The following is a 72,089-nucleotide window of genomic DNA, read 5'->3' as shown; positions in this document are numbered from 1 at the left end:
TAGGAAACATAACCATCTTTGATTAACGAGATAGTCAAGTAGAGGCATACTAGGGACTATATGTTTTGTCTACGTATTCAGACATGTACTAAGATTCCGGTTAATATAATTCTAGCATGAATAATAAACATTTACCATGAATTAAGGAAATAAATAATAACTTTATTATTTTCTCTAGGACATATTTCCTTCACAATGTCGGTGTCAAAACCGGTATATCTCGGGTAGGGGGTCCCGAACTGTGCATCTAAGTATCGAAGGTACCAAGGAGGCAGGGGACACGATGTTTACCCAGGTTCAGGCTCTCTTAATGGAGGTAATACCCTACTTCCTGCTTGATTGACTTTGTTGAGTATAGGGGTTACAAGAGTTGATCTACCTTGAGATCGTAATGGCTAAACCCTAGATGTCTAGCCTGTATGATTGTGATTGCCTCTATCGACTAAACCCTCCGGTTTATATAGACACCGAAGGGATCTAGGATTGTACAGATTTGGTTACAAAGAAAGGAAAGTACATGATCCGAATGCCAAGATTGCCGTCCATGCAAAGGAGAGTCCCATCTAGACACGGGGAAGGTTCTTCTATCTTTTATCTTCACGGCCCATTAGTCCGGCCCATGTCACATAGGCCGGCTCGCTGAGGACCCCATAGTCGAGGACTCCCTCAAAGCCCCCTCCCGCTAATGTAGACGATTTGAACATCTGGCAGACACGGTCTGATGACTACTGTATAGTTCAGTGTGCCATGCTCTACGGCTTAGAATCGGGACTTCAAGATGTTTTGAACGTCATGTACCATATGAGATGCTCCAGGAGTTGAAGTTAATATTTCAAGAAAATGCTTTAGTTGAGAGATATGAAGTCTCCAACAAGTTCTATAGCTGCAAGATGGAGGAGAACAGTTCTGCTAGTGAACACATACTCAGAATTTCTGGGTATCATAACCACTTGACTCAATTGGGAGTTAATCTTTCGAATGATAGTGTTATTGACAGAGTTCTTCAATCACTGTTACCAAGATATAAAGGCTTCGTGATGAACTATAATATGCAAGGGATGGATAAGAAAATTCCCGGGCTCTTCGCTATGCTCAAAGCTGTGGAGGTAGAAATCAAGAAAGAGAATCAAGTGTTGATGGTTAACAAGACCACTAGTTTAAAGAAAAAGGGCAAGGGAAAGAAGGGGAAGTTCAAGAAGAATCGAAAGCAGGTTTTCACTCTCGAGAAGAAGTCCAAGTCTGGACCCAAGCCTGAAACTGAGTGCTTCTACTGCAAAGGGACTGGTCACCGGAAGCGGAACTGCCCCAAGTATTTGGCGGATAAGAAGGATGGCAAATTTAACAAAGGTATTTGATATACATGTTATTGATGTGTACCTTACTAATGCTCGTAGTAGCGCCTGGGTATTTTATACTGGTTCTGTTGCTCATATTTGCAACTCAAAACAGGGGCTAGATATTAAACAAAGATTGGCTAAGGACGAGGTGACGATGCGCATCGGGAATGGTTCCAAGGTCGATTTGATCGCCGTAGGCACGCTACCTCTACATCTACCGTCGAGATTAGTTTTAGACCTGAATAATTGTTATTCGGTGCCAGCGTTGAGCATGAACATTATATCTGGATCTTGTTTGATGCGAGACGGTTATTTAGTTAAATCAGAGAATAATGGTTGTTCTATTTATACGAGTAATATCTTTTATGGTCATGCACCTTTGAAGAGTGGTCTATTTTTGTTGAATCTAGATTGTGGTGATACACTTATTCATAATATTGATACCAAAAGATGCAAAGTTGATAATGATAGTGCAAATATTTGTGGCACTGCCTTTTAGGTCATATTGGTGTAAAGCGCATGAAGAAACTCCATGCGGATGGACTTTTGGAATCACTTGATTATGAATCATTTGATGCTTGCGAACCATGCAATGGAGCGAGCCACTAACTTATTGGAAATAATACATACCGATGTATGCGGTTCGATGAGTGTTGAGGCTCATGGTAGCGTTATTTTCTGACCTTCACAGATGATTTGAGAAGATATGGGTATATCTACTTAATGAAACACAAGTCTGAAACTTTTGAAAACTTCAAAGAATTTCAGAGTGAACTGGAGAATCATTGTAACAAGATAAATGAAGTTTCTACGATCTGATTGCGGAGGTTAATATTTGAGTTACGAGTTTGGCCTTCATTTAAAACAATGTGGAATATTTTCATAACTCATGCCACCTGGAACACCATAGTGTAATGGTGTGTCCGAACATCGTAACCATACTTTATTTGATATGGTGCGGTCTATGATGTCACTTAGCAATTTACCACTATTGTTTTGGGGTTAGGCATTAGAGACAGCTGCATTCACTTTAAATAGGGCACTGTCTAAATCCGTTGAGACGACACCGTATGAACCGTGGTTTGCCAAAAAACCTAAGCTGTCGTTTCTTAAAGTTTGGGGTTGCAACACTTATGTGAAAAAGCTTCAGCCTGATAAGCTCGATCCCAAATCGAAGAAGTGCGTCTTCATAGGATACCCAAAAGAGACTGTTGGGTACACCTTCTATCACAGATCTGAAGGCAAGATCTTTGATGCTAAGAATGGATCCTTTCTAGAGAAGGAGTTTCTCTCGAAAGAAGTGAGTGGGAGGAAAGTGGAACTTGATGAGGTAATTGTACCTTCTCTTGAATTGTAAAGTAGCTCATCACAGAAAACCGTTCCCGTGATGCCTACACCAACTAGTGAGGAAGCTAATGATAATGATCATGAAACTCTGGATCAAGTTACTACCAAACCTCGTAGGTCAACCAGAGCGTGTTCCGCACCAGAGTGATATGGTGATCCTGTTCTGGAAGTCATGTTACTAGACCATGACGAACCTACGAACTATGAGGAAGCGACGATGAGCCCAGATTCCGCAAAATGGCTTGAGGCCATGAAATTTGAGATGGGATCCATGTATGAGGACAAAGTATGGACTTTGGTGGACTTGCCCGATGATCGGCAAGCCATAGAGAATAAATGGATCATCAAGAAGAAGACTGGTGCTGATGGTAATGTTATTATCTACAATGCTCGGCTTGTCGTGAAAGATTTTCAACAAGTTCAAGGAGTTGACTACGATAACACCTTCTCACCCATAGCAATGCTTAAGTCTGTCCGAATCATGTTAGCAATTGCCGCATTTTATGATTATGAAATCTGGCAAATGGACGTCAAAACTGCATTCCTTTATGGATTTCTTAAAGAAGAGTTGTATATGATGCAACCAGAAGATATGGGCCATATGGATCATAGGAGGGAGGCACACCAGCCCACAAAGGGCTGGTGCGCCCCCCACCAGGGAGGAGTCCGAATTGGACAAGGGAAGGGGTGGCGCCCCCCTTTCCTTCTCGCCTTCTCTCTCCTTCCCACTTTCCCCCTTCAGCAAAAGGAAGGGGGGGGGGAGAATCCTACTAGGACCCGAAGTAGGAATCCTCCTACTTGGGGGCGCGCCTAGGGATAGCCCTCTCCCTCCCTCGTTTATATATGGGGGGGCCTAGAACACTGTTCAATTGTTCCAAGCCGTGTGCGGCGCCCCACTCCACAGTTTACGCCTCTGGTCATATTCACGTAGTGCTTAGGAGAAGCCCTGTGTGGATAACTTCACCATCACCGTCACCACGCCGTCGTGCTGACGGAACTCTCCCTTGTCACTTTGCTGGATCAAGAGTTTGAGGGACGTCATCGAGCTGAACGTGTGCAGAACTCGGAGGTGCCGTAAATTCGATGCTTGATCGGTTGGATCGAGAAGACATTCGACTACATCAACCATGTTAAAACTGACGCTCACGCTTTCAGTCTACGAGGGTAGGTGGACACACTCTCCCCCTCTCGTAGCTATGCATCTCCTATATAGATCTTGCATGATCGTAGGATTTTTTTTGAAATTGCATGCTATGTTCCCCAACATCTGTTGCATGGAAATCCCTACTCACTTGCGTTGATATCGATTGATGGGCATCTCCATAGCCTATTGATTTGCCTAGTTGACGTGTGACTATCTCCATCTTTTTGTCTTCTCCACAACCATCATATTCTATTCCATCTATAGTGTTATATCCATGGCTCACGCTCATGTATTGTGTGAAAGTTGAAAAAGTTTTGAGAACATGAAAAGTATGAAACAATTGGTTGTGCATGATGAAATACTTTGTGTGATCAAGATGGAGCATAGCGAGACTATATAATTTTGTAGCAATAACTTTATTTCGCCATTTTATTTGGAGAAGACATAATTGCTTTATTGGTATGCTTGAAGTATTATTGTTTTTATGTCAATATTAAACTTTTGTTTTGAATCTGATGGATCTGAATATTCTTGCCACAGTAATAAGATTGTGTTGATGAATATGTTAGGTAGAATTCCACATCAAAAATTCAGTTTTTATCATTCACCTACTCAAGGACGAACAAGAATTAAGCTTGGGGATGCTTGATACATCTCCAACGTATCTATAATTTTTGATTGTTCCATGTTATTATATTATCTATCTTGGATGTTTTATATGCATTACCATACTATTTTATATCATTTTTTGGGACTAACCTATTAACCTAGTGCCCAGTGCCACTTGTTGTTTTTTCCTTTTTTTGACTTTTCAGAAAGGAATATCACACGGAGTCCAAACGAAATAAAATTTTTGCAATGATTTTTCTTGGACCAGAAGACACCCAACAAACCTGGGACGGGGGCCAGAAGAGTCCCGAGGGCACCACAAGCCCTCAGGGCGTGCCCTGGCATTTGGGCCCCTCGGGAGTCCACTGACCTTGTTCTCAGCTCTATAAATCCTAAAATATTCCCAAACCACCAGAAGCATCGACCAAAATATTTTTCCGCCGCCGCAAGCTTATGTTCTCGTGAGATCCCATCTTGGGATCTTTTCTGGCAATCTGCCGGAGGGGGATACGATCACAGAGGGCTTCTATATCAACCCTATTTTCCTACCGATGATGTGTGAGTAGTTTATCACAGACCTACGGGTCCATAGCTAGTAGCTAGATGACTTCTTCTCTCTCTTTGATCTTCAATACCATGCTCTCCATGTTGTTCGTGGAGATCTATCCGATGTAATCTTCTTTTGCGATGTGTTTGTTTAGATCCGATGAATTGTGGATTTATGATCAGATTATCTATGAATATTATTTGAGTTTATTCTGAATTCGTATATGCATGATTTGATATATTTATATATCTGTTCGAATTATCGGTTTGGTTTGGCAAACTAGATGGTTCTTGCAATGGGAGAGGTGCTTAGTTTTGGGTTCAATCTTGCGGTGTCCTCACCCAGTGACATAGTAGGGGTAGCGAGGCACGTATTGAATTGTTGTCATCAAGGATAAAAAGATGGGGTTTATATCATATTGCTCGAGTTTATCCTTATACATCATGTCATCTTGCTTAAGGCGTTACTCCGTTCTTATGAACTTAATACTCTAGATGCATGATGGATAGCGGTCGATGTGTGGAGTAATAGTAGTAGATGTAGGCAGGAGTCGGTCCACTTGTCAGGGATATGATGCCTATATTCTTGACCATTGCCTTAGATATCGTCATAACTTTGAGCTTTTCTATCAATTGCTCAACAGTAATTTGTCTACCCGCCATGAGTTTTCTTTCAAGAGAAAAGCCTCTAGTGAACCCTATGGCCCCCGAGTCTATTTTCCATCATATATTTTCAGATCTATAAAACCAAAAACCCAAAAAATACCTTGCTGCAATTTATTTGTGTTTACTTTTTTTTACGTTTTAGAAATCTTTTATATCTATCTCTATCAGATCTAATCCTTGCAAGTGACCATAAAGGGATTGACAACCCCTTTATTGTGTTGGGTGCAACTGTTTGATTGTTTGTGCATGTGCATAGATTGGGGACTTGCTTGTACCTCCTACTGGATTGTACCTTGGTTCTCAACTGAGGGAAATACTTATCTCTACTTTGCTGCATCACCCTTTCCTATTCAAGGGAAAAACCAACTTAAGCTCAAGAAGTAGCAGGCTCATCAGCGCCGCCATGGCCGTGGCCAGCACGGGCTCATTGGCATTTCCTTGGATGGTGCTGCCAGAGTCGCCGCGCGCGTCTGCCATGCAGCCGATTCCCGGTTTCCACTCCTATCCGCAATCCTCCCGCTTCTTCGGGGAATGCTCGCCAGAGGTGAGCGTGTCGGCGCTGACGGTATCCTGGATAAGGGGGTACTAACCCAGTCGGCTTATTCTCTTAGGGTTGGGCCGATGGGCCCTCATTCATGGTCAAGATGGACTCTAGAGGCCCTATGCAGAAGGTGTGATCAAGACTACCTCTACCGAAGACTTGACGTATACTCCAAGATCTCTCCTGCCGCCTTGCTCCTAGATACCGACCTTATAACCCTAGATACCCTCCCTTGCGTGTATATAAGCCAGAGGGTTTACCCCGTAGAGGGGACATCAGCACAGAATCATTCACCTAGCCCTAGAGTTAGACCATACATTACGATCTTGAGGTAGATCAACTCTATACTTGATACATCTTCATCAATATAAACAAGAGCAGGATGTAGGGTTTTACACTACTGGAATTAGCTACTTTGCCATCTGTCAGATCTTTGCCGTCCGCTAGCGGACGGCAAATAAGCTCTTTGCCATCAGCCACCGAAAAGCCGACGACAAAGAAACGGTGGACGACAAAGAAGCTCTTTGCCATGCGCCATTTCTTTGCCGTCCGCCAGCTGACGGCAAAGAGGGAGGTGGCCCCCACCCACCCGCCCGTTTAAAAAAAACTTAACGCCCCACCTCTTTGCTGTCTACTAGCGGACGGCAAAGAGAGAAAACAACGGACGGCAAAGAAACGACGGATGGCAAAGAGCCGGTAACTAACGGAGGCCACCCCCCGCTTGTTACTCTCTCTTGTCTTCCTCTCTTCCTCTCTCCTCCCCGACACCCCGCCCTAGCTAGATCCACCGCCGCCCCTGCCGCCCGGCACCGCCCCGCCCCTGCCGCCCAGCACCGCCCCCGCTCCCGCACCCTTGGCCCGTCGCCCCACCACCCCTCCGCCCCCGCCACACCCACCGAGGCCCCGTCGCCCCACCACCCCTCCGCCTCCCGCCGCCCGATGCCGCCCCCGCCCCGCTGCCCGGCGTCGCCCCTTCCGCCCGGCGCCGCCCCCGCCCCCGCACCCTTGGCCCGTCGCCCCACCACCCTCCGCCCCCACCCGCCGACGCCCCGTCGCCCCGCCACCCGCCGCCGGTGCCCCCCCCCCGCCGACCGTCCCATTGCTCCGGTGAGGGACTACTACTTTTCTTCTTCTGTTTTTTCATTTTTTTTCTGTTTAATTGTTAGTGCTAGATTGTGTTAGTGTTAGTGTTAGAAAATAATTAGAAGTAGTAGAAGAAGTAGAAGTAGTAGAAAGATGAAAAAAGAAGAAGAAGAAAAGAAGTAGAAGAAGTAGAAGAAGAAGAGAAGAAGAAACGAAAAGAAGTAAAAAAGTAGAAAAAAGATGAAAGAAGAAGAAGAAGAAAGGAAAGAAGAAGAAAGGAAATAAGAAGAAGAAGAGAAAGAAAGAAGAAGAAGGATAGAAGGAAACACCCCGACCCCCTAACCCCGACACCACACCCCGACCCCCTGATCCCCCTGACCCCGACACCCCGAACCCGACACCCCGACCCCCTGACCCCTGACCCCGACACCCCGACCCCGACAACACACCCCGACCTCGACACGACACCCAGACACCCAGACACCCCGACACCCGACCCCCCGAGGCCGACGGGTTCTTATATTTGTGAATTATTAGTTAGGTCATATATTTTTCGATTTTATTATGAAAAACATCATACATAATTGTGTTGATCGGGTTGATTTAAATGTGCAGTTGTTTCACCGGTACAAGGTTTGGTGTTCGACGACCTCGCCGTGCGTTTGACGAGCTCCTCCCCTTCGTTCGTGGGTGAGCACAAATGACATGTCCTCCTCCCCTATTAATTATTTGCTCTGTTCCGGTGTTCGTGCCGATGAAATTTGTTAGCTAGCTATATATGTGTATTGAATCATCAGTATGCGTAACCAATATGTGTCTCCCGTTCGAAAGTGTCATAGTTCTAAATATGCATGCATTTGCATATTTATAACCTTGATTCTTCCGAATTGTCCAACGCTATCCATGGACAGCCCGAGTATGTGTAGATTGGGTTCATATTCCCATATGCTTTGCTCCGGATCCGACGCATAAATTTCGTTAGTGCCTCCCTTGTTGTTCTCCGGGTACACATCCTCTCTGTTTATTGTAGAGACGTGTATCAGGAGAACATCGGGGAGGTGCTACCGAAATTTTTCGTCGGATCCGGAGCATGGCATGGGAAAATGAACCCAATCTACACATACTTGGGTGGAATTAGGACCTATCATTACCTATTAGAGTGTAGGGTGCATGGACGTAATAAAATTGACAAAGTAGATCAACTAATGAATATATACATGGTGAATTATATATATAATTGTTGTGTGTCCAGTAGCTCTGAAAGTCAAGATGAGTGATCGTGCATGGATGTATACCGGTCACGCTGGTCAGAACAAATGGAGCGCTGAATGGTTCAGAAAAACCAAGGGGTTTGTGCAAGCCGCATTTGCAAATGGCCAGAGGAAAAACTGGTGCCCCTGTTTCTGGTGTGGCAATTGGGAAAAGAGGACAAAGGCTGAAATGGGCAAGCACCTGCAGAGGAATGGTTTTACGCCCGATTATACGGTGTGGACATTTCATGGTGAGTCTGCCCCACATGACCGAGCTGAGGTGGATCGTCCTCGCACCGACGAGCATGGTACCGGGATGGAAAACATGGTGCAAGACTATGATGATGCTCGGGATTCGGACAAGGAGATGGAGGAATCTGTGAAGGCCTTCAATGAAATGTTGGAGTCTTCAAAACGTCTGCTCCACGAGCACACTGAGCTTTGTCAGTTGGATGCCATCTCACAAGTAATGGCTCTGAAGGCTTAGTTCAACTTGGGTAGAGAATGCTACGACGCAATTATGACAGTATTTGGACACTTTCTACCCAAAGGCCATGTAATGGTTGCAAACCTGTACTAGTCGGACAAAATCCTCCGTGCACTGAAGATGCCCTATGAGAAGATACATGCCTGTGAGAAAGAATGTGCCTTATTTAGGCTTGACTATGCGGACTTGAACTATTGTCCCATTTGCAAGTCTTCCAGGTATATTGTGGTAGACAACGGTATGGGTGAGAAGACACAGACCAAAATCCCTGTTAGTGTTCTTCAGTATATGCCAATACTAAGGCTAGAGTCGATCTGAAGAACCGAAAGGAAAGCAGAACTGGACGAAGCCAAAGGCATGGTTCAATCTTGGAAGGCCAGCTATGAGGGAAATTATCTTGTGGGTGAAAATGCAGTTGATGTTCCCCGATGGGTATGCAGCGAATCTAAAGAGGGGAGCGAGTCTTGATAAATTGAAGATATTTGGTCTCAAGAGTCATGATTGGCACATATGGATTGAGCAGGTAATGCTGGTGATGTAGCGTGGCTTCATCCCTGAGGATGAATGGCTAGTACTGGCAGAACTCAGCTATTTCTTCTGTGTTCTTTGTGCGAAAGAACTATCGCCTGGCATGCTAGAAGAAATGGAAGAGTTGGCGCCGGAGTTGATCTGCAAGTTAGAGAAGATCTTTCCACCGAGCTTCTTTAATACAATGCAGCATTTGATTTTGCATCTCCCGACCGAGGCAAGATTGGGGGGGGGGCGTGCAAAATCGTTGGTGCTACCCAACTGAGAGGATGCAGAAGACGCTTCGAGAAAAATGTAAAAATAAACGTAGAATTGAAGCGTCGATGGCTGAGGCATTCATCATTGAGGAGGCGGCAAACTTCGTGATAGCACACTACGAAACCAAAAATTGTCATTTGCATAATCCGAAGCCTCGGTAAAATGCTGACGAGCCTAAAAAGGGTGGATCCAACCTCAACCTATTCAAAGGGAATCTCGCACCAGCCAGTGTTTCAAATCCAGTATCTTCGGATAACGAAGAATGGTGGACCATTTCGTTGTATATCTTCAACAACCTGATAGAAGTGCGGTCGTACATCAAGTAAGTTCTCGGTACATTGTTTCACAACTTTTATTTCCTTTGAACTGCTCTTATTCCTGGATATTTCATACAGTCGATACGTCGCCCTATTCTCGTATGGAGCGGTGATCCAAAAGGATTCCATCGAAGAGTATGAGCTTCTCGCAAAGCAAGGAGGCGGCTATCCCGGTTTCATCTCTTGGTTTAAACAAATGGTAAATTCTATTAGACAATTTCATTTGATTCGCTAATTTGTGCGTAATGCAACAATCCTTTCATATTAAACTTGTAGGCTAATTCAGAGTCTATGGACGCCGAATTGAGACAAGTCACTAATGGTTTTGACTATAAGGTCCGTTCATTTGACAAATATGGCATCAATGGGTATCGCTTCCGTACCTATGGCAAAGAGCTATCTATGGCCGACCGAAAGTCTACAAATTATTGTGTATCTTCTATCGGCGAAGGAGGTACCGAGTATTATGGGAGAGTTGAAGCAATATATGAACTTCTATTCTATGGTGAAAACCCACCGAATGTCGTAGTCTTCAAATGTTATTGGTTTCAGCCGAAGGAGACTAGAAGGACTCATGAACATATGGGGCTAGTTGAAATCAACCAAAGCACCCATTTAGATGTTCCTGATGTCTATATTACGGCTCAACAGGCGACCCAAGTATTCTATCTACCATGGGCCTGCCAAACTAATCCAAATCTGAAAGGTTGGGATGTCGTTTATGAAGTGCCGCCACGTGCTAGACTATCTCCCCCAAAGGAAGAGGATTATGAACCTCACATTAACCCAGACACATATGAAGGAGAATTCTTCCAAAAGACACGTCTTTCCAAAAAGTGTTTCAAGAACTGGTATACTTCACCCCAAAACATTGAAGTAGACAGCGATAGTGAATCCCACATAACCCTAGAGGAGGAACAAGAAGAGCCGGAACAAGAAGAGGTTACTGCTGCGGATGACCTGTCAATGCTTGACCGATTACGTAAAGGTGGCCTTCCACATGTTGATGTCACTGAACCCTATGAGCCCGTCATTGATTATAGTGATGATGAGGATTATGCATTTATTGATGATACTGATCGAGATTATTAGTAGTGTCAGGTATTCAATTTTTTTATGTTGTACTTGGTGATGATACACTTAAGTGATATACATATTATTATTCATGTCGGTATTTTTTTTATGTTGTACTAATTTCGTTTACTCTTTGTCATGGTAGGTGTTGAAAGATGGAAGGGGAGCCGACTGAGGCCAAGGACAAACGTGCCCAAATTGAAGGTGTGCCACACCATCAAGGTAGCTCCAGCTTATATCTGTTCGGGCGGAATTGGGTATGTGGTTTGCTTCATGATTAATGCAATTCATTTATCATGCTAGCTTGAGCCCTTTAATTACTAATTTACTTTGTTTCTCTCTTTCAGGCATGCTACAATAAGACGGATAAGGTGCCAGAGGGGTACGACCTGTATGCCATGGCCCACACTGCCTCTTACAAGCAAGTCAAGGGGAAGGCGAGGAAAGGCGAGGAGTTTAACCCGAGCCAAATTCCCATTGATCCAGAGCAGGTGATGATATCTAGTGGCGGGAGGTCCCGTGGCTCCATAGCCATTGATCCAGAGATTGCTCCTGAGACCATGGTGAGTTTAATTTGAATGGACGTTACTTGCTAGTCTTAACATTTGAGTGTCATCATGCTAACGAAACATTGGAAATGATCTTTGGTGCAGCGTAACTCCACACAAGCATCACACGATCCTTCACTAGCTACTGGCACGAGCCAGCCCGCTCCTACACCTCCATGATCAAGGTAAGTTTCTCTAGTTTTTTGCTTAACAAATGCATAAAGACCTAGATTTAGCTTTATTTCCTCCAATATGCTTACCTTAATGACCTAGAGTTAGCTTCTTTTCCTCCAAAATGACTTAATAAGCTTACTGACCTCCAAAACCGGCCATTTTACCTAAGTTAGCTCTAAAACGATCTATACATAGCTTTGTTTCCTCCTAAATGACCTAAGTTAGTTATAATATGCTTAGTTAGCTTACTTATGTAAAAAAACGGCATAATTAGCTTAGTTAGCTCATAAACGATCCATTTTACCTACGTTAGCTCTAAAATGATGCATTTTACCTAAGCTAGCTCATAAACGGTCCATTTCACCTAAGTTACCTCACAAACAATGGCGTGCTTCTTCTTCTAGTCTTCTTCTTCTAGTCACCTTTTCCTAACTTTCTTATTTCCCATTTTGCAGATTTCATTCACTTCTCGAAAACTAGCTTGTTATGATGGAGTGCTTGTTTTTTATTTCATTCTCTTCTAGTATTCTTCTAGCTTGCTACGATGGAACTTGCTATCTTGATGAAACTTTGCATTGTAATATGTATGTGCAACTTCCTAATGGTTGCAACTTATGTGTATGTGCAACTTCCTAATGGTTGCAACTTGCTATGTATGAATGGATGGAACTATATATGTATGTACGATGAAACTTATGTGCTGTTAAATAGCCCTGTGAAATATATCTATATATGTCATATATATTTGCTGTGAAAATTGTTGGATTAAAAAAACAGAAAAAAGAGCCAATATGCAGGCTCTTTGCCGTCCGCCACCGACAGCAATGGCCTCTTTGCCAATAGCCGCGGACGGCAAATGGGGCACGTTTGCCTACAGTGGCAGACGACAAAGGCAGGACGAATTTTGCCGTCAGCGGCGGACGGCAAAGTCCTGCCATTAGCCACCTAACGGACTAACAGCGAATTTTTTGCCATCTGTGTTCTTTGCCATCCGCTGCTGATGGCAAAGGCCCCTTTGCCTTCAGCCACCAAAAGCGGACGACAACGTAGCTCTTTACCAGACCTTTCTTTGCCGTCCACGTTTGTCGTCCGTGGCAGACGGCAAAGACCTTTGCCGTCCGCCATTCATGCCTTTGCCGTCCGCCGTGGCAGACGACAAAGTAGCTGATTCCTATAGTGTTACCTCCATCGAGAGGTCCCGAACCTGGGTAAACATCGCCTCCTCCGTTCCTGTTACCCTAGATCCGAGATCCATAGTTTGGGACCCCCTACCCCGAGGTTTGTCGGTTTTGACACCGACACTAGGCTTTTATTGAGAGTTTCGTTGTGCGATCACCAGAAGGATCGACAGCCCACCTGCAGATTAGCTGCGCCAACCACCTTGGGAGCGTTTATGTCCTGGGACAACATTTTGTTTTCGGTAGCATGGTCTTCTGCGCCGACTCGACAGGTCGTCTGGCTTCCGTCGAGAATTACGCTCCAGGTCGTATCGTGACCTTCGGTGGCCTCGAATACACCATGGATTCCCACGACGAACTCGTCCTGTCGAGATGGGCCCCCGTCCAAATCGGGAGCTTGTTCGGCTCCGGAGGCTCGACCCCCGGAACGGATCTTCGTCGTGGTGTCACCAGAGACCCCCGACGCAACTACTTTGGCCAGTCTCCTTCTGATCTCCAGTCCAGACGTAGATTTGGCTCCCACCTCTGAAATTATGTCAGGATTTGAACTGACCTCGGCGCAAAACCTGGAATCGCGCCCATATCCCATTCGCGCCGAAGACGTGTCAAGTTATACATTGGGCATACTTTGAGTCAGCCCCGCTTACAACCCAGTTATGAATCCTAAAGAGCTGTCTCACCTCAATGAGATGCCCGACCGTATCCAGAGCATGTCCATCTCGGATGGCATGACTTTTATGATCAGATCGGACTTACAGCCAACAATTAGGGAAGTTACATCCCACCCACCACCCACATAGTCGCCACAGTCGATGACTTGACCGGCATGCTAGAATACGGCGAGGCCACGGACATGGATGAAGACGCTGATGGCCCCACAGAAGACACCTCACCTATGGTAAACACCCACAGGTGGAACGCTACGTCTAGATACGATGTCTACATGGTAGACACCCCCAATACCCCCCTAAGGCGTCGACGAAGATGTAGAAGAGGCAACAGTGGGAAACCTAGCTACAATAACGCAACCACTAACAATGGCGACGTGACAGCCGGTGATGCCAATAACCCTGAGGAGAACCCTCAAGCTTCCCTAGGGCAGAACGACACACTCGACAGACATCTCAAGGACTTAGATCCCGATGACCTATTTGAAGGGGTCAATGACATCTACATGCCGGAATCTGAGGAGGATGAAAGCCTCGGTACCGAGGACTACGTCTTCCCTGAAGACCCTTTTGAATAGGAGCGCTTCTGATGGCGCCTCATTTTGATGGCTCGGAGCATGAAGCGCAAGCAGCAACAGCTCAAGGCAACACCAACACACTGAATGAAAAGTGGGTCGAAGTGCTCTCGGCCGAGAAAGTCATGGAATACAGGCGCCGTATACGCTGAAATCATACCCCCGCAGGTGTCTCGTGCAAGAGTTTGATGAGGAGCTCGCTAACGACCACGACCGACCCCCCTAGGGGCCAGGACAGGCCAATGCGGGAAAACCTCAATAATCGGCCACCTCCACATCATTATGGCAAGGACCCTGTGGATTACCTAGATCCTCAAGACGTTCGACGTTGCATCGAGGGAAATAGGGCACCTCCTAGGTCCATCTACGGATCAAGAGGACGCGCGCCCCCCGGGATTGACGGCTATGATGCCTGGATGGATAGGAACGACCGTGCCTAAGATCAGGCCTACTCACGGCTCTTTCCCGATCTTCGATGAGATGTTCCTCAGCTCCGAGGTTTGGCTCACCCAATCTGCTTTAAAGATAGGGTGATGTAACATCAATTCCTCGAAGGATTTAAGCCCATCAATATAGAATCATACGATGGCACCACCGACCCAGCAGTATGGATCGAGGACTTCCTTCTCCACATACACATGGCCAACGGAGATGATCTCCATGCCATTAAATATTTGCCACTCAATCTAAAGCGGCCAGTTAGGCATTGGCTTAACAGCCTGCCTCCTCATTCTATTGGTAGCTGGGAGGCCCTAGGGGACACCTTTCAAGAAAACTTCCAGGGCACGTACGTCCAGCCTCCGGACGCTGACGACCTCATCTGTATCAGCCAGCAGCCAGGCGAATCAGCCTAGAAATTCTGCAATAGGTTCCTCGGCAAGAAGAACCAGATAATAGACTGCTCCGAAGCCGAGCCATCACCGCATTTAAAAACAACATCCGAGACGAATGGTTGGCCCGCCAGCTTGGCCAGGATAAGCCAAAAACTATAGCGGCCCTCACCTTGTTGATGACCCGCTTTCGCGAGGGGGGGGGGATAGTTGGCTCGCCCATAGTACTCACAACGGCGAGGAAGACACCTCAAAAACATGAGACGCCAATGGAAAACCCAAGCGCAACAATAAGCGCAGGTATAAAAACGGCGGAAGCGATACGAAAGACGCTGCGGTTAACACGAGGTTCACCGGACCTAAATCCGAATAGAAAATAAAGCCTTTAAAGGGAACAAGACAGACCTAGCCAGCTCGATAGGATCCTGGACCGCCTCGGCACCTAGGAAAAACCAGCAACCCACACCAACAGGAATTGCTGGGTCTTTAAGCAATCTAGCAAGGTCACGTCAGAGGGTCAAAGTAAAACCCAAAATCGCAGCGAAGATGAGGATGAACCTCGGTGGCTCAATAATGGAGGCCAAAAGAAGTTCCTGATGAGGTAACTGAGGTTAATATGATCTATGTCACTCACATCCGTAAAAGGGAGAGGAAGCATGTACTCTGGGATGTCTACGCGTTGGAGCCAGTCGCCCCGAAGTTTAACCCTTGGTCGGCTTACCCGATCAAATTCATCAAACATGATCATCCGACCAATATTAGGCATGGAGGATCGGCGGCGCCCGTCCTGGACCCAATTGTCGATGGTTACCATCTAACACGCGTCCTCATGGATGCCGGAAGCAGCCTCAATGATGTGACCACCGGCGCCAAGGCTAATATTTCACATAAAATAACGATCCAACCTACACCAGTTCACGAGCACTTGCTGTTAGAACCAATGAAGAAGGCCAAGGCAGAAGAATTTTTCTTTATTGGAAAAATACGGATGCATATTCCATTATCAGATCCTAAGCCTGAAGAAATCAAGCCAACATTTAGAACGCCAAGCAGGTGGATCATGGTTGGTTCCTTACCAGTTCTGGTCACGTAAGGAGCATATACATCTCGTTTTTTATGGGCGACGCTACGTGTCCTCCGACGGATAATATAAAAAGATCCGCCGCCTGCGTGACCATTGGATGGAGCTGCGGATGGCGTCCCATTTACCTACGTGACAAGTCATCTTTGGAACAAGTGTGTTGTTACGGTATTTTCTGCAGATGAGATCTTGTTACAGTTTTTTTTGCAACAGAGGTCTTGTTGCTGATTTTTTTTGCAACAAAGGTCTTGTTGCAGAATCATTTTTATGAGTTTTTCTGCAAGAGAGGTCTCATTGTAGAATTTTTTTGCAACAAGGTCTTGTTATAGAATCATTTCAACGAGTTTTTCTACAATAGAGGGCTAGTTGTAACAGATAATGTTGCAGAAACCTTTGCGATAGAGGATATGTTGTAGACACTTTTTGCAACAAAGACCATGCTGCGGATATATTTTTGCAACAAAGACCATGTTGCAGATTTTTTTTGCAACGAGGACCATGTTGTGGGAACGTATGTAGAATTTTTGTAGCAAAGGTCATGTTGCAGAATTTGTTTGTACCAAAAATCGTGTTGCAGGATCTGTTGTTGCGTCTCAGCTCGGGGAGGCGGCAACCATGGACGCCGGTGCTCCTCTAGGATGAAGGCGACATGGAACGACGAACAACGGCAGGCGCGGCTTCAACGACGGCGTGCCTCACATATGCGAGCGGTGCAGTCTGGCAACTTAGACCGCAGGCCGATTCACATCACCGCATGGGGCGGCTTCCAGCATCTACGCCTACTCGCAGGCCGCTGCACCGGCCATCGGCCATGGCGCACTTGTCGTCATGGACGAGGTCAATGTTTGGATGAAGAGACACATGTGTATCAGCATGCAAGCTAGGTGTCTAGAAGATGAATGAGTAAAGAAAGGAATAGTGGCTCTCCCTCGTTAGCTATGGAGATAAGGAAAATGATGAGCGGTGATAGACAGCCCAATAGGACGCGTGGCGCACGTATGAGGTGGCGAATGGGTGAGCTCTAACGGCCGGGTGATGGGAATCTTTTCCCTTTTTTATTCCTAGAATTATGAATTCATCCATCGGGAAGATGTTGAGATCCGAAGGTAATCAGACCTCACCAGTTGTTTCCTTTGTTTTCGGGTCAAGTACGTACTACTCCCTCCGTCCTAAAATACTTGTCGGAGGAATGGATGTATCTAGACGTATTTTAGTTTTAGATATTTTCATTTTATGCATTTCTTCGAGAAGTATTTTAGGATGTGAGTTAGTTTTAGAAAGGTTTTTTTTCTCTCTCTCCCAATCATAGGAGGAGAAACGTTTTATATTTTTCTACTACTCTCTTCGTTTCTAAATATTTGTCTTTGTACAGATTTCAACAAGTGACTACATCCAGAGCAAAATGAGTGAATCTACATTTTAAAATATGTCTATATACATCCGTATGTGGTAGTCCACTTGAAATCTCTAAAAAGACAAATATTTAGGAACAGAGGAAGTAGATGGAATTCGTGTCATCCAAGGAGTCTTGAGTACGTACGTGCTTGCGTGCACTATATGAAGGTCTCGAGTCAGTCATGTAAAGGGGGACAGAATAGAGTTGAGAAAAATACTAGAAAAGTACTATGTTTGGGTACGCTAAATACCTGCATTTATTTGCTAACCTTTGAGAGATTTAGTTGCTGCTACGTGTGGTTCGATCTGTTCAAATCCGTTCGTAATTGTTATTCTTTGGTTTTCTTGCATCGCTTGATCCGAAAAACCGATTTGCTACTTCCTCATCTACGTCGGCTATGACGACAATTGTTCATCGTGTTCGTCACTGATTTTGTGCGTACTGTGAAAGATTGGGCCTATGAACCACATGCCGTCTTGTCGGGTCTCATCAGGTGGTATTCAGAGCAAGGTTTATTATGGTACAAGTTTTAGTCGCTGGTTCTTGATTTGATCTACTTGAGTCGCTGCAATGGTGAATTCACATAAATCAATTTCAAGTGTGCACGGTGCGCATGAAGGAGATGTTGAGGAAGAGGTGCCCTTTCCCTTTTATGATGCAAGTGTTGCCCCGACTATCATGCTAGGGTTGGAGGCAACTCGTGACTATGTGTTGAATCGAGTTGGGAGGCGCATCAACAAGGTCGAGGAAAGTCTTGGGAAAAAGATAGCTAATCTGACTGAGGCCATGTTGGGGAACACGGTAATTTCAAAAAAATTCCTACGATCATGCAATATCTATCTAGGTGATGCATAGCAACGAGAGGGGAGAGTGTGTCCACGTACCCTTGTATGCCGAAAGCGGAAGCGTTTCAATAACGCGGTTGATGTAGTCGAACGTCTTCGCGGTCCAACCAATCGAAGTACTAAACGTATGGCACCTCCGCGTTCAGCACACATTCAGCTGGATGACGTCCCTCGTACTCTTGATCTAGTTGAGGCCGGGGGTGAGTTCCGTCAGCACGACGGCGTGGCAACGGTGATGATGCTACCAGCGCAGGGCTTCGCCTAAGCTCCACAACGGTATGATCGAGGTGTGTAACTGTGGGGGGGGCACCACACACGGCTAAAAGATCAACGTGTGTGTCCATGGGGTGCCCCTTGGCCACGTATATAAAGGAGGGAGGAAGAGGAGGCCGGCCTAGGAGGGGCGCGCCTATAGGGTGAGTCCAACTCGGATTTCCAATCCTAGTTGGAGTCTCCTTCCTTTTTCAAGAGGGGAGAGAGGGAAGGAGTAGGAGAGGGAGAAGGAAAGAGAGGGGGGGCGCCGCCCCCTCCCTAGTCCAATTCGGACTTGCCAAGGGGGGGGCGTGCGGCCACCCCTTGTGGCCCTTCTCTCCTTTTCCGTATGGCCCATTAAGGCCCACTACTTCCCCCAGCGAATACTCGTAACTCTCCGATACTCCGAAAAATACCCGAATTACTCGGAACCTTTCCGATGTCCGGACATAGCCTTCCAATATATCGATCTTTACGTATCAACAGTTTCGAGACTCCTCGTCACGTTCGTAATTTCATCCGGGACTCTGAACAAACATGGGTCATCAAATCACATAACCCATAATACAAATCGTCATCGAACGTTAAGCTTGCGGACCCTACGGGTTCGAGAACTATGTAGACATGACTGAGACACGTCTCTGGTCAATAACCAATAGCAGAACCTGGATGCTCATGTTGGTTCCCACATATTCTTCGAGATCTTTATCGCTCAAACCGCATAACAACATACATTGTTCCCTTTGTCATCGGTATGTTACTTGCCCGAGATTCGATAGTCGGTATCTCAATACCTAGTTCAATCTCGTTACTGGCAAGTCTCTTTACTCATTCTGTAATACTTCATCCCCCAAATAACTCATTAGTCGCAATGCTTGCAAGGCTTATAGTGATGAGTATTACCGAGAGGGCCCAGAGATACCTCTCCGAAACACGGAGTGACAAATCTTAATCTCAATCTATGCCAACCCAACAAGCACCTTTGGAGACACCTGTAGAGCATATTTGTAATCACCCAGTTACGTTGTGACGTTTGATAGCACACAAGGTGTTCCTCCGGTATACGGGAGTTGCATAATCTCATAGTCTGGGGAACATGTATAAGTCATGAAGAAAGCAGTAGCTAAGAAACTGTAACGATCATAATGCTAAGTTAACGGATGGGTCATGTCCATCACATCATTCTCCTAATGATTTGATCTTGTTCATCAAATGGCAACACATGTCTATGGTTAGGAAACATAACCATCTTTGATTAACGAGCTAGTCAAGTAGAGGCATACTAGGGACTATAAGTTTTGTCTATGTATTCACCCATGTACTAATTTTCCGGTTAATACAATTCTAGCATGAATAATAAACATTTATCATGAATTAAGAAAATAAATAATAACTTTATTATTGCCTCTAGGGCATATTTACCATGTGATTTAACACCAATATTCATATCTGTATGTGATTAACACCCATAGTTGACATCGTGATGTGACCAACAGCCAAAGGGTTTACTAGAGTTAATAATCTAGTTCACATTGCTATGTGATTAACACCAAAATAGTACTAAGGTGTGATCATGTTTTTCCTCGTGAGAGAAGTTTAGTCAACAGGTCTGTCACATACAGAGCCGTATGTATTTTGCAAATATTCTATGTCTACAATGCTCTGCACGAAGATACTCTAGCTATTGCTCCCACTTTCAATATGTATCCAGATTGAGACTTTCTCATGCCCAATATGCGACCCTATCCTAAAGGAACTCGAAGGTCCCACTAAGGATAGAAGCGCATATTGGAGACGCTTTTGCAAGGTGGATATCATTACATCGTACCATTACATAATAGTTGGGGATACATACAAGAGGCATAGAATGCCACACAAATACAACATCATCATACATAAGAGCAACATCCGACTACGGATGAAACACAAACAGAAACTCAAACGACATCCACCCTACTAGCCCAGGCTGCCGACCTGGAATCTATCCCCTGATCGAAGAAGAAGCAGAAAAAGAACTCCAAAACAAGTCACATCACTCTCGCGTCAAGATCATCGCATAACCTGTACCTGCAACTGTTGTTGTAGTAATCTGTGAGCCACGAGGACTCAGCAATCCCATTACCATGGGTATCAAGACTAGCAAACTTAATGGGTATGGAAAGGATAAGTGGTGAGGTTGCAGCAGCGACTAAGCATATATGGTGGCTAACATACGCAAAAAAGAGCGAGAAGAGAAGCAACGGAATGGTCGTGAAGCTAGCAATGATCAAGAAGTGATCCTGAAACTACTTACGTTCAAACATAACCCAAACCATATTCACTTCTCGGACTCCGCCGAAAAGAGACCATCACGGCTACACACGCGGTTGATGCGTTTTAATTAAGTCAAGTGTCAAGTTCTCTACAACCGGATATTAACAAATTCCAATCTGCCACATAACCGCGGGCACGGCTCTCGAAAGTTTATACCCTGCAGGGGTGTCCCAACTTAGCCCATCACAAGCTCTCACGGTCAACAAAGGATATTCCTTCTTCCAGGAAGACCCGATCAGTCTCGGAATCCTGGTTACAAGACATTTCGACAATGGTAAAACAAGACCAGCAAAGCCGCCCGAATGTGCCGACGAATCCCGATAGGAGCTGCACATATCTCGTTCTCAGGGCACACCGAATTGTCCAAACTTCTGGTAGGCCAGCCCAGAGTTGCCCCTGGTGGCCACCGGCGGCTGACAGGTTGGACCAACACTCACGACGGGCACTAGCCCGGGGGGGGGGGGATAAAAATAAGATGACCCTCGGGAGCGTGACTCCCAAGGCAAAAAAAGGCTTAGGTGAGGCAAATGTAAAACCAAGGTTGGGCCTTGCTGGAGGAGTTCTATTCAAGGCGAACTGTCAAGGGGTTCCCATAACACCCAACCGCGTAAGGAACGCAAAATCAAGGAACATAACACCGGTATGACAGAAACTAGGGCGGCAAGAGTGGAACAAAACACCAGGCATAAGGCCGAACCTTCCACCCTTTACTAACTATATAGATGCATTAATTAAATCAGAGATATTGTGCTATCCCAACATAATCATGTCCATCATGGAGCAATCTTCGACTTCACCTGCAACTAACAATGCTATAAGAGGGGCTGAGCAAAGCGGTAACATAGACAAGCAACAGTTTGCTAGGAAGGGTGAAAAGGTTAGAGGCTAACATGGCAGTTTGGGAGGCTTGAAGAGCAAGTGATAGGTAGCACAGCATAGCGATAGAACGAAGCAACTAGCATAACAATGATAGTAGTGAGATCTAGGGTAGCGGTCATCTTTCCTGAAATCCTGCTTGAAAGAAGAACGAGTCCATGAAGAAGACGAACGGACGAAGACAGACCAAGCGTAGTCGAACGAATCCTCACGGTCGCAACGAAACAGGAACTATCAAGAAGAAGCACAATCGGAAAGAAGCAAACACACGATAAACACACAACACATAAACATGACATGATGCACAACCAAGCATGATGCATGAAAAGGCTACATGCAGCTACTCATGGCAAGAGATGATGCATACAAGAGCAACACATCAAAGCAAGTTTAAATGAGGCCGAAAACAACATGTAACAATTCCGGTAAGTCCTCATATGCAAAATTAGAAATTGGTCCAGATCCGAATAAACCTTATGTTCGAGTTGTTAAACAGCAAGTTAAAATGCACCAAGATGATCTATACGAAATTCTAGTCAAGTTACATATAAAGTTCATTTAGTTCGGAGCTACGGCCTAGAAGTTATGAGCAAAACAAGTTAACCATGGCATTGATGCAAAATGCATACAAACATCAAGCAAACACACTCAAAACATGAATGCAACAAGGTAATATGAAGCTACATGTAAAACTAAGAAAGTTTCATATAGAGCACACTCCAAACGGAGCAACGGTGCAACACATACACTCCAAACAAGATATAACAACAATCTGTCCAAAATAGCAACTAGGCATCTTGCAAGCATCATGGAAATATGCTACAGCTCCCAACATGAAAACAAAAGGCATGGGCGTGATGTACAGGTAAAGAATTACAAAACATGAACAATGAGCTATTTCTAGAAACCACTAGAACATGCTAAAAAGGACATGGCAAGATTGCAAATAATAACATTTTCACACACTTTGCAGAAATTCACCGGACATGACAGAAATAACATCAGGTTGCAAAGTTTAGAGCTAGCAAACTACGAGTTACAGCAAGCTATCATGGCAACCTTAAACATTGCATGCTAGTACTAAAATCACTTAACAACACTTACTGAACTTATTCCAAAGATCAACAGAAAACATGGTAGCATCCATGCAAAGTGGTAAGTAATATGACAGATTCAGACTTAGTGAAAATAATAGTACATGGCAGAACCAATGATAAGTAGGCATGTTGGTGAGCTTGTACCACCCACGACAGAGCATTACATGGCATGACAAGGTGACCAATAGTAAGAATACACATTTATGGAGCTAAGCCTGGCAATAGCATTGTCATAGGTTGCATGGATCACTAGCAAAACACATGGCAAAACTGAACTTAATGTTAACAGACTTACAACAACATTATTTAGCAACTTTGGAGCATGATAACAACAAGCTAAAACCATCGATAAATGCAACCAAGGGCATGGATGGATAGAGCATAACATGTGCTCCCTCCGTTCCTTGATATAAGGTGTGTAGATTTTTGAGAAAAAATCCGAAATATAAGGTGTACTGCATTTTACCACTCGTTTGGTTAACTTTTTTAGGGATTTGGTTACATTTCCATATATCAGGCAAGCTCCTCTATTTTATCATGTCAATTAGTCAGGTGAAATCTCGCCCAAAACTTGTGAAATTTTCTCTCCACATGCATTCTTTAATCTTCGTGCCAAAAACTATACACCCTATATTTAGGAATGGAGGGAGTATAACAAAACATCCTTAGTGAACATCTCCAGATTATGCATATAATGGACGCTAGCTTCAATTAAACATAGCAACATGATATAGCAGTTTCAGCCTAGCAAAACAGTAACAAGTACCCTACTTCACGAGCTTTATGCACTCACTACAAAACTCACAAAAATACATGGACTGCACCACTGTAAAGATGACATGAAGGAGCTCAAAACTCATGTAGACATCAAGCTCATAGGGTGCACACACAAAATGCAATGAAAAAGACAAATCAACAAGTTATAACAGTCTCAGCAGGTTAACATCATATAGTACTCTTGCAACAATGATTAGGGCATCAAGATGAACTCAAACAAGCATGGCACAATGTAACAAAATGAAGAGCATCTCACAATGAACATTTTTACATATTATATGCACAAAACGGAGTTACGCGCATGAAGTTATGGCATGCAAAGATGCACACATGTCACTGAAAATCTGGGACTTAGTGAAATAACTACCAGCGCGAAAACGGGATCCAGGTTGCTGGAGGAAGAAGCAAGCCATGGCAGCGGCAGTTCTGGTGACATGGGGGCAAGGGGACGGCCCGATCCGGCGGGGCCCAGCCAGATTCTGACGGAATTTGCCACGGCGGATCCATTTTTGGCAGAGAGGAGGCTTGGGGCGGCACGAGCGTGGAGATCCGGGTCGGCCATCATGCTCCTACGAGGTTCCACAGAGAGAGAGACAGAGTGATCGTAGGTGAGGGAGAGAGCGAGAAGAACGGGACGAGGAGAGGCGCGAGGGCCTAGCCTGGTGGTCGTGGTGGCCGGCGGCGGTGTCGATCGCCGGTGAGGAGGCGCGCAAGGGAGGCTGGGGAGGAGACGAGGCGGCAACGCTCTCCCGATCTAGAACAGGAACGAGCGAGGGAGGCTCGGGCGCGCTCATGCGGCGGCGCGCGGGCTGCCTCCAGACCCAGATCTGATCGGCGCAGGCCACGGGCGGGCTTCGGCGGATCCGGGTGGCGCGTGGTGGAGGGCGACGGCGAGGCGACATGCGGAGGCACGAGATTGGGCGCGGGGCGGCGATTGCTGAGGTGGCGGCACGAGATTGGCCGGGCGACGTGCACGGCGGACATGTCCGGCACGGGATGATTTGTCTGGCGGCGCGAGGTGGAAGGAGGCTAGGGTTTGCACCGCAAATTTGAAAGGGGGAGGCATATTTATAGGTAGAGGGAGCTAGGAGGGTCCAAATGAGGAGCAGTTTTCGCCCACACGATTGTGATCCAACGGCGGAGACCATGGAGGGGAGTTAGATGCTTGGGTGGGTTGTGAGAAGAGGTGTTGGGCTGCAAAGAGAGAGGGGGTTTCGGGGTTACACGGTTAACCATTAGGGCGTCAAACGACCTCCAAATGGAACGAAATTTGAGGGGCGGTCTACCGGTGATATACCAAGGCCACTCGTTAAATCTTGGCCCATTCCAAGAATGTTTTTCTCCCGCTCACGAAACAAGGTCTGAGAGGGCGACGAGCGCATGCGAGTGTGGTTGGGCTCAGAACGGACAACGGAGAGAACCGGGGGGACCCGAACGGATGCAAGTTTTGAAAAACATGCAGATGAAATGCACATGATGACATGGCAAAATGCAACACGCAAGCAAATGACATGGCAACGGCGGTGAATAACTGGAAAACACCTGGCGCATCGGATTCGGGGCGTTACAAACTTAGAGTCATCTGGAACGGTGTAAAAGCTTGCATCGATGTAACTCTTTACGACGAGCTCTTTTATCACCTCCATAATCGAGAAATATTTCCTTAGTCCTCACTAAGGATAATTTTGACCGCTGTCCAGTGATCTACTCCTAGATCAAAATTGCACTCCCTTGCCAAACTCAGGGTAGGGTACACAATAGGTCTGGTATCACAGCATAGTTTATAGAACCTATGACTGTGGCATAGGGAATGACTATCATTCTCTTTCTATTTTCTGCCGTGGTCGGATTTTGAGTCTTACTCAACTTTACACCTTGTAATACAGACAAGAATTCCTTCTTTGACTAATCCATTTTGAACTCTTTCAAAAACTTATCAAGGTATTTAGTCATTGAAAAATCTTATCAAGCGTCTTGATCTATCTCTATAGATCTTGATGCCCAATTTGTAAGCAGCTTCACCGAGGTCTTTCATTGAAAAACTCTTATTCAAGTATCCCTTTATGCTATTCAAAAATTCTATATCATTTGCAATCAACAAAATGTCATCTACATATAAGATCAGAAATGCTACATACCTCCCACTCACTTTCTTGTAAATACATGCTTCTCCAAAAGTATGTATAAAACCATATGCTTTGATCACACTATCTGTCGGGGATATACCTCGCGGTGTAACCCGGCCGAAAGTATAACCCGGCCGAACTTGGCGACTCACTAATGACCCGCCCTGATCTGGACGACACACTAAGTGACCCGCCCGATCCTGGCGACTTATGGGTGATCTGGCAAGCGGATCAGAGGAGCGACAAGACCCGGGGCCCCAGGAGGCTGAAGGCCCGGAAGGCCGGCTTACGTTATGGCAGGCTGGCTTAAGAGGAAAGGCATGAGGAATATCTCCCTCAAAGGAATCAAGACCTGGACTTGTATCTGGCTTGTAGTAGAAGATAGGCTAGTCCTAATCCTATTTGGACTCCACATGTAACCCGCCCCTCTAACTTATATAAGGAGGGGCAGGGCTCCCCAAAGAGGAGGGGACAAGAAACAATATCTAGGGCTAGACAGAAAGAGGAGAGCCAGCTTACGGTGACTCCCTCATGAGCATAATGAGACCTAGCCTCAAACAGCATGTAGGGCTATTCCGGATGATGTTTCCCGGGGCCCGAAGCTGTCTAAATCCTCGTCTTGTGTGATGATCCGCCTCGCGTCTCTCGATTCCGCCCAACCCCTCTCAAGCTACCACATAGATGTGTTGGCCTCGCGACTAAGTCCACACACTAAGGACATCTGCCGTGACAATTCCACGACAGTTGGCGCCCATCGTGGGGCTCGCGCACGGTGGTGTTGAGTTCTTGGAGGGATTTTTCTAAGGGTTCGAGAAGTTTGTGAAATTTCGGATGAAGAACCGATTTGGAAGACGTGCAATTTGTGAGATTGGCGTTCAAGGAAAAATTAGGGCTGTGTGTGTCGCCCTCGCGTCGTTTTAATCCGCCGAGTCCGAGGCAAGATCTTCTGGACGAGTCCGAGGCAAGATCTTCTGGACGAGTCCGAGGCCGACTGGAGTTCAAGATCCATCTGACTACAGGTTCCACAGAGTTTCCGCAGCCGCGGTCGTCCTTTCCGTTCCACCTCGATATGTAGCGTCCATAGTAGCAGGTGGTCACGAGGGGGTCAAGTCTCAAGGCAAGCATCAAATCTGCCGCTGCTTCTTTGTGCATGAAGACCAAAATCCAATCATCAACTACTACGCCATCATCTACTATGACGTGTGAAGTCACTAGCCAACTGATGCGTCTGTCAAAGCCGATCACCACTTGCAAAACGTGGCTATACAGAGGATACCGATCTAAGCTGGCCTGATCAACCGCGTTTAAAGAAAATATGGTCAAACCAAGCACGACCCGGAGGAGGCCTCGATCGCATGGAGCCGGCCTCATTTCCACGCGCCGCATCAAGTCATCGTCCGTGCCTCCGAGCCATTACGACTGGCCTAGGCCCTGCCATCGCCGTTGCTGCACTTCTGAACCGCCACTGCGCCAGGTCGCCTTCTGCTTCCATCTACCCCGCGCCAGGCGGCCTGCATCGTCGACGACCCACGGGTGCCGTCGCTTCTGTTTTGAGCCGCCGGTCGCCGAGCCTCCCAAACCGCCGGCCTCCGAGCGTTGCGAGCAGCCCCGACAGAATTACCGTTGAGCCGCCCTGCCAAGCGGCCTCACCTTTCGCCTCGCCCTCGACCCCGCGGCCTCAAGCCGCTTACACATCCGCTGCCGCTCTTCTCCAGCCTGCCGCCATTGAGGCACATCTCCGTCTTGCAAATTAAAAGCCCCCATTGGATCGGGAGAGCCGCTGCCGGTGAGCCGCCTGCCCCGTCGCCAAGCCGCTGTCTGTTTCTGATGGCCATACCGTGCACCGTGGTCTTGCTTTGCTTCTCCAGTCCGCCGCTCATCGCCATGGTGCTCGCCTCACCCCAGTGTTCCAACACATCTTGACGGCTAATGTTCTGCAGAGTGCCAGAGATCATGCATCTGATGGTAATTATATGAAGTAAATACGAATTCCGAGGACTACAGGCTCACGACGTGGACGTGTCCTCTCCAAGCTCCAGCAGAACTCAGATTCAATGGGTGGCCACAAGTTAAATAATACTTTTGACAGTAGTCAAAGGAAATCAGCAATTGTGGAGGAGTCAACAATCAGTAAGTACTCCATGTGGGGTCAAAAGGAAAAATGCATACATGCCCACAAGAGCCTAATAGTTTAATTCTGCATGCAACACGTGGTTTTGAGGAGTCAGTTAAATCCATCCTCACATGCCTTCGCCTGGAGTTTACCCTGCTACATTGCTCCCGTGGCCACGTGCTCGTGTCATTGCAAGTCGCCGTCGCCTGATCGCTGTCGTCACCTTCAAAATTGCCTCTGCGTGAGCCGCCGGTGCCGTGTTGAGTCCCCGGTCTGCTTGAGCCGCCGAGGCCATATTGAGTCATCTAACCAGTGTAAAAGCTGAACACACCATGCTGTGCGCTAAGCCGCTGGCCACCTCTGAGTCGCCGCCTACGGCCGACTGGCTCCGCGTCCGTCGCCATGGGTTTGCCTCACGGCAGCCACTTGATCCGCTATCACCGACTGGCCTAAGTCGCCGTCTGCTGAGCCGCCCCGGATTATATTATTCCGTCAGATACAGCGAGTTAAACACTTACGATTTCCAACGCTGCGGCCTTCTGCTACTTCAAGTTGCCGTCACTCTGCGCCCTTGCGCGTTGTAGCCTGTTCCAAAGCCTGCAACTGCGTCCACTTACTATGGGACAGGTGTGTGCAAGTCGCCGCCCGTGCAGCTTAATCTACATCAACCCGCCGGAGCCGCGTTGAGCTGCCCTTGCCGCTTTGAGCCGCAGGGGTTATATTAAGTCGTCGGTCTGCCTGAGTCGCCGGAACTATATTGCATCACTGGTCTGCCTGAGCCACCTCTATCGCGATAAACGGATCATCCGTTGTCCAAACAAATCAGGTGATATCCGTCCAAGTTTGTTTTATAAACACATGTTGTTTTTGTCAAAGAACAAGTTTATCTTTGCCTTGGTCTGCAATATTGTTTATGCAGGGCAATTATTTATGACAAAAGGTGATATTATGCCGCGGAGATGGAGGCCTACCAACATCTTTTGGCAAAGGCGATCGTCATTACTCAACGGACTCCCGCACCGGTTTACAACGCCATGGCCGTCTCTCACGACTGCGCCGGCTTACAACACCGTGGCCGTCTCTCGCGACCGCACCGGCTTACAATGTCGTGGCCGTCTCTCACGACCACGCCGGCTTACTACAAGGAGGACAACTTGCCCGTCCGCACCGGCTTACAATGCCACGGCCGGTTCATCTGTCTGTGCCACCTCAGATGTTGCGGTCGTCTTTACCGTCCGTCTCTTGCGGCCTGGTCTACATCAACACATCGGGCCGCACCTGTCTGCATGAGTTGTTTATTGAGTATGAGAAAGTCACTACTTGGGAAGCCCGGTTTTCTTCCAACAAAATTGGAGGCAAATTATCATGTATTATCAGCCGCCGTCTGCACTGGATGGCTCAATGGACAGGCGCACAAGTCGCCGCCACTATGGTTTGGTTAACTTCAAAACAGCCAGTTGGAAGGAACCATTGGCCGAGTTGCTGACACGGTTCATACGGGATCACTTATAACCCGCCACAGTCACCTCAACCTTCTGTGGATTCACATCGCGTTATCAATGCCAATGATATACACCTTCTGCTATGATCAAATATGGAGAATCTCAAGCCAACTCTTCGAGTCATCTTGAGACTCGGGGGCTACAATGGTATGGCTCGGCAAAATTAGCCAGTTTCAATGAGTTCAAGAACTCCGGGTCATTGAAGGGAAGATAACCCGGCCCTGGAGGCTACTGCTTTATTGGCAAATATTTATAAGCCATCAGAAAAATTCCCGGTTCAAAATGAAAATTCCGGTTTAAAATACAGCTCAAGAGACATCTCTCTCCCGCAAAGCTTTGAAGCTCTCAAAACCGGTTCAACATCCGGATCAAGGTAAATTTGTCCCTTACAAAGCTTTGAGGATCTCAATATCTGGTTTAAGAATATCCGAGATTTCAGACAAATTAGTGGTTACCAAAGAGAACTTGCAGCCATGATGCATGGTTCAAAACATCAGTATCCTGCCTTACGGCTTATCTTATTATGGTCACTTGTGGGCTTCCTGCTCATCGGGCATAGCTATCAGTACCCTCTTGATCAGTGCAATGCCAAAACTTATATGGTCACTTGGGGGCTTCCTGTTCAAACATAGGTCGTATTCGAACCAAAGAGAACATAGCTGTCGATACCCTTTTGATTAGCAAACTGCTGAACCAACTTGGGGGCTTCTTGATCGTATCCAAATCATAGCTCAACCCCTTTGGGAATCGACGTGGATCGTATTCGAATCAGCGTCGTTAAACAACTTTAAGGTCATTTGGGGGCTTCTTGTTCAAACATAGGTCGTATTCGAACCAAAGAGAACATAGCTGTCGATACCCACTTTGATCGGCAACGCCAAAGCCACTGGGGGATATATGATCGTATTCGAATCTTAGCTTAACCCCTTTGGAACGGTTTACTGATCGTATTCGAATCAGAAGCCTCAAAATTTTTATCTGTTTTTATACAATCGCAAGTATTTGAGTTGTCACAAATATCATATGTGCCGGCTCTTACAGAGTTGAGTTATTAACTTTACTGTCCGGGTCACATAAACCGGCGGTATCATTCAAAGGATCATAGGGATCATGTGATGTACTTGTGTGCAGGATAAGACTACATTTGGGTGGTTACCCGCCCTGGCTTTTGACATTAAGTCGCCAGGGCATATGTTGTTTAAACTTTGTGCAGGATTTGCAGAACTATGACTTATATAAATGCTTCAGTCCAAGCTCATCACTGAAATTGGTGTCTCAAAAGGGTTATCAATTATTGATTTTCTCAAGGGCTATAGGCCACCGGGTTACAAAAATTCCGGCTTACAATGGATGCGCATTAAGTCGTCATCGGCCAAGAGCCGCCAGGTATTTAAACTCCGGATTTACTTGTCAACCGATGAGGTATTCAAATCTTTAATAGCCAAAACTAACTGGATGTTCATGATGATATTGAATGATTGAGGTTTTCATACTGGATTATATTATTCAAATCTTGAATAGCCAACATGGCTGGATTTCTATTGTGATTATCAATAACCAGTGTTATGATTGAGGTTTTCAAAGTCGCTTTAGCGCAACGGCTATTATTTTTATCAATGGGCATGATTTATTTTACAATGGAGGAAATAGTCCCGAGTCGCTGCAGGCTTACGACCCAGCACTTGGGGGCTACATTGTTCAAGTCGAGATTACATCAAATATACAAGTCTCATGTCGCTGCAAGCATGGACCATGATACTTGGGGGTTAATGCAAAGTCATTTTTATTAGTCTTATTGAAGAGCCGACTCATCACATTATAATGAGCCAGCCCTTGGGGGCTACCAATTGCTCCTATCAACAATTCAAGGTACACACATTTTCATCTATTATTGAAGGATCCACTGCTCAGCTGGTAAAGCACAAAGCTCTCAACCTTGTGGACGTGGGTTCACAACCCATGATGAGGGTTACATTATATGATGTTCTTTGCAAGGAAGTATATATAGAGTACCAGCTCAATATTATCTTACTGAGCCGGCCCTTGGGGGCTACACGTTGCTGTTCAAACTCCGAGAGGCTTGCACCAGTCCATACATGGATCGCTGGAGCTTGCACACTTTGCTAGCACCCTTTCGATTGACAAAACCTTCCGGTTGCATCATATACAACTCTTCTTCCAGAAATCCATTCAGGAAAGCAGTTTTGACATCCATTTGCCAAATTTCATAATCATAAAATGCAGCAATTGCTAACATGATTCAGACAGACTTAAGCATCTCTACGAGTGAGGAAGTCTCATCGTAGTCAACTCCTTGAACTAGTCGAAAACCTTTCGCAACAAGTCGAGCTTTGTAAAGAGTAACATTACCGTCTGCATTGGTCTTCCTCTTAAAGATACATTTATTTTATATGGCTTGCCGATCATCGGGCAAGTCCACCAAAGTCCACACTCTGTTCTCATACATGGATCCCATCTCAGATTTCATGGCCTCAAGCCATTTCGCGGAATCTGGGCTCATCATCGGTTCCTCATAGTTCGTAGGTTCATCATGGTCTAGTAACATGAGTTCCAGAACAGGATTAACGTACCACTCTTGTGGGGATCTTACTCTGGAAGACCTACAAGGTTCGGTAGTAACTTGATCTGAAGCTTCACGATCATCATCATTAACTTCCTCACTAATTGGTGTAGGAATCACTGGTGCTGATTTCTGTGATGAATTACTTTCCAATAAGGGAGAAGGTACAGTTACCTCATCAAGTTCTACTTTCCTCCCACACTTCTTTCGAGAGAAACTCCTTCTCTAGAAATGAACCATTCTTAGCAACAAAGATTTTGCCTTCGGGTCTGTGATAGAAGGTGTACCCAACAGTTTCCTTTGGGTATCCTATGAAGACGCACTTCTCTGATTTGGGTTTGAGCTTATTAGGTTGAAGCTTATTCACATAAGCATCACAACCCCAAACTTTAAGAAACGACAACTTTGGTTTCTTGCCAAACCACAGTTCATAAGGCGTCATCTCAACGGATTTTGATGGTGCCCTATTTAAAGTGAATGCAACTGTATCTAATGCATAACCCCAAAACGATATTGGTAAATCGGTAAGAGACATCATAGATCACACCATATCCAATAAAATGCGGTTACAATGTTCGGACACACCATTACGCTATGGTGTTCCATGTGGCGTGAGCTATGAAACCAATCCACATTGTTTTTTAAATGAAGGCCAAACTCATAACTCAAGTATTCTCCTCTACGATCATATCGTAGAAACTTTATTTTCTTGTTATGATGATTCTCCACTTCACTCTGAAATCCTTTGAACTTTTCAAATGTTTCAGACTTGTGTTTCATTAAGTAGATATAACCATATCTGCTCAAATCATCTGTGAAGGTCAGAAAATAACGATGCCCGCCACAAGCATCAACACTCATTGGACCGTATATATCAGTATGTATTATTTCCAATAAGTCACTAGCTCATTCCATTGTTCCGGAGAACAGATTTTTAGTCATCTTGCCCATAAGGCACGGTTCACAAGCATCAAATGATTCATAATCAAGTGATTACAAAAGTCCATCTTTATGGAGTTTCTTCATGTGCTTTACACCGATATGACCTAAACGGCAGTGCCACAAATATGTTGCACTATCATTATCAACTTTTGCATCTTTTGGCATCAATATTATGAATATGTGTATCACTATGATCAAGATTAAATAAACCATCAACATTGGGTGTATGACCATAGAAGGTTTTATTCATGTAAACAGAATAACAATTTATTCTCTGTCTTAGATGAATAATCGTATCGCAATAAACATGATCTAATCATATTTATGCTTAACACCAACACCAAATAACATTTATTTAGGTTTAACACTAATCTCGAAATTATAGGGAGTGTGCGATGATGATCATATCAATCTTGGTACCACTTCCAACACACATCGTCACTTCACTCTTAACTAGTCTCTGTTTATTCTGTAACTCCTATTTCGAGTTACTAATCTTAGCAACCGAACAAGTATCAAATACCCAGGGGCTACTATAAACACTAGTAAGGTACACATCAATAAATTGTATATCAAATACATAGTTGTTCACTTTGCCATCCTTCTTATCCACCAAATATTCAGGGCATTTCCGCTTCCAGTGACCATTTCCTTTGCAGTAGAAGCACTCAGTTTTAGGCTTTGGTTCAGCTTTGGGCTTCTTTGCGGGAGTGAAAACTTTCTTGCCATTCTACTTTAAGTTCCCTTTCTTTCCCTTTGCCCTTTTCTTGAACCTAGTGGTCTTGTTAATCATCAACACTTGACGCTCTTTCTTGATTTCTACATTCGTCAATTTCAGCATCACGAAGAGCTCGGGAATCATTTTCGTCATCCCTTGCATACTATAGTTCATCACGAAGTTCCAGTAACTTGGTGAGGGTGACTAGAGAACTCTGTCAATCACTACCTTATCTGGAAGATTAACTCCCACTTGATTCAAGCAATTGTAGTACGTAGACAATCTGAGCACATGCTCACTGTTTGAGCTATTCTCCTCCATCTTTTAGCTATAGAACTTGTTGGAGACTTCATATCTCTCAACTCGGGTATTTGCTTGAAATATTAACTTCAACTCTTGGAACATCTCATATGGTCCATGATGTTCAAAATGCCTTTGAAGTCCCGATTCTAAGCAGTTAAGCATGGTGCACTAAACTATCAAGTAGTCATCATATTGAGCTAGCCAAGCGTTCATAACGTCTACATCTGCTCCTGTAATAGATCTGTCACCTAGCGGTGCATCAAGGACATAATTCTTCTGTGCAGCAATGAGGATAAACCTCAGATCACGAACCCAGTCCGCATCATTGCTACTATCATCTTTCAACTTAGTTTTCTCTAGGAACACATATAAAAACATAGGGAAGAAACAACACGAGCTATTGATCTACAACATTATTTGCAAAATACTATCAGGACTAAGTTCATGATAAATTAAAGTACAATTAATCATATTACTTAAAAACTCCCAGTTAGATAGACATCCCTCTAATCATCTAAGTGATCACGTGATCCAAATCAACTAAACCATGTCCGATCATCACGTGAGATGGAGTAGTTTTCAATGGTGAACATCACTATGTAGATCATATCTACTATATGATTCATGCTCGACCTTTCGGTCTCAGTGTTCCGAGGCCATATCTGCATATGCTAGGCTCGTCAAGTTTAACCCGAGTATTCTGCGTGTGCAAAACTGGCTTGCACCCATTGTATGTGAACATAGAGCTTATCACACCCGATCATCACGTGGTGTCTTGGCACGACGAACTGTAGCAATGGTGCATACTCAGGCAGAACACTTGTACCTTGAAATTTAGTAAGGGATCATCTTATAATGCTACCTCCGTTCTAAGCAAAATAAGATGCATAAAGGATAAACATCACATGCAATCAAAATATGTGACATGATATGGCCATCATCATCTTGTGCTCATGATCTCCATCACTGAAGCATCGTCATGATCTCCAACATCACCGACACGACACCTTGATCTCCTTCATAGCATCGTTGTCATCTCACCAACTATTGTTACTACAACTATCGCTACTGCTTAGTGATAAAGTAAAACAATTACATGGCGATTGCATTGCATACAATAAAGCAACAACCATATGGCTCCTGCTAGTTGCTTATAACTTTGTTACAAAACATGATCATATCATATAACAATTTATATCACATCATGCCTTGACCATATAACATCACAACAAGCCCTGGAAAAAGAAGTTAGACGTCCTCTACTTTGTTGTTGCAAGTTTTACATGGCTGCTACGGGCTTCTAGCAAGAACCGTTATTACCTACGCATCAAAACCACAACGATATTTCGTCAAGTGTGTTGTTTTAACCTTCAACAAGGAACGGGTGTATCCACACTCGATTCAACTAAAGTTCAAGAAATAGACACTCACCAGCCACCTATGTGTGAAGCACGTCGGTAGAACTAGTCTCGCGTAAGCATACGCGTGATGTCGGTCTGAGCCGCTTCACCCAACAATACTGCCGAATCAAAGTATGACATGCTGGTAAGCAGTATGACTATTATCGTCCACAACTCTTTGTGTTCTACTCGTGCATATAACATCTACGCATAGACCTGGCTCGGATGCCACTGTTGGGGAATGCGGTAATTTCCTACGATCACGGAAGATCTATCTAGGTGATGCATATCAATGAGAGGGGAGAGTGTGTCCACGTACCCTCGTAGACCGAAAGCGGAATCGTTTCAATAATGCGATTGATGTAGTCGAGCGTATTCCCGATCCAAGTACCGAACGTACGGCACCTCCGCGTTCAGCACACGTTCAGCTCGATCACATCCCTCGTACTCTTGATCTAGTTGAGGCCGAGGGTGAGTTCCGTCAGCACGACGGTGTGGCGATGGTGATGATGCTACCAGTGCAGGGCTTCTCCTAAGCTCTGCAACAGTAAGAATGAGGTGTGTACCTGTGGAGGGGGGCACCGCACACGGCTAAAAAGATCAACTTGTGTGTCTACAGGGTGCCCCCTGGCCACGTATATAAAGGAGGGAGGAGGAGGAGGTCGGCCTAGGAGGGGCGCGGCTATAGGGAGAGTCCAACTAGGATTCCTAATCCTAGTTGGAGTCCCCTTCCTTTTCCAAGAGGGGAGAGAGGGAAGGAGTAGGAGAGGGAGAAGGAAAGAGAGGGGGCGCCGCCCCCTCCCTAGTCCAATTTGGACTTGCCATGGGGGGGCGCGCGGCCACCCCTTGAGGCCCTTCTCTCCTTTGCCATATGGCCCATTAAGGCCCACTACTTCCCCCGGCGAATTCTTATAACTCTTCGGTACTCCGAAAAGTACCCGAATCACTCGGAACCTTTTTGATGTCCGAATATAGACTTCCAATATATCTATCCTTACGTCCCGACCATTCCGAGACTCCTCGTCATGTCCATGATCTCACCCGGGACTCCGAACAAACTTCGGTCATCAAATCACATAACTCATACTACAAATCGTCATCGAACGTTAAGCGTGCGGACCCTACGGGTTCGAGAACTATGTAGACATGACCGAGACAAGTCTGTGGTCAATAACCAATAGCGGAACCTGGACGCTCATATTGGTTCCTACATATTCTTAGAAGATCTTTGTCGGTCAAATCGCATAACAACATATGTTGTTCCATTTGTCATCGGTATGTTACTTGTCCGAGATTCGATCGTCGGTATCTCAATACCTAGTTCAATCTCATTACCGGCAAGTCTCTCTACTCGTTCCATAATACTTCATCCCACAACTAACTCATTAGTCGCAATGCTTGCAAGGCATATAGTGATGAGTATTACCGAGAGGGCCCAGAGATACCTCACCGAAACACGGAGTGACAAATCCTAATCTCGGTCTATGCCAACCCAACAAACACCTTCAGAGACACCTGTAGAGCATCTTTATAATCACCCAGTTACATTGTGACATTTGATAGCACACAAGGTGTTCCTTCGATATTCGGGAGTTGCATAATCTCATAGTCCGAGGAACATGTATAAGTCATGAAGAAAGCAGTAGCAATGAAACTGTAATGATCATAATGCTAAGCTAACAGATGGGTCATGTCCATCACATCATTCTCCTAATGATGTGATCTCGTTCATCAAATGACAACACATGTCTATGGTTAGGAAACATAACCATCTTTGATTAACGAGCTAGTCAAGTAGAGGCATACTAGGGACTATAAGTTCTGTCTATGTATTCACACATGTACTAAGTTTCTTGTTAATACAATTCTCGCATGAATAATAAACATTTATCATGAATTAAGAAAATAAATAATAACTTTATTATTGCCTCTAGGGCATATTTCCTTCAGGCCGTTCATCGACTGAGACCATGATCACCGCCTAGTGATGGGTCTGTGCACCGAGATGTCATCGGCAATTATCGGGATAGCGGGTACATGAACATGTTTGAAAACATGATGAGCATCAAGATCATCAGTCCGAGGGGGCTGGTAGCTATTATGAGCCTGTACGACGTCCTTATAACCATCATGGAGGTGGCATACGCCATGTGGGAGGACATGAACGTGCGCATCGCGTCTATGAGGATGATGGAATTGGTAGGATAAAAATTTCTATACCGCCATTCAGTGAAAAAGATAACTCAAATGATTATTTGGAGTGGGAGATGCACGTAGATCAGATTTTTGATGGAAAGCAGTATACCAAGGAGAAAAAGATTCGTGCTGCATCAATTGAATTCACTAATTATGTTTTAATATGGTGGAACTAGCTATGTTGCGCGGGAGGATGTCCAGAGTCTTGGAATTAGATGAAGAGTATCATGAAGCGACGCTTTATTCCGGACCACTTCACTAAGACCTTGTACACACATTTGCAGCAACTTCGGCATGGTAACTCTAGTGTTGAGGAGTATTATAAGGAGATGGAAATATTGTTGATTCGCACAGGGGTAGAGGAACAAGAAGATGCTTCAATGGCACGGTTCATCCATGGCCTGAAATCAGAGATACAGGACCGTGTCGATATGGTTGAATATACCGGATTACAGGGATTATTACACCATGCCATTCGAGTGGAGCAGCAAGTAAAGCACCGTGGTGGTCATGAAAATTTATCAAACTCGATGCGACATAATTTTCACCAAGATGGTGGTGGTAATAGTGGTTTCAAATTAGATTCTAAGCTGGCTACTAAGGAAGTATCTCAATCCAAGGTTGAATCATCTCGTGCTTCTAACTCTCGTACGAGTGATATTGTGTGCTTTAGGTGTGCTGACAGGGGCATAAGAAGTTTGAGTGTCCTAATGAGAGGAGAGTCCTCCTCACAGAAGAAGGATACATGTCTGTGAGTGATGGAGAATAAAATACTGACAAGTCTAGTGAGAAATCTGAAGATGATGGAAAAGTGACTGCGAATTTTGAAGCTGCAGAAGCATACCCATCATTAATGGTGCAACGAGTGCAGGAAGATCATATTGAGGATAAGGGGCAGAGACGGAATATTTTCCATCTGAGTGTAAGATCGAAAACACGAATTGCAAGCTAATAATAGACGGTGGAAGCTACACCAATGCAATCAGCAATGGGCTAGTTGATGCTGTGGGGTTGCCCGCATGGAAGCACCCACAACCTCACCGTGTCGAGTGGATGTATCATACTGGGAAGCTAAAGGTTACTCAAAAGGTGCGTCTCAAATTCTCTGTTGGAGATTACACTGATATGGTGATCTGTGATGTTATACCCATGGATGCATGCCACTTGTTATTGGGGAGACCATGGCAGCATGATCATAGCGCAACACATGAAGGACGAACGGATACTTATTCGTTTTGGGAAGCATGGAAGCGACGTGTGCTATGGACAATGTTTGGCAACACAATCAAGGTGGATGGATATGTTATATTAAAGAAGAAGGTTCAAAGAACTGCTCTAAAACCGAGGACGGTTTTCATTGAAGGGGGAGGGGATGATGTGACCATCGGCGCCAAGGCTAATATTTCACATAAAATAACGATCCAACCTACACCAGTTTAGGAGGACTTGCTGTCAGAACCAACAAACAAGGCCAAGGCAGAAGAACTTCTCTTTATTGAAAAAATACGAATGCATATTCCATTATTAGATCCTAAGCCTAATGAAATCAAGCCAACATTTAGAACACCAAGCAAGTGGACCATGGTTGGTTCCTTACCAGTTCAGGTCATGTAAGGAGCATATAAATCTCGTTTTTTTTATTCCTAGAATTATGAAGTCATCCATCGGGAAGATGTTGAGATCTGAAGGTAATCAGATCTCACCAGTTGTTTCCTTTGTTTTCGGGTCAAATACGTACTACCAGTTATTATGTGAGTTAGTTTTAGAAAGGTGTTTTTTATCTCTCCCAATCATATGAGGAGAAACGTTTTATATTTTTCTAGTAGATGGGATTCAAGTCATCCAAGGAGTCTTGAGTACGTACGTGCCTGTGTGCACTATATGAAGATCTGGAGTCAGTCGTGTAAAGGGGGACATAATAGAGTTGAGAAAAATACCAGAAAAGTACCATGTTTGGGTACGCCAAATACCTGTGTTTATTTGCTAATCTTTGAGAGATTTAGTTGCTACTAAGCGGGGTTTGATCTGTTCGATTCCGTTCGTAAGTGTTATTCTTTGGTTTTTTGCGTCGCTTGATCCAAAGAACCAATCTGCTACGTCCTCATCATTTCGGCTATTACGATAATTGTTTGTCGTGTTCGTCATTGATTTTGTGTGTACCGTGAAAGATTGGGCCTAAGAATGACTCGCCGTCTTGTCGGGTCTGATCACTCAATCTCATTTACAAAAATATGGTCAGGAAGATGGGCATCGACTCATCCCGGATCAAGCTGAGAACAACCACCTTTAAAGGTTTCATCCCTGGCATCAAAGCAATTACTCTGGAGGTAGTCTTTGGCTCGCCCGGGAACTTCAAAAGCAAGGAATTAATCTTTGACATCTTCCCCTTCTGAAGTGGATACCACACATTCTTAGGGCACACAGCTTTCACACGCTTCAATGCAATCCCACATTATGCTTATCTCCAGCTCAAAATGCCGGGATCCAACGGTGTTATAACAACCAATGGTAACACCAAGTGCTCACTCCGGATAGAGGAGCAGACCACGACTTTTGTAGCTGAGGTACATGCATCTGAGAAGGCATCCCACATTGATAAACGTACCACTAGCTCTTCGAAGCGCATGTGGGCTGCACAAACCAACCCTGACCACGTACCCCCGCACCCTAAATAGGGATACAGGCTCCTTGCGTGCCTTCTCTGGATGGGGCACTACATCCCTAGGGTGCATAATTTCACACTCAAGATTCCCTGTGCCGTCGAGGAGCCACAAGCCATCAACATGCCGGAATGGCTCGACCGAGGACCAACTTGGCTTCGAGCCCTCATCTTAGCAGGTCTCTGTCAAAGAGCCGGCAAGCATGACTTCATCAATGTGGATTAAACCACATAGAGGACTCCTCCAAGACCTCCTTCAAGGGCTCGACCAACAAGCGCCTGAGGCGTATAAAGGGCCGATCTTGCACCCGTCCTACTCAAATCACCACCGTTCATGACGGCAAGTTGGTCAACATCCCGGAAGCGCAGACGTGCAGCAGGACGCGTCCCGAGATCTTAAAAGCCCTTGTCAATATCCACCCTGTATTTTTGTTCCTCATACACTCTCTTACATTGTATTCTTTTTAGTTTCTCTCATAGTAGCTCGGCATGATACATCTTGAAGGTTATAAACATAAAAAAATATGCCCTCTGAAGGTATTACCTATATTCCTGTTCAAGCATTGCCTTTGCACTACAAAAACGTCTTTCAAGATACAACCATTAAGGGGCCTCATTCCCCTGCCTTACAAGTTCGAAGTGTTCGACGTCTCGGATTTTGGCTTTATATGCATCAGTTTCGAACCAAGATTTTGGTCAATAGTTGGGTTGCCGGCTCCTATGTGTACTCCTTACGTTCTCGATGAATTCGGCTAAGGGTGTAATGGGAGAACTATTGCGATTGTGCCATCAGGTTAATTGCAGAGCACCTAAGTGGAGAAAGACGAAAACTGACTATCTAGGTAGGTGCAAACTGGTCGGCCATCCGCGGACCGCATTAAGCGATGCGATGATAGAGATCACCCATGTTAAACGAAGGGCTTTACTCTTAGTCGAAGTGTTTCATGGTTTAGACCTCGGCTTACTAATCCAACCACTTCCCACACTGGGGGATCATTATCAAGCCCCACAGCCAAACTCCATAGACTAAGTGAAAGTTATCAAGCCATTATAGTCTGATTGCCTGGTTCCTATGAGCAGAGACCGCCTCCGGGCACCAAGAGGGCCAAAGATGCATCTCGGAACACCCTTTGTATATTCTACTTCGGGGAATAAGCCTACGGCTGACCACTTTCAGTTTAAAACGGTCACACATGAGGTAAAATAATTAAAAGAGTACATATTAAGGGATTGGAAACCATACTAATTCCATCAAACCATTAAGTTTTGTACACTTCATAACTTCGGCATTCTGAAGTGCTACGTGATACGTATCCAATGTATCTATAATTTTTTATTGTTCCCTGTTGTTATATTATCATTCTTGGATGTTTTACAATCATATTATAGCAACTTTATATCATTTTTTGGGACTAACCTATTGACATAGTGCCCAGTGCTAGATGCTTTTTTTGCTTGTTTTTTACTTTGCAGAATATCAGTACCAGACAGACTCCAAAACAGTGAAACTTTTTGGAGATTCTTTTGGACCATATGACAACTTGCGAGCCAAGGAAGCACCCGGGGGAGGCCCGTGGGGCCCATGATACACCAGAGCATGCCAGAGGCCCCTGGCGCGCCCTGATGTATCGTGGGACCCATGGAGATCCTCTGCACCGCCTCTTTGCTTTATAAATACTCAGGTATTCTAGAAACCCTAAAGGAGGAGTCGAAACACAATTCCAGTTGCCGCAAGTTCCAGAACCACGAGATCCAATCTAACACCATCACGGAGGGGTTCATCATCCTCATTGGTGCCTCTCCAATGATGCATGAGTAGTCCACCATAGACCTGCAGGTCCGTAGGTAGTAGCTAGATGGCTTCCTCTCTCTCTCTCTCTCTCTTTGTTTTGATTCTCAATACAATGGTCTCATGGAGATCTATTTGATGTAATGACTTTTTGCGGTGTGTTTGTTGGGATCTGCTGAAGTTCGATTTTGTGATCAGATCTATATCGATGAATATTATTTGAGCCTTCTTTGATCTCTTATATGCATGATTGTTTATGGCCTTGTATTTCTTCTTTGAATCTTTGGTTTAGTTAGGCCAACTAGATCGCTTTTTCTTGCCATGGAAAGAGGTGCTTTGTGATGGGTCCGATCTTATGGTGTCCTCACCCAGTGACAGAAGGGGTAGCGAGGCACGTATGTATCGTTGCTATTAAGGATAACAAGACGGGGTCTATTCCTACATGAATAGATCTTCTCTACATCATGTCATCGTTCTTATTGCATTACTCCATTTCTTCATGAACTTAATACACTAGATGCATGTTGGATAGCGGTCGATGTGTGGAGTAATTGTTGTAGATGCAGGCAGGAGTGGGTCTACTAATCTTGGACGTGATGCCTATATATTGATCATTTCTTGCATATCATCATAATTATTTGTTCTTCTATCAATTGCCCAACAATAATTTGTTTACCCACCGTGCGCTATTTTCTCGAGAGAAGCCACTAGTGAAATCAATGGCCCCCGAGTCTATCTTTTATTATATTGCTTTCCGATCTATCTTTTGCCACATTTGTTTTTAGATCTATTATTCCAAAAATCCAGAGATACCTTGCTGCACTTTTTATTTACATCTTTTATTCTGTGTTCTCGTGCAATCTATTTATCCAATCTCATACAAACCAATCTATATTTTTACCGTGGAGAGATTGACAACCTCTCTTATGCGTCGGGTTGCAAGTATTTGTTCTTTGTGTGCAAGTACCGTTTAGATAGTGTTGCTTGGCTCTCCTATTGGATTGATACCTTGGTTTCATAATTGAGGGAAATATTTAGCGTAGTTGTGCTGCATCATCCCTTCCTCTTTGGGGAAATACCGACGCAGTCTCAAGCCATGTCAAAGGAATTTCTGGCGCCATTGTCGGGGAGACATCATCAACATCTATCAGATTCCTAATCACAAATCTCATCTCCTTGCCACTTAGATTATTTGCCATTTGCCTCTCGTTTTCATCTCCCCCACTTCACTAAAATTTGCCTTTTTATTCGTCGTCCCTCTCGTTCGCCCTTTTTCTCGTTAGATCTCTTTTTGCTTGCAATCTTGTTTGCGTAGTCACGATGACTCAAGAAAATACCAAATTATATGATTTTTCCAATTCCAATAATAATGATTTTCTTACTACTCCGACCGCTCCTCCTGCTACTAGTGCGGAGTCTTATGACATTAATGCCGCTTTGTTGAATCTTGTTATGAAAGACCAATTTTCCGGTACTCCTAATGAGGATGCCGTGTCCCATATAAATACATTTGTAGAATTGTGTAATGCGCAAAAGAAAAAAACATATGGACAATGATATTGTGAGTTTGAAATTATTTCCTTTCTCCTTGCGGGATCGTGCAAAAATTTGGTTTTCTTCTTTGCCTCGCAATAGTATTGATTCTTGGGATAAGTGCAAGGATGCTTTTATTACTAAGTATTTTCCTCCACAAAAATTATTTCCTGTAGAACTGAAATCATGAATTTTAAGCAACATGAGCATGAACATGTTGCACAATCTTGGGAAAGAATGAAATTGATGCTAAGACATTGTCCTACTCATGGATTAAATCTTTGGATGATCATACAATTTTTTTTGCGGGGTTGAATTTTGTGTCTAGAAATCCTTTAGATTACGTCGCGGGTTGTAATTTTATGGCAATTACTTTGGGTGAAGTTATGAAATTTCTAGATAATATCATGGCAAATTATTCACAATGGCATACCGAAAGAGCACCTACCAGTAAAAAAGTTAATTCAGTTGAAGAAATTAGTACTTTGAGTGAAAAAGTTGTTGTTCTTAAGAAATTGGTTGCTAGTAAAAATGCTTCTATTGATCTTAATGATGTGCGTTTGTCTACTTTGATTGATCAAAATAATGATCCCATTGATTTGAATTTTGTCTCGTGAAACAGTTTTAATATCAATGCTTAGAGGTAATTTTAATCCTAGGCCTTTCCCTGGAAATTCCTCTAATACTTATGGTAATTCATATGGTAATTCTTCTTATAATAATAATTGGAAGCCCTTTGATCTTGAGAATATGAAAGAATTTATCAATGCTCTAAAAGTTTTCAACACTATGATAGAAGAAAAGTTGAATAAGATTGATGACATGTCTAGAAGCATTGATAGAATTTCCCATGATGTAGAAAATCTCAAGATGAAAGCTTTTCCACCCAAGGTTGATGAATCAATTAAAGCCTTATATGTTTCTATGTATGAAAGTAAGAAAAGAACTAGTATGCTTAGAGCTAAAAAGAATTTTTAGAAAGTGCATTTTTCAGTGATTGCTTTCATAAAAATGATGAAGATCTTAAAGTGATTGGTGTTTATTCTATTGATTCCTTGTTCAGTAATGTTAAAATTGATTATAAAGGGACTTAAGAAGAGTCAAGTTTAGCTAGAGGTCGTCCGAACTATTCGGAGGGTGAAAATCTTGATGAAAAAATTGATAAAAGTGGGTTCGGAGAGGTCAAATCTTTAACTAGTGATGTGCTCACTCTTTTGGATTACAAAGACTATAATTATGATACTTGCTCTTTGATTGAATGTATTCCTTTGTTACAATCCATGATCAATTCACCCCATGCTTATGTACAAAATAAAGCTTTTACTAAACATATTGTTGATGCTATGATGAAAGATTTAGAAGAAAAGTTGGAGTTGGAGATTTCAATTCCTAGAAAATTATATGATGAATGGGAACCTACCATTAAAGTCAATATTAAAAATTATGAGTGTTTTGCTTTATGTGATTTGGGGTTAGTGTTTCCACAATTCCGAAATCTCTTTGTGATGTGCTTGGTCTTACCAATATTGAAGAACGATCCCTTAATTTGCACTTGGCGGGTTCTACTATTAAAAGGCCTTCGGAAAGAATTAATGATGTTCTTATTCTTGCAAATAGGAACTATGCTCCCATAGATTTTATTGTTCTTGATATTGATTGCAATCCGTCTTTTCCAATTATACTTGGTAGACCATTTTTACGCACTATGAGTGTCGTGATTGATATGAAAGAAGGCAATATTAAATTTCAATTTACATTAAGGAATAGTATGGAATGCTTCCCTAGAACAAGAATTAAGCCACCATATGAATAAATCACGAGGGCATCCTATCGATCAAAAACTAAAAATGACTACACTTCAATCTATGTAATATGCCTAGCTAGGGGCATAAAACGATAGCTCTTGTTGGGAGGCAACCCCAATGAATAAAATTTATTTTTGCCTTCTTCTTTATGTTCTTGAGTGTTTACACAATTATTCTACTGTTATGATATACAAATTGCCTATGTTTTACTAATATTTCAGAATTTTTAGAGCTACAGAAGTATGGTCAAAGTACGGATTACTACAGAATGTTCTGTTTTTGACAGATTCTGTTTTCGTTGCATTGTGTGCATATTTTGATGAATCTATGGATTGTATCAGGGGTTAAAGCCATGGTAAAGTTGTAATACATTAGGTATAATGCAAGAATAAGATAGGAATGGGTTTTAAACAGTACTTAGAGTGGTGATTTGCTTTATTATACTAACGGATCTCACGAAGTTTTGTTAAGTTTTGTGTGATTGAAGTTTTCAAGTTTTGGGTGAGATCACGATGGATGAAGGAATAAGGAGTGAAAAGAGACTAAGCTAGGGGATGACGATGGCACCCCAAGTTAATGTTCAAGGAGAACCAAGCAACTAAGATTGGGGATGCCCCAAAAGGCATCCCCTCTTTCTTCTAACGACCATCAGTTTTTTACTTGGGGATATATTTTTATTCATCACATATCATGAGTTTTGCTTGGAGCGTCTTGTATTATATGATTCTTTTCTTGTTTTTCTTTTTGGTTTGTCTCAAGTATCCTTACTGGATACACTTATTTGAGAGAGCCAACATTATGCTATGATTTGTTAGAAATGCTCTTTGTGCTTCACTTAAATTTTTTGAGCTATGGAATTGCTCTAGTACTTCACTTATATCTTTTTGAGCATGGTGTGTTTTATTATTTTTGAAGAAATACTCTCATGCTTCACTTAGATTTATTTGAGAGTTAGTAATTTTTTGAAGAAATTCTCTCATGCTTCACTTATATTATTTTGAGAGGGGAAAATCTTTATGCTCATGTTCTTCACTGAAATATATGAAACTAGTCCCAAAGTGATAGATATTCAAGAGGGATATAATTAAAACTTTCATGAATATATTGGATAAAATAAACTTGATTCCTTGTAATAGTTTTGAGACATGATGATAGTAATATGTGAGTCATGTTGGTGAGTAATTATGCTTTAGTAAGAATGTTGGTATTATGGTTTGTGATTCCCTATGCAAGCACGAAAGTCAATAGTTATGCAATGAAATTACATCCTACTTGTGGTGCATTATTCGGTGTTAGTTATTCTTAATTGTCGTTTATGAGAATTTTATTTTCTTGGTTGGTTGGCTACTTCTGAATCTATTTGCTAGCCTCCACTTGTACTAAGTAGAAAAACTACTTGTGCATCCAAAATCCTTAAACCCAGTTTTTCCATATGAGTCCACCATACCTACTTATATGCGGTATTTCCATGCTGTTCTAAGTAAATTTGTATGTGCCAACTCTCATTTTCAAAACAAATTTCCGTTTTGTGTGCCATACCGCTCATGAAGCGGTAGGGGGTGGCCAATATTTGCCATGCTAGATGTGTTATTCTCAAGATGAGTGTTTATTCACCTGTCATTGCACGAGAGTACGGTGTTAATAGGGATGCCCAGTCCGAAAATGAAAAAGAAATTTACTTTATGTTGTCAAATAATAAATTCCTTGGAAAGTGATGGTATGGACGTTACCCGTGGATACGACTAGCCGTGGAGTGTGAAAGTGTGGTCGAAAAAAGAATAAACTTTATGTTATGTTTGGTAACTGCCTATGATGTATCTAGGATGGAAAGTGTTGGGAACTACTCGGTTGTTTTCATTAACGAGAAAAGCATGCCTCTCAAAATATGTTTATCTCTCAATTTAAAGCTTTGAGCTCTGGCACCTCTATAAATCTTCGCTTACCTCTGCGAAAGGCCTATCTATTTACTTTATGCAATTTTTTGAGTCTCCATCTTCTCTTAGAAAGCACCAACTAGGGAGCACTATGATCGCACTTGAGCATTGGATGTAGCTAATATTCAATAGTGTTTCATGAATGGATCAATGATTGAGCATGACGGGCTAGGGATAACTTTCTTCAGTGTTGATATTTTAAAACACATGGTTGCTTGTTGATATGCTTGATATTGAAGTCTTCATGTTAAAACAAGACTATTGCTTTGAACCATCTAAAAGTCCAAATGTCCATGCTACAAAAGAAAAGAATATGTGATGAACATGTTAGGCAACATTCCACATCAAAAAAACTGTTTTTATCATTTACCTAGTCGAAGATGAGCAGGAATTAAGCTTGGGGTTGCTGATATGTATCCAATGTATCTATAATTTTTGATTGTTCCATGCTGTTATATTATCATTCTTGGGGTTTAGTTAGGCTAACTAGATTGATTTTTCTTGCCACGGGAAGAGGTGCTTTGTGATGGGTTCGATCTTACGGTGTCCTCACCCAGTGACAGAAGGGGTAGCAAGGCACGTATGTACCGCTGCTATTAAGGATAAGATGGGGTCTATTCCTACATGAATAGATCTTGTCTACATCATGTCATCGTTCTTATTGCATTACTCTGTTTCTCCATGAACTTAATACACTAGATGCATGTTGGATAGCGGTCAATGTGTGGAGTAATAGTAGTAGATGCAGGCAGGAGTTGGTCTACTAATCTTGGACGTGATGCCTATATATTGATCATTGCCTTGGATAGCGTCATAATTATTTGTTCTTCTTTAATTGCCCAACAGTAATTTGTTTACCCATCGTGCGCTATTTTCTCGAGAGAAGCCACTAGTGATATCTATGGGCCCCGGGTCTATATTTTATCATATTGCTTTCTGATATATCTTTTGCTGCATTTGTTTTCAGATCTATTATTCCAAAAACCCCAAAATACCTTGCCGCACTTTTTATTTGCATATTTTATTTTCTGTTCTTGTGCGATCTATTTATCCAATCTCATACAAACCAATCTATCTTTTTACCATGGAGAGATTGACAACCTCTCTTACGCGTTAGGTTGCAAGTATGTGTTCTTTGTGTGCAGGTACTATTTACATTGTGTTGCTTGGTTCTCCTACTGGATTGATACCTTGGTTTCATAACTGTGGGAAATACTTACCATAGCTGTGCTGCATCATCCCTTCCACTTCGGGGAAATACTGACGCAGACTCAAGACACGTCACTACCTAGTAATACAAGGTCTCCTTTGGACACACGACCTCGGTAATCTGAGCTCCTTCCTCCACCTCCAGGTAAAAATGCTCCACGGTGCGCGGCTTGTCTACAGGAGGACCCGTGGCCCCTGTAACCGCATCAACCATGCAGAAGTGCGTCTTCACGCAGGCATATGCCCTATGTGCTCCTTCAAAGCACGTAGACCTCCTCCGGCTATCGGCATGTGAGACAGCCCCCCGCGCGTGCATCATGAGGCTGAAGAGGTTGGTTATAAGCTTCGGTCGGCCACAGTGCGACGCAGAGGTCTTGAAGCACCGGTCTCGCCATGCGGAGTGTCTCCGCCAGCTGCTTCATTCGATTATTTAGCACCTGAGATGACGGAGACCCTAGGAACTGCCCCAGAAGGCCTTCTCCACCTCGTGGCCCGCCAACTGGTCGAAATGTGCAACGACATCCTACACGCTCCTCGGGAGATCCACAAAGACTTCTGCAGAATGCCACAGCTGGGTGATCTTGATGCACCCTTTGCTGCCAAACACACAATAAATTAAGTATGCCTTACCCGAGGTGATTTGCTCCAACTACTGGACCACCTCACGATCAGCCCGCGCCGTGGTCTTGAGCTTGGAGGGGCCAAGTGTCGGTGTCAAAACCGGCAGTTCTCGGGTAGGGGGTCCCAAGCTGTGTGTCTAAGGATTGATGGTAACAAGGGACAATAGTGAGACAATATTTACCCAGGTTCAGGCCCTCTTAAAGGAGGTTAAACCCTACATCCTGCTTGATTGTATTCGATGAGTATAGGGGTTACAAGAGTTGATCTACCTCAGGATCGTAATGGGTAAACCCTAGATGTCTAGCATATGATTATTTTGATTGCCTCTACGGACTAAACTGTCGGTGTCCTGGATTTGGGGGTATCCAGTCCTGCCTTCCTGTGGCCCCACCGCGTGGCTCCATCGACGGCCTGGTGCGGCCCAGCGTCAACACCAACACAGCAAGACCCTCGTGAGGGGCCAAGCCTCACGAGGCGGACTACGCCAAGACCCCTGGAGGGGTTGGTCTCCTCAGGAGGGTTCCTGAGGGGCGGAGAGATCTATGCGGCTACCTCATGAGGCTTAGCTGACGTGAGCCATGACAACCAAGGCCAGGCGGGTGCAAAGCGCAGGTTTCCTCTTTGGTGCAATGAGACCAAGACCGCTAGGACGGAAAGACGGAGGTCATCACCGAGCCCATCACAACTTCACGGCCAGAGGCTTTTCGCACGCGAAGACGACTTTTGTCAGGATAGACTGTACTACTTGTCCCCTTTCAAATCCCGCCATTGTGGAATCCCTTCTCGCTCATATTTGGGAAGAGGACCAAGGCCACTATATATAGGACTTAGCCACCACCATAGAGGAGGACGGAAATCAGAGCAAGTAGAGCACCACACCAGCTCAAGAACACCTCACCTCCTGAGGCTTGTTCATCCTTGTACTAGTTCATCCATAGCCCCTCAAGGCAATCCACCACACCACACTGGAGTAGGGTATTACACCACAACGGTGGCCCAAACCAGTATAAATCTCTGTGTCTTTCTGTCTCTGTGAGCTCTACGCGCTAGGCTAGGGAGGATCGCGAGTAGGCAGGCTGGGCAGGTTGAGATCTCCGCACGTACCCCAGTGTTCGAACCTCTCACGGGTTGCCAGATCCCGAAATCCGACATTTGGCGCACCAGGTAGGGGTGCGTTGGATCCTCTCTTCCGTCGTTCGATCCGTCTTCGCTCTGACATCTCCATGGCCGACGTGCAGGGCTCGCAGTGAGCGTCGGGCCGCAGTCGCCGCCCGCGTCGCTCAGACGGTTCCGACGGGTTACGGCTGCGCCCGCCGCGCTCCTTCTCCGGTGGCCAACGCCGCCACGGGCCCTGCCGGCCACGAGCAGCAAGCTGCATCGCTGCACCCTTCGGTGCGCAGTGATGGCCGCACCGCTACTCGATCACTGACTCCAGCAGCTTCATCAACCCATGCGCACTGCAGCCAGGTGGACGCGCAGGCCGCTATGCTCACGGCGCGGGAGCTTCTTCTCTACCATCCCGTGGGTGATCTCTACGAGGAGTGGCTCGAGCGCATCGCCGAGCTCATTAGCGTCGCGCACGGGGGCTCCGACGGGCCGTCACGCTTGCTGCCTCAGCACCCACCTGCAGCGGGCGACATCGCGCACGGGGATCCTCTCCCGCCTCCGGCCCGGGGCGCCATCGTCGAGCCAAGGCCTATGGCTCCACCGCGCGGCCCGCACCGCCCGGCGCTGGCTCGAGACGACGTGAGCTGCCAGGTGATTCAACATCCCCAAGGAGAGGCTCGTGTGCTTCCAGCGCACCAGCACCAGGATCGTTAGCCACCATAGGAGGTGACGGTGCACACGCACCAGGACCATGTTCCACCCCCTCGACGACCTCTGGTGGCCATAGCAGGATGTCGTGCGTTCACTGCAGAGCTTCGCAACATCGTTTGGCCGAGCAAGTTCAAGCCCGACCTGCCTCCACGCTATGACGGCACCGCGGACCCCGCCGAGTTCCTACGGCTGTATGAGCTGAGCATCGAGGCGGCCAATGGCGATGAGAATATCATGGCAAATTGGTCCTCAATGGCCCTCAAAGATGGCACGCATTCTTGGCTCCTGAACCTGACCGAGGGGTCGGTTTCTTCCTGGGAGGAGATGTGCAGCCGCTTCATTGCCACCTTCCAGGGCACTCGCGACCATCCGCCGACCGCGGGCGACCTGCGCCGCGTCAAGCAGCAACCAGGAGAGACCCTGCATAAGTATATCCAGCGCTTCAACAATGTCTGCCTCAAGATTCCCAAGGTGTCTGATGAGGCCATCATCTCCGCGTTCACCGACGGTGTCCGGCGACGTCAAGATGAAGGAAGAGCTCGCCATCCGCGAGGACCTCTGAACTACTCTAGAGATGTTCAACATGGCGAACAAGTGTGGGAGAGCTGAGGAGGGACGCCTTTCCCTCCTCAAGCTCCCTGATGCAGATCCAGAAGACAAGAAGACCAAGACTAAGGACACGAAGCGCAAAGGGCCAGCCGTCCTTGCGGCAGAGCCAGAGACCAAGCGCGGTTGCGACCAGCCCGAGTCATCCAAGGGAAAGCGACCGTTCTGTGCCTTCCATAATGTCTACAGCCACAACACCAGTGACTGCCAGGAGCTCAGGGGTCTCTGTGACGGGTGCCTCGGTCGACGCCCCGAGCGCAACGATCGGGGCTACGGTCACGGAGGTGGCTGAGGCGGAGGTCGCTGGGACGGAAGCGACCGCCGTCAGGAGTGGCGTGACCAGCCTCGTGAGGACCGCTGACAGGACGAGCCTCACGAGGGCAGCTGGAGGGACCAGCCTCGTAAGGACTGCCCTCAGGGCAATGCAGCCTTGCCTTCTCTGCCTCCACCCCCAAGAAGGAACGAAGAACACCATCAGGACGAGGGGGCTGGGGGCTTCCAGGATCCGCGAGCCATCGCCTGCATCTTGGGCGGCTCACAAGCCCCAGCTTCCCACCATGTCCTAAAGAAGTTTGCGCGCGAGGTCAATGTGGCACTCCCCAAGCTTGAGGCGACTCGCCCCCTCAAGTGGTCCAAGTGCGCCATCACCTTTGGCTCCTCAGACCGGCTCAAGTGCATGGCCACACATGCTCTGCTCCCCCGTCATCAGCAACGTAACCTTCACCAAGACTCTAATTGATGGCGGAGCAACACTCAATGTCCTCTCCGTCCAGACGTTTGATAGACTCCAGGTGCCATACTACCAGCTGCACCCCACCAAGCCATTCTCAAGAGTGATAGACGGATCAGCACACCCGATCGGGCAAGTTCGCCACCCTGTCACCTTCGGCGAGCACAACAATTACCGCACCGAGCTCATTGACTTCAACATCGCCGACATCCGCCTACCCTACAACGCCATCCTTGGGTACCCAGCATTGTCCAAGTTCATGGCAGCCACGCACCATGGCTACAACATCCTCAAGATGCCAGGAAGTAGCGGCATCGTCACCGTCGCCTGTCAGGAGAAGGATGTGGTGTGCTCCCTCGAGCACGCTTTCCAGGCTGCAGCAGTTGAGAACCCAGAAGACGAAGACGGCGCCCTCCCTCCTGAGGTCGCCCCCAAGACAAAGAAGCTGCGACTGAGCAAGGGGTCTCGTGAGGAAGCATCACACGACGATGTAGCGCTGAGTCTCGCGTCTCCGGACGTGGCACCTTCACCCATCACATAGGGTGGCGCGCCCGGCGCCACTCTTAGGCTGGGCTCGGGGGCTCTCCCCCGGAGGGCCTCAGACCTAGCCAATGTCGTGAGGGCGGCGCTCGGGTACCACGTGGAGGCGCTCTTCAGAGCATGCTTCCCAGGAGAAGGCATCAGGCATGAGGAACCGGGCGTTCAAGAGTTCATCGGCGATGCGATCGAGGAGATTCGGGAAGGAAGGGTTCTGCAAGGCGATCGTCGCCTGTTGCGAGGCGGAGCTTGCTGCCCTAGCGAGTGTAAAGAGTTCTGCGTCTGCATCGACATCCCTGGGCTCAACAGGGCCGCGTCTCGACATCTCATCTAGCTGTCTCGTGTCGGCCGATGCGAGGGACGGCCTCACAGCTACGTCTGCATGCCTTTCGGCCTGGCGGGCGCAGCTGAGGCGTTCCAGCGCTGCATGAGGGACGCTCAGGCGGCCTGCGAGGCCATGCGCCAGGCGATCCTGGCGGAGATGGAGGAGCACCAGCAGGAGTCTTTTGGTCTGTCCGAGCCTCCCGAGGTCGGCACCGGAGCGGCTATGAGGAACGACTTTAGCAACACGCGCTTTTTGGCTACTTCAACAACTCTGCAGCAACGGTACCATGTGACATCTCCCTAGTTTGTTTAGTTTGGGGGTGCCCCTCGGGCTGCATTATCCCCAGGATGTGTGGGTCTATCCCTATGACGTGTATCATTTTGCATTCACCAGGACTATCTAATCATTTCCAAGAATTTTTCTATGATTATCACCTCGTGACCTCCGCATCATGACCCTGATGCGTCGGGCTAACGCCATTTCTGCACGACACACACATTGGCACGACACTTGTGCTCGGGTCCGTCCCTGCAACGCTGATAAACCCGGGGATCGAGCTCTGGTTTGCAGCCCACTTCACATACACCACCTCGCAGGGTCCTCGGTGCCTCCGTCCCACGCCTGGTGCTCTTGGCCTCCTTCGTCATCTAACCTGCAGGTTCACCCCACAACAAGCCTAGGGTCGGCCTAGACAACCACCATCCAGCCTCACGAGTCGCTTGCACGTTAAAGGGGGGTGAGCATCGCGCCTCGGGAGCTCCTACTGGCTCTCCAGCCCTCACCACCTGGCCTTGACCACGGCATCGCGATCTGGCATACCAGCGGCGGCTGAGCTCGCTCGAGGGCCGGGTCCCGAGGACATAGAGCAGCTTGGCAAGTGAAGCGGGAGGGTGGCCAAGACAGGCTGCACCTGATGGCACCACAGGCGCGACGGCAAGCATTACCCCTCCGGTGGACTCAGACTGCAAAAGATAAGTCTCGGCTCACTACGGCGCCATTTTCGTTCCACTCGCCTTGCCTCGCGGTTCCACTTAGGCAGGCAACTCCCCTTTTCGATTTTCTATACAGTTGCTTGCATGCCAAGGGGGACCTCGAGAGCATCGCGTCTCATGAGCTCCCACCAGACCTCGGGCCGCTCACCTCCTAGCCTTGACCACGATATCGCGACCTGGCATACTAGCGACGGCTGAAGCCTGCCTGGGGACTGAGTCCTGCCGCTGTAGAATGCCACACTGTCTAGGGAAGAGAAAAGGGAGGGATTCAGCCGAACTGGAATACGCGCATCCGCTATGAAGTCAAAATGAACAACGATACTATTGAATACATTTCGGTCCTTACAAGCCCCGTGGGGGCTAATTTTCATCTTGTGTAGGAGAAACAACTGCAGGGCCTTACGGCGTCGCTGATGACGCCAGGTGGTAGCCATAGTAGTAGTCGGCCTCGGCGTGAGCTCGGCGGCACGTAGCTGTCATCGCTCGACTCCAGAGAATCGCTGGGCTCAGGAGAATCGCTGGATTCCTAGGAGTCGTCGCTGCTGCTGGACGAAGCGCTAAAGGGGGCAGCGGCGTATCCAGCACCCATCATGGCATCCCTCGACCTGTCTCCTCTAGGGCAGCATTCTAGTCGCTCGCCCCACTCATTGAGGACCTTGAAGAACAAGGTGGTCCCGTCGTCGTACTGGAAGTGGATCACCAGGGCTCCCTCCGCCCGGCAAGCCCGGGCGACCTCGCCCCATCCTTGTGTCATGAAGACGTCCCCGTACGACACCACCTTGACCTCAGCCCCGGTGACTAGGCTGCTGCACCCTGTGTGTTGCAGCCACAGGTCCACCGGCCCCCTCAGAGGTGGTTCGCTGGCGAAGAACCAAGGGAATCAAATCCAAGTATCGGGAGGCATCGCTGCCCACACCATGAACTTGTTCTAGCTATCCTCAACATGGGTTTGCGGTGCGGCCGTCAGGGCAATGGCGGCCCTACCGTCTTCGCGAGGTGCCGTTCGGCAGCGCACTCCTTCACCTTGCGCCTGGGCGTACAAGGGGAGGGGGAAGCCAAGCGGAGGCCTCGATAGCCAAGGCATGGACACCTCTCGCCTCACGCCAGCATCGTCATGGAGGTGGAGTCACTTCTTCGGCGGGAGAGGGTCCGGCCCTTCCCTAGGTGCCTTCCCCTTTTTTGCCGCAGAGAACCTCCTGATCGGCGCCATGGGAGAAAAGTGAAGAGGAAGAGAAGGAAACAGGAGTGAGACGAAAGAGAAATGGGCAGGGGCTCCACCCGTTCTCAAATTTATAGTCGGGAGAAGGTAAATCGTCGGCCTCCCATGGTTTCTAGTAAAGATGACCCTTTCTGCATGTAGCATGCAGTTGTCAAGTCGAGCAGTTGCCGAGGCAACATGGGGAAGCGGAGTCGCCCACGTCCAATCGATCGCGCCGCATCATCAAGGCCGCAGATGGTTAGGGCCCACGGCGCTCCGCACTTGCCCTTTGGCTTCTCCTGGAAGCCAAGTCCGAGCGCGCCTTCAGCCTGGGGGCTACTGTCGGCATTCTGGATTTGGGGGTATCCAGTCCTACCTGCCTGCGGCCCACCGCGTGGGTCCATCGACGGCCTGGTGCGGCCCAACGTCAACACCAACATAGCAAGACCCTCGCGAGGGGCCAAGCCTCGCGAGGAAGACGACGCCAAGACCCCTAGAGGGGTTGGCCTCCTCAGGAGGGCTGCTGAGGGGCGGAGAGATCTATGCAGCTACCTCATGAGGCTCAGCTGACGTGAGCCATGACGACCAAGGCCAGGCGAGCTCCAGGCGGGTGCAGAGCACAGGTTTCCTCTTTGGTGCAAGGGAGGCAAGCCACGAGCATGGAGTCCCGAGGAATCAGCTAAAGGTTTCCATTCTGGTGGAATGAGACCAAGACCGCCAGGAAGGGAAGACGGAGGTCATCACTGAGCCCACCGAAGCGTCACGGCCAGAGGCTTTTCGCAGGCGAAGACTACTTTTGTCAGGTTAGACTGTACTACTTGTCCCCTTTCAAATCCTGACGTTGTGGAATCCCTTCCCGCTCATATTTGCGAAGAGGACCAAGGCCACTATATATAGGACTTAGCCACCACCATAGAGGAGGACGGAAATCAGAGCAAGTAGATCACCACACCAGCTCAAGAACACCTCACCTCCTGAGGCTTGTTCATCCTTGTACTAGTTCATCCATAGCCTCTCGAGGCAATCCACCACACCACACTGGAGTAGGGTATTACACCAGAACAGTGGCCCGAACCAATATAAATCTCTGTGTCTTTGTGTCTCTATGAGCTCTACGTGCTAGGCTAGGGAGGATCATGAGTAGGCAGGCTGGGCAGGTTGAGACCTCTGCACGCACCCAAGTGTTCGAACCTCTCACGGGTTGCCGGATCCCAAAATCCGACATAAACCCTCCAGTTTATATACACACCGAAGGGGCCTAGGGTTTTACAGGGTCGGCTTGCAAAGAAAGGAAACATTACACTCAGACACCAAACTTGCCGTTCTACGCACATAGGAGTCCTACCCAGACACGAGGGATAGCCTTCTGCTTTATCTTCATGGCCCATCAGTCCAGCCCATATTGAATAAACCGGACACCCGAGGACCCCCTAATTTAGGACTCCCTCAGTAGCCCCGGAACCAGTCTTCGATGACAATGTGTTTGACACGCGAATTATCTTCGGCATTGCTAGGCGGGTTTGTTCTCCTGAATACTTTGACTTAGCTTCCTTCATAAAGGAACTATGTCCGGCTCTACATAATCAATTCAACCCTTAGCCACGAAGGCTAGACATAAATAGGAACATTGTCTTTTACTGGCAACTTTTTCGTCGAAGCATCACACTTGACTCTTTAACATTTCAAACCATTTTCATGCCTCCTGTTTCGCGTTTCGAGGTCTAACCTCCGTTGGCACGTCTCGTCAAAACATAGATCATGCCCACCTATTACGGGATTCTCATCCATATGATTTGGGTTATCCAGCCGCACCTTACGCACGATGTCGTTGGGAACAGGCGAGGTTTATGGCTTGAGAGGGGGACGCTTGGTAGTTTCACCATCCATAAAAGGGTAAAGACCTCTCCTTTTTGTTCACACCTTCCTCTAGCTTCTGTCTCCCAATCTCAAAACTCCAGCGCCCACTACTCTGACCTCCTCCACCGCCGCCACCATTCTCAGCAATGGACGGGGTCTGGCTCCAAGGGCAAGTGGGAGGCCTCCGCCGTCACTGAAAAGGACGTCAAGGATCTCCGGAGCGTGAGATATTTGTCTGTGGATATCGCGCATAGGATCCCTGACAAAGATCAGGTTATTCCTACTCCGGAGCCCAGTGCGAGGATCATGTTTATCCCCCATTTCCTTCCTGGGCTAGGATTTTCCCTCCACCCCTTCGTCCGTGTCTTATGTTTTACTACGAGCCAGATTTCCATGATAGCCCAAATTCCTTCCTCCACATATCGGTTTTCATAGTCATGTGTGAGGGTCTTCTCCGCATGCCCCCACACTTCGGCCTGTGGCTCAAGGTTTTCAATCTGAAGCCGATGGTGGTCGACTGACAACATGCGGACTATGGCGGGGCTATGGTAAGGAAGCTTCCCAACGCCGTCTGGCCCAAAGGGGCATTCGTAGAGACAATCAAGGTATGGCAGCGGGAGTGGTTCTACATCACAGAAACCCGCGACGCCAACTGGGTGACCATGCCTGACTTCAGATATGGACCCCCCACAAGACTCACCTCATAGACCGCCAAGGGCCTTGATTGGGGATCCAAACCGGAGGTGCAGATGCTACAGAAGCGCATCTCCAACATGTTGGGCGCAAACATCGGTCTCACAAACGTGATTCAAGTGGTGCTCTTCTGCCGCACCCTTTCCTACCAGCTCCGGGTCTCCCCCTTGTGGGAGTTCAATCCGGAGGAGCCATGGACCTTGAAGCGCTTATTCAGCACCACACAGAAGATATATGGAGGAAGCTCTCAAGGCTCAGAAGAAGTGGTCGAAGAAGATCGAGGACATCGGACTCGACATCGAGAACCCGGCCACAACGGTAAGCATCATCTTTCTGAAGACCAATTCGGTCAATACTTCAGATATAATAAAGATTACATTGCCTGCTTTCTGTACAGGGCTGGACAGCGAAGGCGATACGAATCAACTGCCCCGCACCGCTGCCTGAGGACCCGACCACAACCCGGCTATCGGAGATACTGGTCCCGGCGCCCTATCAGGCGCCGGAGAAATAGGCCAAGAAGAAGAAAGGCAAGGAGGCCAAGGGCAGCCCCCACCACAAAGGTCCTTCGGACACAATGTCCGGAGAGACCAAGTGTTACACCCAATATGCGACCCTATCCTAAAGGAACTCGAAGGTCCCAACAAGGATAGAAGCGCATATTGGAGACGCTTTTGCAAGGTGGATATCATTACATCGTACCATTACATAATAGTTGGGGATACATACAAGAGGCATACAATGACACATGAATACAACATCACCATACACAAGAGCAACATCCGACTACGGATGAAACACACACAGAAACTCAATGACATCCACCTTGCTAGCCCAGGCTGCCGACCTGGAACCTATCCCCTGAACGACAAAGTAGAAGAAGAACTCAAAACAAGCAAGCATCGCTCTCACGTCATGATCATCGCAACCTGTACCTGCAACTGTTGTTGTAGTAATCTGTGAGCCACGAGGACTCAGCAATCCCATAACCATGGGTATCAAGACTAGCAAAGATTAACTGGGTATGGAAAGGATAAGTAGTGAGTTGCAGCAGCGACTAAGCATATATGGTGGCTAACATACGCAAATAAGAGCGAGAAGAGAAGCAATGCAACGGTTGAGAAGCTAGAAGTGATCCTAAAACTACTTATGTTCATATATAATCCAAACCGTGTTCACTTCCTGGACTCCGCCGAGAAGAGACCATCACGGCTAAACATGCGGTTGATGCATTTTAATTAGAATCTGGTGTCAAGTTCTCAACAACCGGACATTAAAATTCCCATCTGCCACATAACCGCGGGCACGGCTTTCGAAAGTTTATACCCTGCAGGGGTGTCCCAACTTAGCCCATCACAAGCTCTCACGACCAACGAAGGATATTCCTTCTCCCGGGAAGACCCGGTCAGTCTCGGAATCCCGGTTACAAGACATTTCGACAATGGTAAAACAAGATCAGCAAGACCGCCTAAATGTACCGACAAATCCCGATAGGAGCTGCACATAACTCGTTCTCAGGGCACACTGGATGAGTCAAGCTACGAGTAAAACCAACCCTCAAGTTTCCCCGAGGGGGCCCCGCAGGTTGCTCGGTTCGGACCAACACTCAGAGGAGCACTGGCCCCGGGGGGGGGGGGGGGTTAAAATAAAGAGGACCCTCGGGCTCCGGAAACCCAAGGGAAAAGTCTTAGGTTGTTAGGCAAATGTAAAACCAAAGTTGGGCCTTGCTGGAGGAATTTTATTCAAAGCGAACTGTCAAGGGGTTCCCATACACCCGGCTGCGTAAGGAACGCAAAATCAAGGAACATAACACCGGTATGACGGAAACTAAGGCGACAAGAGTGGAACAAAACACCGGGCATAAAGCCGAGCCTTCCACCCTTTACCAAGTATATAGATGCATTAATTAAATAAGAGATATTGTGATATCCCAACATAATCCTGTCCATCATGGAGTAATCTTCAACTTCACCTGCAACTAACAACGCTATAAGAGGGGTTGAGCAAAGCGATAACATAGCCAAGCAACAGTTTGCTAGGAAGGGTGAAAAGGTTAGAGGCTGACATGGCAACTTGGGAGGCTTGATAAGCAAGTGATAGGTAGCACAACATAGCGATAGAACGAAGCAACTAGCATAGCAATGATAGTAGTGAGATCCAGGGTAACGGTCATCTTGCCTATAATCCCGCAAGGAAGAAGAACGAGTCCATGAAGAAGACGAACGGGTGAAGACGAACCAAGCGTAGTCGAACAAATCCTGACGATCGCAACGAAACAGGAACTATCGAGAAGAAGCACAACCGGAAAGGAGCAAACCACATGGTAAACACACAATACATAAACATGACAAGATGCTCAACCAGGCATGATGCATGACAAAGGCTATATGACGCTACTCATGGCAAGAGATGATGCAAACAAGAACAACACATCAAAGCAAGTTTAAATGAGGCCGGAAACAACATATAACAAATCCGGTAAGTCCTCATATGGAAACTTCGAAATTGGTCAAGATATGAATAAAACTTATGTTCAAGTTGTTAAACAGCAAGTTAAAATGCACCAAGATGATCTACACGAAATTATAGTCAAGTTACATATAAAGTTCATTTAGTTCGGAGCTACGGCCTAGAAGATATGAGCAAAACAAGTTAAACATGGCATTGATGCAAAATGCATTCAAACATCAAGCAAGTACTCTCAAAACATGGATGCAACATGATAAGATGAAACTTCATGCAAAATCAAGCAAGCTTCATATAGAGCATGCTCAAAACGGAGCAACGGTGCAACACATACACTCCAAACAAGTTATAATAACAATCTACCCAACACAACAAGTAGACACTTTGCAAACATCGAAACAACATGCTATAGGAATATTATGAGCAGAAACTTGACATGTACTTCATGTACAGATAACATAATTCAAATATTAGTAAAGGTTCAGGTTCATAGGGATCAAGATTAAACCAATATGATCAATGCAAAATGCAACTATATAACACAGCAGCATATGCATGAGCAGAATTAATATGATGTCAACTTGAGAGCAAGAAAGGGACAAGCTACAGCAAGTTTATATAGAAACCAGGGGCATGAAATCAAAGTACACATAACAAAGAGAAAATAACATCAAGACATCATATACATATGGCCCATGGATTAGTAGGAACCAACAAAACAAGATTGAATGTTGAAACAGTTTCAGCAAGTGTAAAACAACAACATTGTGATGGCATGTTTGCGAGCATGGAGCAGAGGAATATGATCTCCAAAATTAGCAAACACGGCATGTGACCAAAGTAATGAGAGCATACTACAAAACATGTAATTGGAGAATCTCTAGAATAGCCATGGATCACTCAATAACAACCTCACAACATAGCATCATTAAGTTAACAGAAATCTGGAACATAGCATCATTAAGCATGTTCACGACAATGGAAACATATGCTACAAGACATATATAGGGCATAAAAAGGCATGGCATGATAGAGATAATATAGTCAACAAAACATGTCAACTTAGAATCATCATAATATGCACAGATTAATTCGTAGCATCAAGCAAACATGGCAACATGATATAGCAGTTTCAGCATTGATAGAAAATTAACAACAAGTAGCCCTCTTCACAAGCTTGATGCACTCATTACATGGCATATAAAAATACATGGATTCGACCCCTGCAAATAAGGCATAATTATGCTCCTAAAACATGTAGACATCATGCACAAAGGATGTACGCACAAAATGCAACAAAAATGACAAATCAGCAATTTACAGCAGTTTTCAGAAGTTAACAGCAACATGCACTTTCTCAACAGGATTTAAGATATCAAAATGCACCCTAACATGAATGCAAAGCACCCCAACATGTAGAGCATGAAGATAATAACATGTGCATATCAAGATCATCATCATAGCATCAACAGAGACAAAGTTGTGGCACTCACAAGATGCACAAATGATGTTATCAATCAGCAGATTCCAACAGTTCATATCATTTAGCAGTTTTGCGACGAAGATTTAGGCACCAAAATTAACTGAAACAAGCATGCCACAATGGAATGAAATGAAGAGCATCTCACGGTGAACATTTTGATATATCATACATGCAAAATGGAGTTACGAGCAAGAAGTCACGCTAGGTCAAACATGAGCACATATCATTAAAATCCTGGGGACTTAATGGAAATTTCACCTCGCGGGGTCGGGACGGAGAGATCCCAGGACGGAGCGGAGAGGCTATGGGGGAGGCGTTTGGATCGGGGAACGACGGCGTCCTGGGACGGGGTCGTCCAGACCAGGGTTGAAGGAGGCCTCGCCGGAGCTGCACACCGGTGACCTCGGCGGGATGGTGCGGGAGACGTGGGGAGGGGCGGTTCCGACCGGCTCCTTGCCGGACCTGGCCGGAGACGGGCCGGAGGCGCGGCGGCCGGGCGAGGAGGCGAGGGGCGGGGCGCGGGCGCACTCGGGGACGGGCGCAGGGAGCAGGCGCCGACGGGGCGCTGGTGCGGTGAACGGCGATGAAAGGGGCTACGGACGACGGCGGCCACGACGGACGGCGAGGCGGGATCCAGCGAGGGTCGATGGGAGCGGCGGTGGGGTTGTGAGGAGCGGCGAGCGCTGTCGGCGGAGGGAGCTCGGGAGGCACGCCGGCGGGGCGGCGGCGGTGCACGCCAGCGAGGAGGCGCGGAGGCGGGCGAACGGGCGAGGCGGCAGTGCGGGGTCGGGCCGACCCAGGCCCCGATGGGCTTCAGAGGGCCCCGCGCGGGATCGGGCGGGCCGGTGGCGGTGGGAGGAGAGAGGAGTCACGATGGAGGAAGCGGGGAGCTGACGTGGCGCCTCCTAATTGGTTGCAAGTGGCGGCGGACGCGTCCGGCGACGAGATGGACATGTCCGGTGGCGTGAGGAGAGAGGAGCTAGGGTTTGGACCCGAAAATGGAGGGGGAGAGGGGGTTTATATAGGCATAGGGAGCTAGGAGTGTCCAAATGAGGAGTGGTTTTCGCCCACATGATCGTGATCGAACGGCGGAGAGCATGAAGGGAAGTTAGGTGCGCTAGATGGGCTGCGTGAAGAGGTGTTGGGCTACAAAGAGAAGGGGTTTTCGGTTAACTCGGTTAACCGTTGGGGCATCAAACGACCGCCAAATGGAACAAAATTTGACGGGCGGTCTACCGGTGATATACCAAGGCCACTCAGGAAATCTTGATCCATTCCGAGAACGTTTTTTGGCGGCTCACAAAACAAGGTCTGAGAGGGGCGATGGTTGCGTGCGAGTGTGGTTGGGCTCAGAACGGACAACGGAGAGAACCGGGGTAGCCCGAACGGATGCAAGTTTTGATAAACATGCAGATGAAATGCAGATGATGACATGGCAAAGTGCAACACGCAAGCAAAAGACATGGCAACAACGATGAATGACTGGAAGACACCTAGCGCATCGGATTCGGAGCATTACAACTCTCCTCTACTAACAAGAGATCTCGTCCCGAGATCTTAGGAACGAGACGGAAGAGAAAGAGGAAGAGGTGAAGCAAGAATGCAAGAGAGAAAGATGGACAAAGATCGAGAGCACTCGTGTAGAAAGAGGAACGACGAATATGACGAGAATGAAAAGTTGAAGAAACAAGATAGACTCTGAAACCACTCCGGTTAGAATAGGATAGGAAAGGAATAAGAACATATGAATTTCGGCAGCACTCGGGCTGTAAATGGAAGGATTATAACATGAACTTGGCAAGATGGGATGACACTTTACGAGATGAACAGTGCAATGCCTCCGGAAGAATTTAAAGAATGGAATGAAAATAACAAATGAGAGAACAAGAACTTCCACCACGAATGAATTCGATAACATCCTTAGAGGAAGGTTAGAACGGAGTTGTTGAGGAAATCAACAACAAAAGAATAAGATTGTTGTGGACTTATCAAAAACATCTCAAACTTGAGGTGAAATTTTACCACAACCAAATGTCTGAACAGGTGAGAAGAACAAAGAAATGCAAAACTCCACTTCAGAAGAAAAATGAAGAATTATTTGCACTTCGAGACGCGAGAAGAAAAGATACTTGAACTCCTCCAACAAAATCTTGATGACCTCATGAAGAATGAATTTAATCATGAAGAACTCCGGTGACAAAAGGATGATGAGATAGGATCAAGGATGAAAGAATAAGATTAAAGCCTTGCAGTGATTTAGATGGAGGTTCCGACAAGATGGCCAAGGAAAATTCGAACTCCGGAAAAGAATAGATGAAACACTTCGAACCGCAAAATTACTCATCATGAAAAAACTCCAAAGGAAGGGATTAATCACTTGGAAGAAATAAGAATAAGATTTATTGTATGCTTAACCTTCATCAAATTAAATTGATTGCAAGCAATGGATTTGGCATACTACTTATTCTTGTTGAAAAGGATTAAGGGGGATATATCACAAAACTTGAGAAAGTCTTCATGAACCACCAGTAGGATTGGAAAGAATGAATGGATTGATATGATAACAAAGGAAAAGAATATGAAGGAACCGTCGTAAGAATTCAAAAATGATTTATGGAAGAGAATGAATCACCGAGAAGAATTAGAGAACAAATATGCTTGAGGGGATTTAGATGCAAAAGAATGAAGAGATAACAAGCTGATTAAAGAATACTTGACAGATGCGCCGGGTAAATATAGAACGACAGCTGGAATGATGGCCTCCGGTGAAACGAAACATAAATCAACTCCTGAAATACTCCGGATGGTTGAGAAAAGGAATTTGCGACAAACGGAATAATTCGAGAGGATAACAAGAAGCTAGAACCACGAATCTTCGGGAGAATGGGCAAGACTTAGAGAAACTCTTCTTCGGTCTTCAAATGACGATGGAAAACACCACCAAAATTACTGAGATACTCCGGGAGAATGAAAAAGAGGAAGGGTTGAACCAAAGATGAAAAGAATTTGAAATTGATCTTGGAGAAGGCATGTGACTGATGGAATCCATTCTTACGTCACACTTTGAATGGCATTAGGAATGGCTCCGGAATAATTAGAAGAGTCAGGTAAGATCCTGGGAAAAGACCTGTGAATTAGGGCCCACTAAAAGAAAACACCGTTGGAAAGGATTGTTGAAGAGATAGATGTAGCACCGGAAGAATTAATTCAAACACAGACGAATCCCCTGAGATGTCTTGAGCACTCCGGGAGGATAAACTGGCGAGAGGCGAATGAGCAGGGAAAACACTTGTCCAAGGAAAAGAATATGATCAACCCGAAAAACTTGAATTGAGTCCACCAGAGAAGAAAAGGAGATGAAGAATGTCATACGAGACAAGAATTCACCAGTTGAAATAATTGAGGGAAGACTGAAGAGGCTCCGCGCGAGTGAAGTTGCTGCTCGAAATAGACTCATGCTCTGGGAAGAAAAAGGGGTGTGAAGGCGGGAAAAACAAAGGCCACTTGGATGGGGGAATCGACGAATAACTTGAAGAGAAAACACCGGTTGAAATAATTGAGGAAAGAAAGCAAAGATTCCGTACGAGTAGGATGGATACTCGATTACGGACTCCGGCTCCGAGAAGAAAAGGGTGGGCGGATAGGAAAAGAAAAACAACCAAGGATTGCATTTTGATATATCATACATGCAAAATGGAGTTACGAGAAAGAAGTTACGCTAGGTCAAACAGGACCACATATCGTTAAGATCCTGGGGACTTGGTGGAAATTTCACCTCGCGGGATCGGGATGGAGAGATCCTGGGATGGAGCGAAGCGGCTACGGGGGAGGCATTTGGATCAAGGAACGACGGCGTCCGGGGATGGGGTCGTCCAGATCGGGGTTGAAGGAGGCCTCGCCGGAGCTACACGCCGGCGAGCTCGGCGAGATGGCGGGACGACGCGGGAGACGTGGGGAAGGGAGGATCCGGCCGGCTCCCTGCCGGATCTGGCCGGAGACGGGCCGGAGGGGCGGCGGTCGGGCGTGGAGGCATGGCGCAGGACGCACGCGCACTCGGGGACGGGCGGAGGGAGTAGGCGACGGCGGGGCACCGACGCGGTGAACGGCGGTGAACGGGGCTGCGGACGATGGCGGCCGCGGCGGACGACGAGGCGGGATCCGGCAAGGGTCGCTGGGAGCGGCAGCGGGGTCGGGAGGAGCGGCGAGCGCTGGCGGCGGAGGGAGCTCGGGAGGCGCGTCGGCGAGGAGGCGCGGAGGCGGGTAAACAGGCGAGGCGGCGGCGCGGGGTCAGGCCGACCCGGGCCTCGATGGGCTTTGGAGGGGCCCGCGCGGGCTCGGGCGGGCCGGTGGTGGTGGGAGGAGAGAGGAGGCGCGGTGGAGGCGGCGGGGAGCTGACGTGGCGCCTCCTGGTTGGCTGTAAGCGGCGGCGGACGCGTCCGGCAACGAGATGGACATGTCCGATGGCGCGGGGAGAGAGGAGCTAGGGTTTGGACCTGAAAATGGAGGGGGAGAGGGGGTTTATACAGGTATAGGGAGCTAGGAGTGTCCAAATGAGGAGCGGTTTTCGCCCACATGATCGTGATCGAACGACGGAGAGCATGGAGGGGAGTTAGGTGGGCTAGAAGGGTTGTGTGAAGAGGTGCTGGGCTGCAAAGAGAAGGGGTTTTCGGTTAACTCAGTTAACCATTGGGGCATCAAATGACCTCCTAATGGAACGTAATTTGACGGGCGGTTTACCGGTGATATACCAAGGCCACTCGGCAAATCTCGATCCATTCTGAGAACCTTTTTTGGCGGCTCACGAAACAAGGTCTGTGAGGGGCGACGGGCGTGTGCGAGTGTGGTTGGGCTCAAAACGGACAACAGAGAGAACCGGGGGAACCCGAATGGATGCAAGTTTTGAAAAACATGCAGATGAAATGCAGATCATGACATGGCAAAGTGCAACACGCAAGCAAAAGACATGGCAACAACGACGAATGACTGGAAGACACCTGGCGCATCAGATTTGGGGCGTTACACCAAGCCCTCTCTTCCCACGAGGGAGACGAGGAAGACGAGGAGGAGGAGGTGGAAAGCAACTCCCCCTGTAAGGGGAGGAAGAAGAAGAGGGCAGCCTCCAAAGACCCGGAGGGGGCGCCAAAGAGAGGGAAACTGACCCTCCCAGACAGTTCGGACTCATAGTCCGAACTAGTCCCCAAGAAACCTCCCAGGGTGAAGCCCCTGGCTGAATCGTAAGTATTCAGAAACTTACTATTTATCTTCGGTCTACCTGCTTCCACTATGTAAGTTATTTTGTTATTTACCCGTCAGCCCTCCCCGTGAGCTCCCGCATACTCCATTATCGGAGGGGAATTCTCTGCCGCCCGAAATGGCAGAGAGTGAGACGCCGCTATGAGCCCCCTCGCCTATCACCATGGAGGACATTGAAGTGTCGTCACAAAGGACATCTCCTGGCCGGGGGAGCGGATGAAACCGTTGAGAGAGCGCCCGAGGTTAATACCTCGGTCGTCGAAGACCTAGGGGAGGCGGCCCCTATCACAACCGACAGTGGGGAGCCCCAACAATCCGGGCCCCAGCCGAACATCATTCCCGAGACCAGCACAACTCCGAGATCAGATAAGCAACCCCCTTCGAAAGAGGAGGGAGGATCACCGGTTCCATCGGCAGCCTCCATTAATCCAGAGGCGCCCAACGCCTTGGAGGAAGCACTGCAAAGTGCTTCCGTCATGGAGGAGCACCACACCCTGATGGGTGTGGTTATGGAGAAGGTTCAGTCTGCTAAAAACAGACTGAACGAAGCCTTCTGCAGCCTACTGGCTAGCTTTGAGGTATGCGACACAATGTTCTAAAAACTTTTCATATAAAATAATAAACCTGTATACAGACAGTAGCCCCTGAGGCTCTGTTCGGTTTGAAAGAAATCGGATAGAGGATCCACATAGTATTTGGGGGAGTAACACATTGTGCTGTTATTGTAACAGGCTTCCATGTTGGTGGCAACCGCCCATGCCGTGGAAGTTTCTGAACTCAGTCGGAAGCTTTAGGTGGCAGATGAGGAACTCGACCACGTTAACAAGTGGTTCGACGAGACGCATGGTATGCGTATGATGTTAAAATTTTATTTTTATGTCAGTAGTGATATGCATGTTGAGAGGTTGACTCATAGAATGCTTTGACTATGAGCATAGTGGACGCAGCCGAGGTCGAGACCCTCAAAGGCGCCCTCGCCTAGGCCAAGAAAGAGGCGGATGCGAATAAGGCAGCCGCTAACAAAGCAGCTGCAGAACAGAAGACCGAGCAAGCTGCCCGCCGCCAACACAAAGCTCGGGTGGCCGAAGTCGAGAAGGAGCTGAAGGATGCCATCAGCAAATGCGAATCCTTGGAGCAGAAGACTTCACACCAGTTGTCTGAGCCTGCCGAGGCTCTTCATGATGCCAAAGAGGCACGGATTGAGTCCCGGAGCGCTCGCGAAGAGATCCATCAGGAGAGACAGATAGCGGCTGGTAAGGCCTTTCTTTAGCAGAGTATCTTTGGAGGTTAGAGGTATGCTTTGCTCACCCGAGTGTGGAGTTCTCCAGGCGCATTTGTGGATCTTCCGAAGAGTGCCGCCGATGCCGCACAATTCTTCCGAGCCTAGGAGGGGAACTCGACCGAGAAGCTGTTCTGGTCGTAATTTCTCGCACCGGAACACCCGACGCCTCTAAACAACCAGCTGAAGCAGCTGACGGAGCTGCATAGGGTGGCAGGCTTGGCCATGAAGGACCTAATAGTCCAATCTGGCCGGCCGAGCCGATTCCTAGCATCTACTTCGGTTTGGTGAAGTGGCTTGTCGATGCGCGGCCGCGGATTGATGCTGTAAAGCGCTCTACCTGCATAGAGGGTGCCTAGATGGCCTTCACCCGTGTCAAAATGCAATGGGCGAAGATGAAGGCCACCGAAGTGGCAACTGCAGGGCCGCCCGAAGGCAAAGATCATCGGAAGCTAGAGAGGTACTTTGATGACATCCTAGAAGGAGCCCGAGCGATAGAGGGTCAATGTTCTAAGGACGTAATATTTGATTGAATGTGTTCGGGTTGTACAAACTTTGTTATGAACCCATGCAGTTATATATCGATTCTTGCGCCTGTTTCAAGCGATTTTTCCTCCTGTGCGGCCGTTTATTTGTTCTATTTCTGGAAGTTGCCAGTCGTCGGCTTCGGCCTCCATGCAGATACTATAGGGGTGTTCGACATAACGTGTGACCACACTTTATCCAACGTCTTGGTCCGTAAAGGAGGTATCTGTGAGGTGATCCAGGCAATCAGACTATGCGACTTTATTAGTTTCACTTAGCCATAGGAGTTTGACTATGGAGCTAAGTATTAGCCTCTGGTGTGTGTGCGGCAATCCGGACTACGATGCCTTTTCCACGCGGATGGACGAAGACCAGCCCCTCGTATAACATGGGGTTAAAGATTTGTAGTATAAGACTAAGTCGCCGAATCGCCGACCAGCTCTCGCCTATCATGATAGTCAGTTTTCTTCTTTCTCACTGAGGTACTTGAGCGGATGAACCAGAAATACAATCGCAGTAGCTCTCCCTTTACTACCTTAGCCGAAAAACGTAAGGTGGTAAGCACAAGAGCCGGGCAATCCAACTATAGATCAAAGACATGATTCGGAGGCGATGCATATAATGCAATATCTGGGATGCCGAAGAGTACCCTATAGGTGTTCGGACTTGAAGTGTGCAGGGCAGGATACAACCCCCGGTGTTAAGGCCGGACTAATGCACGTGCGGCAGTCTGGAGTAGGGAGGGGATACAGATGATAATATGAAACAAAGTGGTGATCAACTGCTTCCTTTATACCCTGATTGATACGTCGAGCCATGTTGTTACAGATAATGCCATGAGTATCTAGGCCATTTTACATGCCAAAAGTTTACACAAGGGAAAGGTTTACACATGGCCTAAAAGTAGTAGTTTGAAGATCCCAATGATACCCTGTTGCATGTCTGCGCCATTTCTCCTTGGTGAGACATCCTTGTAGAGGAGGTGTATGATGGTCGTCAGTTGGAAAGAGGAACCTGGAAAGGAGTCCCTATGCGACCGTAGGTCAAGTAGGTTTCTTAACGAACCTATAGTGGAAAAATATTTGAGGTTCGAATAGGGTCAAGCTGTACTATGGACCTTTTCTGCAATGTGCCTCCGACGTTGCCCAAGGTATTTTAAGTGCGTAATTATGTACGCGCGGTATGTATACCACAACCTTATGGGGCAATCAGCGGAGGCCAAACTGCTATTTAAGCTTTGGTTCCATCGAGCTGCCGCATTGCAATGCGGATCGGACACGTTTAGGAGTGTCGTGGGTCTTGATGATGATGAGTTATTCGGCTTGATGAGGCCGCCCTGTACTTCAGCTGCTAGGGCCGTGGTGTGCTCCTCAGTACGGAGGGAGCGCTCCGTATTCCCATTTACTGTGATGACGCCACGAGGTCTAGGCATATTGCGCTTCAGATAAGCATAGTGCGGGACTACATTAACGAGGGCAAAATCAGTTCGTCCGAGCAGTGCATGGTTACCACTGCGAAAAGGGCCGATGTCAAAGATCATGTTTTCGCTTCGGAAATTATCTGGAGAGTCGAATAGTACTTCCAGTGTTAATGAGCCCGTGCATCGGGCTTCCACGCCGGGTATCACTCCTTTGAAGGTAGTGTAGCTAGGCTTGATTCTTGATGGGTCGATACCCAACTTACAAATAGTACCCTGATAGATCAAGTTGAGATTGCTGCCGCATCCATAAGGATTCTAGTGAGATGGTATTCGTTGATGATAGGATCGAGTACCAGGGCCGCCGAACCTCCATGACAGATACTGGTTGGGTGGTCCTTGCGATCAAAGGTGATCGGACAAGCCGACCATGGGTTGAATTTTGGGACGACAGGCTCTACGGCGTAGACGTCCCTTAATGTGCGTTTTCGCTCCCTCCTGAGGTGTGGGTAACATAGATCATGTTAACCGTTTTCACCTCAGGGGAAAATTGCTTCTGTCCCCCAGTGTTCGGCTGACAGGGCTCATCACCGTCCTTGCTTGGAGGTCCTTTCCCCTTATGTTTGGTATTTAATTTACCGTCCTGCTTGAAAACCTAGCAATTTCTATCGGTGTGGTTAGCAGGCTTGTCAGGGGTGCATGAATCTGGCAAGGCCTCTCTAGTATTTTGTCCAAGTTGGATGGACCGTGTTTATTACCCTTGAACGACTTCTTCCGCTGACCGAGTTTGGAACCATTGAATCCGGCATTTACTGTCGTATCATCTGTTTCTTCGTTATTGTTTTGACGCTTGTTTTTATGGCATCATGGCATGCCATTGCCATCCTGGCCTCAGAAGTGTCGGGGTTGCTGGTACTGTTGCTTCTACGAGCCAACCAACTATCTTTGTCAGCACAAAAGCGGGTCATAAGTGCAGTAAGAGCTGCCATAGTCTTCGGCTTCTCCTGATCGAGCTGTCGGGCGAGCCATTCGTCACGGACACTGTGCTTAAATGTCGCTAGGGCTTCGGCGTCCGGATAGTCCATGATTTAGTTCTTTTTGATTGAGAACCGATTCCAAAGTTTGTGAGCTGACTCTCTGGGTTGCTGGGTTATGTGACTTTGGTCATCAGCATTCGGTGGCCGGACTTAAGTTCCCTGAAAGTTGGCCCAAAAAGCATCTACTAAGTCTTCCCAGCTTCCAATGGAGTTCTCTGGGAGGCTATTCAACCAGTGTTGTGCTGGTCCTTTCAACTTTAGAGGGAGGTATTTAATGGCGTGGAGGTCATCTCCGCGAGCCATGTGAATGTGGAGAAGAAAATCTTAAATCCGTATGGTAGGATCCGTTGTTCGATCATACTGCTTGATGTTCACGGGTTTAAACCCTTCTGAAAATTGGTGCTGCATTACCTCATCGGTAAAGCATATAGGGTGTGCAACACCTCTATACCGGGCAACATTGCGACAGAGTTCGGATGACATCTGTGTTTGGTGCTGACCCCAAACTTGATTATATTTATCATGCCAGGCTTGATGGTCGTCATCTCATGTTGGGGCACGTCCTCTTGATCCGTAAATTGATCTAGTCTGGCTGGCTCTATTTGTCAGGTCTTGATGTAGGTCATACGTGTAGCCCAGGGCTGC

The sequence above is a fragment of the Triticum aestivum genome, chromosome 5B (assembly GCF_018294505.1).
Source record: "Triticum aestivum cultivar Chinese Spring chromosome 5B, IWGSC CS RefSeq v2.1, whole genome shotgun sequence".
Taxonomy (NCBI): Eukaryota; Viridiplantae; Streptophyta; class Magnoliopsida; order Poales; family Poaceae; genus Triticum; species Triticum aestivum.
This window is presented reverse-complemented; position numbering follows the sequence as displayed.